Below are 72,089 nucleotides of genomic sequence, written 5' to 3' on the forward strand. Positions count from 1 at the left end.
GTTATGTAGTAAACGGGGAGTCACAGACGTGGCACCCACTTTATGTGCCGCGTCACAGCGGCAGTAAACTGGGTGCACAGGCTCTGCAATGGCAGAGGCCTGAGACAGCAGCGCTGCAAGCCCACACGTAGCATTTAATGTACTGGCTCTCGGTATCTGAGATACCACTTTACAAGGAACTGATAAGTAAATACGCCAAACAGGTGTAGACCAATCTTACCATGTTTACCATAGAGAGCAAATGCACTTTACACTAGGCAGCATTGATAAAGTGCCCAGAGTCCATTAACCACCAACATCAGGTCAGAAAAATACCAGGAGGAAGGCAAAAAGTTGAGGGATGACCGTCCAAAAAGGGCCAAGTCCAACAGATATTTACAAAAATTATATTCTTACCTGAAAAATAAATGTTCTTGACGACAATATTTCTGCATCATAATATTTTTGCATCACAATATATTTTTTCGCAATATTTTCACTTTCCTATATTTACAACTCAATATTATTTAGAGTTTGGCTGACAAGATACTCAGTCAAAACTTGACAGATATATTCCAACCACTGTATTGCAAGTGTCATAGGCTATAATACACTTGTAAAACAACGGTCGGGAAATCAACCACAGTGGTGCTGGAGTATTCTGTGCACCAAACTCTAAATAAGTCCTATGTAAACCTTTTGGCTTCAATGACCTGCAGGGCTTACATGACCCCCAATCCAATCCAGTCAGCCACAACCAATGACTTTAGTTTTTCGGTCGAGCCTGGGCAGTGAATGCGCTGCTCTGCGAGCCATGCTGTATTCTAGTAGGTACTTGAATCCCCGCCCACTCTATTCCCATATTTGTCATTGGTTTGTGTCATTGTAGTTCGTAAATGCTGAGTTCTGATTTGTTATTAGGCTTGTTAGTCCCTCCTTGGTACTGCTTTGTCTTCATTTGTAGCCGCCCATCAGGACTGGACCTTTAACTGCGGTTGTTACACGGTATGCCTTCTTTAATCTGTAAGCACTATTTTCTTTAATGAGTTTCCCTTACTGCATGAGGGTCTCTTGTGTGCAGTTGTGACCACTGGCTTGTTTATTTAACTCCTAGCAAACGAGGAGCTCTTCAGGGGTCATTGGAGAGAGAAGGGGCAACTCATCGATGCCTTCAAACATTTGGAATCCAATATGTCTCGCATTTGCGAGAGTTTAAGCTATTGGCATTGTAAATGACAATGCCTTTTATTTATGTTTTAAAAACCAAAACATAAATAAAAGGCATTGTCATTTACATTGCCAATAGCTCAAACTTGCATAAATGCAAGACCTATTGCATTGCAGATGCTTGTTACTTTCTTCCTTCCTATCAGTTATTATCTTAAAAAGTTTTACATTTATATTTCCAGTTCCTGCAATACTATTGTAGCCATTTATGAGTTGTTTTGCTTATTAAATTGATCTTGTTATTTCTATATTGCTTTGGAAATTTTATTGTGTTGTGTCTGGACTTTATTGTACTTTGGTACTTCTTTAACCTACCACACAGTTTTCTAGGGTCAAACCTGCTGCTTGTGGCATACCTTCCGAAGAATTAACAGGGAATTCCCAATAAGCTGTTTTGTAACACAACAAGGTATTGCCTTATAAAATTGATGGGATACCTTCTCCTGCAGGGTATAGAAGCAAGATGAGGAGAGTCTATTACCCAAACATGGAAGATAAGGTTACCAACCCTTAGAAGGCTATTTTGGGGCAACCAGAATAAGAGATCAGGCGTACAATCTTCAGTGCAGGAGCAATCCCCGAAAAAGTGAAAAAGAAGGGAAAGCGTATGAATGGAACCTTCTATCAATTCAGGTGTGCCACAAACAAATCCAAGTCAATATGACCCCAGAGGTTGAAGGCACTCTGAAAAACGGGAAGATCCAGCTTCCAATAGCTCGAATTTAAATATGTCAGAAGTAGCTGCCTACAGGTACTCTGTGACTTTCTCAAGATTACTGTAGAAAGAATGATTGCAGAGATCCCTGGTGAGATTGGCAAAGGTTTAAACCTTGCACCCAAAAGTTGATGTACCGACCCTATATATTGTCCAACAAGTGGAGAATGCAGCATTGTGTATTTCAATATGCCAGGCTCATGATGGCAAATGCGCCAGCATGAAGCTCCAAATTTTATGTGGAGGCTTCACTCCACTAAGGAACAGAAACTTACAGTGAATAGACCATTCAGGTAGGCTCCCAAACCTGACCTTCTGGCATTTAAGTCGATAATGAGTTCTGGACTAGAGTCAAAGATAATGTTATCATTCTGAGTTTACATGCTTGACAAGCACCAGGGATAGTCATACTGAGACTCTTCCCCCAGCCAGATGTGGTCTGAATAGGAGAGACCCACGATGAAGGTGAGTGGTCTTACAGCGCTGGAACATGTCTGTAATAATATATTTACTGATGTTGTTGAAAGCTAGAAAATGGCACTTCCCTTTTTCGAAAAATTATACACTGATGGATCTCTGACCATTGTATTAAAGGGAGGATGAGTCTGTCCGTGCTGGTGCTTAAGTGAAGTTGGCAGGACCTAGGCAAAACTATAATTGTTTGCTTGTTTGTGATAGATATTTTCACTTTCATATTCTGGTTTTATGGGGTCAACAATATAGGGAATCTGATTAATAATAATTATCAGATTTTGTACACTTGTGGCCATATTAAAAAAGATAGATAATTATTACCATCACACTTTCCTGATTCTACTGATTCAATATTTTAAGAGTTCTTATATCTTTAATAAGTAACCATTCACAGAGTTTATATTTTTCAAATGGAATTGTAATCTCTTTCATCATGAAGAATATTTTCCTTCACAATGTTTTAACTGATCGACTAATTGGTTGATTATTGAAATCATGTACTTATGCATGTGCATAATTTTAATTAAGTGTTGTCACACTAGGCTCTGCCCACATAGAAGATTGCACATCTGAGTTACACTTCCCAACACAAATACATATTATTGTGAATTCAAATTGTCAGTCCTAATTTAAAGAATCGGAAATAGCCTGAATTTGCCCATGGAAATGTCCTTTAATGTGTCACAATGTCTTTTGTAAGGAGACCTACTCCAAAATGAATCAGAACTTCAGAATTAACCAAACTCTTACAGCTAGTTTCTTCCCAATGAAGATGGTAGACGGTCTACTCCTTTAAAGGGCAAGAACAAATCAGTTTTTAGGGTGTGAGAGTGGGGGAATTACTCCGAAATTTGTCAAGGAGCAATGGAAATGGTGTCTCCATCGGAAAAAAGGAAACATTCACAGCTTCTCTTCTCAGGAGTACTCATAGAATTCTTTATGCATTTCAGGAAAGTTAGAGGTATAACCAAAATGCACATACAATCCTACCTGTTCAGATTTCTGACATCCCTTTATTTTGTTTTGTCACTCAGGCTCATAGTTGTTTATTTTGAGTTTTCAAGTTCATTGGAAGCCATTGATTGTTTGAAATATGGCAGGCATTATTGCTTTTTAATGCTCTAACTTTGCTAGTTATGATGGTAGCAATACATTCACCTACAGATTTCAATTGAGTAAACATAAGAATTTAAAACATGTCAGGAAAAATTGATATTGAAAACAGAAAAAAAACATTCGTTTTTGTGTCGTTTTTGAGATAACCTAAAGCAACCCCCATCTCAATGGGAAACAACCTTTACAACGCAACTTTTACAACGCACTACCATTACAACGAAACTTTTACAACGCAACATCCATTACAACGCATGCCATTTCAACTCAACCATTACAACGCATGACACTACAACGCACACCACTACAGCGCATGTCTTTACAACGCAGTCATTACAACGCATACCATTACAACGCATAACATTACCATCCAACACTTACCCTACTGTTGCAACCCCTGGAGTTAGAATAGTAATTTTTACCCCTACACTATCCAACACTTACCCTACTGTTGCACCCCCTGGAGTTAGAATAGTAATTTTTACCCCTACACTATCCAACACTTACCCTACTGTTGCACCCCTGGAGTTAGAATAGTAAATTTTACCCCTACACTATCCAATACTTACCAAACATGCAATGTAATGTTATGCGTTGTAATGGTATGCGTTGTAAAGGTATTATTATGTGTTGTAATGGAATGCGTTGTAAATGTAGTTTTTTAATTTTCGTGTAATGGCATGCGTTGTAATGGAATGCGTTGTAATGGATGTTGCGTTGTAAAAAATACGTTGTAAAGGTATGCGTTGTAAAAGTGTGCGTTGTAGTGACATACATCCCATCTCAATATCCTGAAAATTACGATACAGCTTTAAAAGAGAGTAATCTCCTGCGATAATTATCGCTCAGCGCTTTTAGCGCGAGGATAATTATCGCAGGCTAACGCTGGATTCCATCGCGGAGATAGCATGCTATCAGCAACGCTTATCTCCCAAGCGATAGGAATCCATGCGTTAGCTGGAAAACAGTGTGATTATCACTGGAAATCCAGAGATAATCACACTGCTACCAGCGAAACCTTGCTGATCAGGCAGGGCGATCTTAGCCATGTAATCCACCTCCCATTGGATTACATGTCTCAATCAGGTCACAAGCTGGCGTTAGGAAAATAGCGTTAACTGTGGTTAGTGCTACTTTTCTTAACGCTCTGTTTGTTAGAGTGCAGCTGGATAATAATTGAAGAAATATCGGTTAGAGACATTTCTCCGGTTATTTTTGCATGGAACGCCCACTTTGCATCTCATTAGAGATGCAAGCTGGGCGTTGTTGAAAGGCGCGCTAAATCAGCAAAACACGCGATAGCGTGTCTTTGCTGATAAGGCGATGAAATTATCGCTGCTTTTAGGCCAAAAACGGACGCAAAAGCGGCAATAATTTCATATCGCCGCCTTGGTAATATGCCCCAAAGTTTTAATGAAAGTCTCAGAGTAGTTGTCGAGGTTATATCAGGATCCGGAAACTTATTCAAAACACGGCTCAGTGTGAGACTCTATTCTTGATCTGACTGTGAACATTTCACTGTGAGGCGTAAAGTGCCATTAAGATAAACTGGGAAGTAGATGCATTAGTGAGACACAATATGAAGCACAATAATCACATGTAAGGCCATGCTATTATCAGCCTTTGCTCTCCTTTCAGCGCTTGCTTATTCCGTGTTCTCCTGCTGATGTAGTAATGATATTAAAAGCTAACGAGGCAATAATTGGCCAAGGAATAGTACAATGGGATATAATTATACACTTTGTACCGCAGGGTGAGAACAAATGACCCGGCCACACTGAAAGAGTATTTGTATGAAATGCAACAAATAATAAGCTGGTCAAACTTTGGCATATTGTATAAGTGGTCCCCTTTATAGATCTGCCTTCATGAATACCTGGACCATTCAAATGACAGATTCTTTTGTAGATATATTAACATAAGAGGAACTTGAATTTCAAGCTTTAGAGCAGACTGAGCTAGAGAGGAATGTAAACTTTATGTTTTCGGAAATTATTTCATCCTATGCACAATTGAAAGTTTGGAACTGCAGTTTTCATTTGTGTCTCTGGTAGAAACAAATCCTATCCACATACAAAAAACACATTGAAGCACGTGAGATATAGCGCTGCCAAGGGGTTTTAGTAGTAGCAGCATCTGGAGGGAGGGCTGCGGGCGGTGGGGAGAGGAAGGGGCAGGGTAAGGGGTAGTAAACTCCGGAATTCCGCCAGAGTTTAGTAAAGAAAGAAATAAATAAATAAAACACATTACATTGTGCGCGCTGCAAAGCCATTTAGTGTTGCAGCTTGCGCAATGTAATTCATTTAATTTATTTATTTATTTACTAAACTCCGTTCAGCCGTAAGCTGGAGTTTCCTACCCTCCACCCTGCCCTTCCCCCGCCCTGCCCCACAGCACTCCCTCCAGGAGCCGCTACTGGGTTTTAGTTTCAGTTTTAGTGCACTACAGACCTAACAAATCAGTATGTATAACAAACTGCAACTTTGTTGTGACCTTTAGACAAATTTATATTCAGGGGCTCTTCATTTCTGTGCTAAAATGTAAACACAAAGTACCAGACATAGGAAACCTTTTTGTGGGCTCAAACGGTCTGATTCGCAGAATTGGGCTGTTTGCCACAACAGAAAGTCAGTTTCATATGTACTAAACTAAGGGGCATTTTTACAAACCACTATCGCCACCACAACGCCACTTTCAGTGATGTTATGATGGCGATAGGGGCCTGCCTTATTTACAAGGCAGCATTAAGCCACTGAATGCTGCTTAACGCTGCCTTGCAAATAAGGCACCCTTTCACGATGTGTTTAGCATGAAAGGGGAGGGCAATGGGTGCCTATTTTATGGGCAGCGTAAATAGAAGGCAGCGCCAAAATTAAGACCAGGGAAAACCTGGTCTTAAACAGGTGAAACGAGGAGAAATTATTTATTTCTCCTTGCTTTTGTTGTTTCCATGTGTGCTGCCGTGTGCAGTACACATTGAAAAAGCAAATTGCTTATGATTGTTCATGCTCAGGAAGGTCCCCCTTCCTGCACATGAACAATCATTTAAAAAAAAAAATGCTGTTTTGCAACTTCTATGTGTGCTGCATCAAGCAGCACACATAGAAGATACAAAACAGCATTTAAAGATTGTTTATGTGCAGAAAGGTTCCCCTTCCTGCACATAAACAATCTTCCCCCCAATGCAGACACCCTTGCACTGAGGTGCAAAGGTGTCTAAGTTGGCGCTAGGCAGATGAACTCAGCACCAGCGCAGGGGGAAACTCAGGGGTGCGCTGCATTCTCGTGAATACAGCACATACATGCGTTTTCAGAATGGAGAAACGTGGCGTTTGTAATGTATGCTTAACACCACACTTCTCCATTCTGCGGTAAATATGACCCTGATATTGCTATTCTGTACCAAGCTAGTGATTCGTAATGTAGGTTTGCCACCAAAAACTGATTGTGTGTTTGGAAGAGGCATCCAATTACAAATATTAAATCAGATTGGCATGTATTAATGTTTTGCTACCAAGTGTCGATCACAAAACATTATTCTTTTACCACCTCCTCAAAGAAGGTGGCAAGCCATTCACAAATAGAAAGCGGTCCTCATGGAGCCCCTTCTCCTTTGTGAATGTTGACAAAAACATTTGCAAAAGTTGGGAATGTTCCTATTGACCACTACCTACACTTAAACAATGAAACTTACACTTTTTCATTTTTTTCAAATGCCTAAGTGGGTTAAATGTTTTAAAAAGTGTCAGTTTAAAGCAATAAAAGACATAGTGGTCTGCTGACCTCACCAGGTCACAATCCATGTAATGGGTGCAATTCCTAGTGGGTCGCAATTTGTAATCTACCTCATTAATATTCATGAGGTAGGTCGAATTGTGACCCACTAGGAATTGGTCATTTGTTAACAGACCTATAAGTACATAGGTTGGTTTGCACATTACGACACTGGCCACAAAAATACTCGTTGCAAATTGCAAACAGTTTTGTGTGACCAATTCTTATTACATCTGGCCCAAAGAGCTTTATTTTGAGTTTGGTGATGTTGGACCACCGCCATAAATCAGCTGTGCTCCCACCTCACCAACTGTGTGGTTTTCCCACTTTGTTTGGTGTTGGGGAAGCACTAGTTTTGCACAGGCTGAGACACAGTGATGGTTGCCCTGCTGATACTATCAGGACACATGCGGAGGAAAGACAAAATGGCTCCCACACATAGCATTACAACTCCCTGCATGACTGAGCAGTTGTTTGTTTTGTTGAGAGAAAACAAGCTCCTTCTTTGGGAGTTTCTTTCTTTAAGCAAAAAGGTTACCTGAGGGAGTACTTTAAACATGGTGCCTGCTTAACAAACCAACAATGCTGAGAGAGGAGCTGCAAAAGTGGTTGTTCCCTTTAAAGCAATGAGATATCAGGCAGGCAAAAGGAGATCTCTAAGTAATGTGGATGGTCTTCCACCAGGAAGGTGCCTGACGCCTGGTTGAATGATGAACAGTCAGCCAGGATCTAAGTAGCCCTCAGAGCTTTAAAGGGAAAAAGGCTCTCAAAGTTTTAAAAGGATGAAGACAAAAATAATTGTATGCAATTAAGAATGTATTTAACAGCCTACAATAATAAAATAATTTTGAAGACAAAAACCAGAATTAATTTAAATGTTAGAGAGCATGTTCTTTAGTGCACAAAACTGCATGTATTACAGTTAATGCATGCGCACTGCAGTATGTAACCACTGTTGTCAAGGAATTACATTTTGGGCTGAGTTTGCAGCCATTGTCTGTTTCTTTTCACCTTATTAAGCTAACTTATTTACATAGGGTATTTTCTTGCTTTTGGCACGGTTATTGCATGGACATTGTATGCATGTACACTGCATGTATGCACTCTGCATTATTCAACATGGATTGCAAAGTTTCTACATATACATGTTACTAGTTATGGCTTTCATTAAAAAAATATTGCATTCTGGGATTGTGCTACAGTCGGTCTTTGCTTCTTTTGAGCCTATGGAACAAACGCACCTCACAATATGTCTGTACTGAAAAATAAATATACGATTTTCAAATTAAGAATGCCAAAGCAGTAGTAAATCACTTGTATCGTATGTATCCTAATTCACCATTGCACGTGAAATGTTAATACATGTTCAAGAAGCAAAATAATAAAAATTTAGATTGCAGCAGATAAAAACTCAATTAGTACATAATTACATTTGGTACAGTTAATGCTGTGAAAGTAAATTGTACAATTATCAGATCTCTACAAATAGAATAAATATTATGATGGTTTTTGAGTTAAGAAATCAAGGCCTTCTGGGAGCTGTAATCTTTGTTTGACCTAATTGTACTGGCACACTTCATATGTATTGGATTATGCACCAACCAGAGCACTGAAACTGCTCTAATAGCTCTCAACAACATCAGAATACTCCTCGACTGTGGAGAGAAGGCACCACTGATCCTCTTGACCTCTCGGCGATTTTCTACACCATGTCCCACTATTCCCTTATCAAAAGACTTTACCGCATTAGAATCCAAGGAAATACCCTCAAGTGGATCGCTTCCTTCCTCTCCGGAAGAACCCAAAGTCCAGCTACCTCCATTCACCTCAGAACCCAAGAACATCCTCTGTGACATTCCATAAAGATCGTCCCTCAGCCCCGCTCTATTCAACACCTACATGACCTCCTTGGTCAACATTGTCAGAGCCCATGAAATAAACATCATTTCCTACGCAGGTGAAACCCAGCTCATCTTCTGGCTCTCAGAAGACCCCACCACCACAAGAGTTAACTTCCACAGGTGTATGTCTAGCATCATCGACTTGATGAAAGACAACTACCTGAAACTCAACACAGATAGGATGAAACTGCTGGTCTTTGGCAACAGCACCTCCCCATGGATAACTCTTGGTGACCCATGGAACTAGGACACTCTTCCACTCTGACAGACTATGTTCGGAATCATCCTGGACAGCAGACTCACCATGAAATCCCAGATCAATATAGTCTCATCTGTCTGCTTCTTCACTCTTTGCACACTCCAGAACATCTTCAAATGGCTCCCTGTCAAAACCAGAGGCACCATCACTCAAGGCCTAGTCACTAGCCACCTGGATTATGGTAACACACTCTACCAGTAATCAACACTAACTTCCTGAAAAGACTGCAAACCACACAACGCCATGGACAGACTCATCCTTGACCTCCTCAAACAGACCCACATAACCCCTCACCTCAAAAAACTCCACTGGCTCCCCATACAGAAGAAGGTCCAATTCAGGATGCTGATACAGACCTACAAGGCCCTGGACTACCAAGGACCAGCCTACATCAACCACCAGCTGAACTTCCACCTTCTCCCTCTCCCTCGCGCACACTCCCCACTTCAGTAAAGCAACAGTGGTGGACGCTCCTTCTTCAACATCACGGTAAAATCATGTGACTACCTTCTCCTGCACCGCCGGACCTCCGTCTCTCTCCTGGAATTCTGGAAGGCAGTCAAGACCGGATGGTTCAACTGTACCCATCCAAAGTAGCATTTTCCTCAGTGCTTGTATAATCTCATGGCTGATTGGCTGTGCTATATAAATCCCGCTTTATTGATTGATTGATAACAATTTAATGCAAAATGGAAATTGACAGTGCTCATGAAGCAATCTGCTGACTCAAAATGAGATATATGTCAGTCCTAGAAAGAGGGGGTATGGAATAAAACATTTAATATATACCAAGCAGCCCAAGGATGAAGCATGTATACCAACCACACTATATTGTGTCATACATATTTTCATTGAAAAGGAGATAAGAACAAAGTGATAATGGAAATTGAAGCCTACCATCACCCAGTAGGACTCAGCATTTTAAAGAGATTTAATGGGTGTTGATGATTCACAACTTTCTCCAATTCAATTCTGACTATGGAAACAGAAAGGCTAAGTATTAAATTAACACTGAGCTTGAATCTTCCCAGAACCAATGGATCAATGAATGAATACCTTGATGGTAGTATGAGATGGAGAAACTCAAAAGTAAAAAAAGAGTGCAGAAGAAGTTTACAATAGGAATAGAGTAAAACGTAGAGGAAGGAAACACCTGGTTTTGAGAAGTGTTCCAAAAAGGAGATAGCTCTGCTGCTGACAAAGATGTAATCTATGGGTAATACACTGTTTGACCGTAAGAAAATACAAATACCTGCTGCCTGAGAGAGATGTGGAACTTAAGGAATTTGGACCAGCTAGACTGAATAAACATAACTATCTTATGGGAGTATGGAAAAGGATTTTCTTCTTAAGATAGATAGAACCAGCACTACTGATGGCACTTTTATTTTTGCAGAGTTTTATATAGCGCGAACGCGACCCGAACCGAACCGGGCATCAGAGCGCTTTACATATCACCAGTTACGTTACATTCATTTTGTTAGGCTCGGGGAGATTAAGTGATTTGCCCAGAATCACAGGATGTTTTAGCGACATTACCGAGACTTGAACACTGTTCCCCAGGTCCGAGGTCGAGCGCCCTAGCCAACTCAGATTCCATACACTTTTCACTATTGGTCATCATTGAAGATGCTGAAACTTGTCCAAGACAGAGAGGTATGCTGGTAGGCCGAGAATAATTTTCACTGCTGAGTTTTAAATCTCATGGTGCTGATGCATGCAATGTACATTGAGTCCTTAGCACAGGGGGCTTCACCAGTCCATCCTAAACATGATGAAGACTTGAGTAATTGGCTTTTGACAATCCATAGTGAGAATACTAATATTTCATGCAGTACCAGCAGGAGGAAGTCAACTTGTTAACCTGCTGGACGAAAGAGAGGCTGCTGTGAATAAATATGGCTGGAGTTTTAGTATAAGGCACAGGTGTTGGTGCATCACTAAGTTATTGAGGCCACCAGTTGGGGGATTCAGATGGATGGCGAACCCCAAAAGAATGATGATCTCAGTCTTGTAAGCATTCAATCTTAGGCCGTTGCTTTGCACCCAAGAGTTATTACCTTAAGGCATGTGTGACAGTGTTCTTTGAGTGTACTGAGGCAATCTTGAAAGAAAACAATAATGTGTGTGCCTTCACTGAATGATAGAGAGAGTGATACAAGAGAGGATTCATAGCCTTGTATTGTAGATGCCACAGGGGAAACATAAAGGTTGAAGAGAAGAGGGATGTGAAAAGCTAACTGAGGAATTCCAGGGTGATATTTATGAATGGAAGGGTGGGAGAGAGAGATAGGTTGAGTCCTGGCAGAAAGAAAGGAGGCTCTCCAATTCAGGTCAGGTCCAAAGGAAAAAGCTGAGAGAGGAAGTTGGTATGAGACACTGTATGTTATGTTAATGGTGGTCTTATAAAGCGCTCGGCTACTCGGGTGTGGTGTCCCGGCGCTATACAGACCTGCAGAGGCTATGCCGACAAAAGGCGAACTACTGTCCAAACAACCAGGTCTTAAGCCCCCTCCTAAAGGAGAGCAAGTTGTCTATTTTCCTGAGGGAAAGAGGCAGTTTGTTCCATAGTAGAGGTGCCAACAGTCTGTATGAGCGTCCTCCAATGCGTGCTCATTTGGTTGCAGGAACAATAGCCAGCGCTTGAGAGGCGGATCGTAAAGATCTAGAGGGAACTGCAGTTAATATGAGAGCCGACCACACCCTTGAAAGACAAGACAGATGTCATGAATGACACTGAGTAAAGCAGCTTCCATATCACCAAGAACACAGAAGATGGTTTGCATAGCTACTAAAAGAAAGTTTGTTTCAGAAACTGCAGATGTTTGCTGATTAATTTATTTTTCAATCCTCCTTAAAGAAAGAGGTAGAAGAGAAGTCAAGTGAAAGTTAATGGGAACCAAAAGGTCTGCAGACAGTTTTTGAGTAGAGGAATAACAAGAGTCATTTTCACAATGAGGGGCATTATAGCTACTTGAATGGATAGACTGGAGAGACGTGTAAGCACAGGGACGATGATCAAGCTTGCTTTTTTGGCTATGGAAACTGTGCAAAGGTCAAACTGGTATCCTCACATAGTGGAATTCAGGAGAGTGAAGGTATTCTCCAAAGAGAGGACAAATTGGGAGAGACAGGACATTGGGAGCAAAAGAAGGAAGTGCATCAAAAAGTGTGCCAAAGGATTGTTAAATCTTCAATGTTGTGTCTTCAAAAGATTGGATGTTGTATTAAAAAGAGTTTGAGAATGGATAATAGGAGCAGATAGTGCAGCAGGGTCAATATATTATTTGACTGTCTTGAAAAAAGTGTGGGCTGAATTGCCTTGGTCCACTTATTTATTCTTGTATGTGTCCACAATTATCTGATTATCTGTCTGTCTCTTTGTCTGTTGTGTCCCCCTGTCTGTCTAAATCCAACTATCTCAGGGAGTCCAGGACAGAAAGCTGCATTGTGAGGAACTTTAGAGGGACAGTGGAACAATGTACAGGGAGCTTTTGGGAATAGAGTTTCGTAAATAACGGATCCAATGAGGACAAGGGGCCAGCATAAGATGAGTCACAAAACATGGAGAAGTTACTATTTACTGAGTGCAGACAATACCAATTCAAAACGTGTAATCTGTCAGTATTTGATGGCTTACTCTGCACAAGTGCAGGCTGGTGTTTCGTATGCACTGGGAACTCACTGCAGTCAGCAGCATGTTAGTCAAACTTTGTGTCTGTTGAGAACAAGGCAGTGTATTTCTGCTCTCTTCGCTCAGTGTGCAGTAACACAGAGCAGCTCTAATCTTGCACTTAGCTCTTTCCAAGTGAGATCATTTTACACTTAGATCATATATAATGGGGCATTGCAATGAGATGGATACATCATAATGCATCAATTCCCAGATGTTTTGCACTATTCATTGACCACTCAGCAACTTTTTTAGTCCATAGTTTTGCCTTTACCTATTCCGAAGCAGGATTCCCCCTGGATCTCCTTGTTTTTTGGAAGTGTTCTACTTGGTTATTTCTCATCTTTTGTTCAGGGTGATTTTGTGCTTTGTTCGCCGACTCATGTACTATCCATCGTGTTCCATCAAGAACTGCCAATATTTCCAAAGAGGTTTTCTGCATTTTATGCTTTTCACTCCTAACTGAACAAGACAGTTGTCACCTTTCGTGTGAAAATTACTGTGCAGTGTAGCAACATAGTTTTTGGGAAATGGTGCCCTTTCTTCTGGCAACCAAGCAGAAAACTAGTGAGAGCTTCAAAACACCCAGTACTTGACAGCTAGGGAAATCATAAACAGCATGAACTGGTTTCATGAACCACTCTATCAACCCTGGTATGAAATTCACAATGTGCCAGCATATGTAGCATAATCATCTTTGTCCTTTGAAATTACAGGACTCATAATGCTGAAGTACTAGTACTGCAAATACAGGGAATTTGGTTCAGCTGTACCACCAAGGACTCAATCCCAGCATTCATGTATTTTGGCAAGCCAATTTACACCCGATCAATATTAATGTGTTGTGCAGTTTGTGACTGCCTCTAAAATGTCAGTTTGCACAGTGAGGGGTTTGGGAATGTCTCATACTACAAAGGATGAGGATGGTTGCAAAAGGCATAGGGCAGGGTGTGCATGACGCAAATTGTGTCTTTTTATTAGTCTGGATTTTGAAAGAGGAGCAGTCAAACAAACCTATTGGGCATATTTACAAGCCCCAATCGTAACCGGTGCATCACTTTTTTGATACTCTGGTGGCGTAGCACCATTTCTCATGTTTACAAGGTCACGCTAAGTCACTTAACATGGCTTAACTCCACCTTTTAGATATGCCCCTTTCTGCCTCAGTCCTCTGGGGCAAAGATGTGTGCAATGGGTGTTGCTGTGGGCATTTCACCTCAACACCCGTTGCTTTTTGATGGTGCCCCAGATTTACAAGGCTGAGGCGTGCTAAAAACAGAGCCATTCTAAAGCCATGGATCACCAGGCGATACGAGGTGAAATCATTAATTTCTCAGCGGTTTTTGCTTTTTCCATGTGTGCTGCACTTTGGGTGCTGGGGTCCTGCAACTCCCCAAAAATAACCATGCTGTAATTCAGAAGGTGAATGAGCAATAAAGTTGCCTTTAAATTTCAGTTTTTACCGTGTCACATTTTGATGTGCTTCAAAGACAGAGGTCAAATGTCAGGTTATGTAGTGTACAAATTGCTACCTATTCTTTAAACATGGAGATGGTATTTATTTTCTTTGAATGAAAAGTTATAATATTTTGTAAAGTAAATTATGTGACACTCTTGCTGGGGTTTGGGGAATGTGAATGGAAAGGCCAATATTTTTTTTCCCCTAACACATAACAAAATTTCAATACCTGTAAATATACTGTACAAATAATCCAGAATATATCATCAGTTAAAAAGCAAAAAGGAAGCACATTTTTTGAAGTTCTGAAGTGTGATTGAAAGATTGTAATCGGATCTGAACAAATTAAAACACTTTACTTCATAACACGTAAATGATACTACTGGCTGAAACTCAGGGGCATATTACCAAGGGTGGCGATAGGCAATTATCGCCGGTTTAGCGGCCGTTTTCGGCCGCTAAGTGGCGATAATTCTATCGCTCTATTAGCAAGCTGTCGCTAACTGATGTTAGCGACAGCTTTTAGGCAATAGCGAGCGGTTTGGGGCCCGCTTTGCATGTCAGCGATATTTATAGCTAATGACATGCAAAGTGGGCGTACCCAACGTGTTAGCGACTGAATGCAGTCGCTAACGTCGCTATCGCCTATTAGCAAGGCGGGCGTAGCGATGGAAATATTCCCGCTACCGTCAAAAACCAACGCCTGCTCAGACCAGTTCTTAGCCATGTTATCCAATGGGAGGTGGATAACATGGCTGAGAGCATTTTGTCGCTAATGCGTGAATATCGCTATATTCTCAGCGATATTCACGCATTTCGCCGCTATCGCTGGATATTTTAGCACAATGGAGAAAAACGTTGCTAATAGCATGTTTTCTCCGCTAACATATCCAGCGATAGGCAGCGATAAAAAAATTGTCGCTAAGCCTATTTAGCGATAATTATCGCTACTTGTTGGTAATATGCCCCATAGTGTGCGCTATATCGTTTTATCGGTGAAACCGTACAATTGTTCAGATGTAGTGGCCATTTCATCGTAAAGAGTACTGTCTGTTGGCAACAGTATGCCACCATACCATGCCGTAGTAATAGAGGGGCATATTACCAACGATTAGCGATATTTAACGCTAACGAGGCATAGCAACGAATTTTTTAACGCTAAGCATCGCCGGAAATTATCGCAGAGATAACTTGCTATTAGCAAGGTTTATCTCAGAGGTGATAAAAATCCTCACGCTAACTGCCAAATGAGAGATTATCACTGGAAAACCAACGATAATCTCTCGAAGTTTGGAGTTAGCTTGATGATAGGGGCTCACAAACTTAGCCATGATATCCACCTTCCATAGGATATCATGGCTAAGTCAGGAAAATAGCAGGTGTAAAAAAAGCAGTGCTAACCGCGGGTAGCACTGCTTTTTTTATCACTAACCGGGTTAGCGAAATCCTTGATAATAGGAGAAATGTCGCTTAACAACATTTCTCCTATTATTTTTCTCTGGAACGCCCCCTTTGCATCTCATTAGAGATGAAAGGGGAAGCGAAGAGAAAAAGGGTGCTAACATGCGAATTTGCGTGTTAGCACCCTGTTGCTGATAGGGAGATAATTTTATCTCCGCTTTCTTGGCTTTTAATGCCAAAAAGCGGAGATAAATCCCTTGATAATATGCCCCATATTGTTTTCCACAGTGCGCTCCAACATGGACAACGAGCTCCATTCTACACCCATATCTCTCCACATCTATCCATAGCTAAATACATTTGTTACATTTGTTCTTTGTTTGACTCTTGGATTGTTCTCAATCCGTACGGCCCACTCTGAAAATTGTTCCAAAACCATTGCTTTTATGGCTCAAAAAATATAGTTCAGACATATCTCAGAGCACCGTCTGATCAAAGTTACAGTTTGAAAGTGCTTGCATTTTCTCTAAGCATTCAGCAGCATAGCTCATTATTGTGTTCACGCCAACAGAACAGCCTTCACACTGTACTTTAGGACTGGGGACTCCCCATGTTACTTCACGGTTTTTGGAACGTGAAGTTTACATTGATTTTCGGATTATGAGTTGTCCCCGGAGCCAGGCCACCTAGTGCCTTGTCATTTTGGCGCATATGTTCGCTAACGATTGGGAAGGGCAGAAGGGAAGGAAATAAGGCGTTGGAATTCAATGATGCCACATCATTTCAAGACTCGTTATGTGTCCTCAGTCAAAATGTGTGCACGCCTGACAGCTGGGCCCACTCTCCGTTCACCCAGCCTAGCAACTATTTTATATCCAGTGACGAAACTTAAGGGCCATCAAATGTGTGCACGGCCATCTGCTTTTGGAATTAGTTTCATACGAGAATTCGGTTTTTTATTACGTTCTTCTGTTTATGATGCAGAAGTCATGCAGAATTTTTCAAGCAAAAACTTTGTGGAGCAGTAACCTTTGAATTGATGTTTTTATGTTAGCTTAATCTGAGTAAGAAAACAGGAAAATGCAGTTTTATAGTTTCCATAACAAAAATGTAAAAATTACCAGAGGCATGCTCTAGCTGTCTCTTGATCACATATATTTATATCACGCTTTTTATTCTCAAGCACAATTTGTGAGCTGCTACAATGTCTTAGTCACAAGTCTGCAGTCAGCGCCGGACTGGGAACCACAACCTGCCCTGGCAAAGTGCTCGGCCGCCCCCCCCCCCCCCACCACTCTTCCCACTGGGGAAAGGGGGGGGGGGTCGGGGGTGCCGGCGAGTCTTTGCCGGGGCCGGTTTTCAGCCGATTTCGGTACCAGGCAAAACGGCCCCCAGGGGGCCCAAAACCGGCCCTTACCTGTGCGGTTTGCCTGGTGCCCGCTATAGCTAGTCCGGCCCTGTCTGCAGTATTACTACACCTGCTCCTTCTTTTCGTTTTTAACTCCCTCTTAATTAAAACTGGTTGTTTCACATGCTAATGAGAGGAACTGCTTGCTGCTGGTTTAACTAATTAAATATGTCAAAAAAGCAAGCCTCTGCAGGTCAGAGGTTTTTGTAAAAACCAAAGTATTTTTCAATTGACGATTTTGTTTGCAATAACGATGTTGTGCTAAGAAAGGCAAACACTGCCATGCGGAAATGTACAGGTGCAGAAACTATTTGTAGCATGTCTGTATGCATTCCGTGTCTTTTATGGCTGTGTCTCATTTTATTCTTCAAGTTTGCAGAGCTTGCATTTCTATCAGGACTGCAGACATCTGGGAGCAAATTATGGAGACGCTGACAGCTACAACAGCCTTCTCCTATTTAAGACAAAGCAGGGGCAGTTCCTTCTTCAGGGCACAGGAGCGTTGCTCAACCTCCCCCTAGGAGTAACACATGTATTAACATGGCATAAACAAGAAATTACATCGATTTACCACAGTGTTGTATGGCTTACAAGTTTGGTGTCAGGGCAGGAAGAGGTCAGTCCTGCTGATTGGCAGACAGCAGGTATTAAGCCAACTGCGCATGTCAGGTTGGACAGGTCTCTTTCCCTGACCAGCTCGACATGCGTACTTTATGCTTCATGAAACCACCCTGTCAAGGAGCCAGAAGAATACAGCAAAGCACCCAGTCTCCTGTAGAGCATCGGGTTCACCTGCTCAAACCAATCCCTGCATTGCTCCCATGCCTTTTATAACTAAAAACAGCACGAGAGCAATGCACAGATTGGTTGTGTTTATGGCAGTTTAGGTTTGCCTGTCTCCAATGACCAGTCCTTAGAAGGAAGTGCAGGAATGGAAGTACCACATGGCCAATCACAGTATGCATGGCTTTATTTGAATCCTTACAGTGACTGCGCATGTTTCTGTTACTTGTATTGTCATAGGCACAACATAAACCGAAGGAGAGATTTAAGAGGACAGTCAGCTTTTTCACGTCCTCTCCAGTTCAGCGTGCATGCTTTCAGGCCTTAGTGAGTGGCGTTACATTTCATTGTAGAAATGTTTTGATGAGAATTTTTCATAATAAGGTATCATATTAGAGCATAATTCTGTTTTGCTTGTAAAGCACCGAGTGTGCAGAGAAACCCGTTTGTGAAGTGATTCTTGATTGTATGAGGAAACTCGGCAGGAAACAACCTTTACAACGCAACTTTTACAACGTACTACCATTACAACAAAACTTTTACAACGCAACATCCATTACAACGCATGCAATTACAACGCAACCATTACAACGCATGACACTACAACGCACAACACTACAACGCATGTCATTACAACTCAGTCATTACAACGCATACCATTACAACGCATAACATTATCATCCAACACTTACCCTACTGTTGCACCCCCTGGAGTTAGAATAGTAATTTTTACCCCTACACTATCCAACACTTACCCTACTTTTGCACCCCCTGGAGTTAGAATAGTAATTTTTACCCCTACACTATCAAATACTTACCAAACATGCAATGTAATGTTATGCATTTTAATGGTATGCATTGTAAAGGTATTATGCGTTGTAATGGAATGCATTGTAAATGTAGTTTTCAAAATTTCGTTGTAATGGCATGCATTGTAATAGAATGCGTTGTAATGGATGTTGCGTTGTAAAAAATGTGTTGTAAAGGTATGCGTTGTAAAAGTGTGCGTTGTAACGTCATACATCCAAACTCGGCACACTAACATTTTATTTTTACTTCCACTTTGATACCTTCTAGTCTGAACACCTCCCTGAGACTTGTCAGACCTATTTGTGCCCAGTTTCTTGCAGTAGCGGTATTGAACTTGTCTAACGCTCCGCTGTTAAAATTAATTGCCACTCTGTTATGGCTGCAGTGTGTCACAGAAAAGGAATGTTTTCAAATTAAAGCAGTATGTCCTGCAATACGCGAATGCCAATGCCAGCCCCCGGGGAAAGTAGGGTCGACAGACCAGTCTTTCCCCGGAGTGTTCGCGCATAGAAAGGAAGGACTAGGTGTAGCAGGGTCAAAGGGTTGGGCTAGGGGTGGGGTTTAGGCCGAGGAGTTATAGGGGGCAGGAGAGGAGGTGTGATCCTCTTCCTGCAGTTCAGTGCCATTGGGGAAGGGTGTTAGCAATTTTGGACAGCACAGTTAGAGAGGGACAGGGTATTTGGTGTGTTTTTTCGTAGACCCAATCGGTCGATTGGTGCGGGGTAGGCTAGCTTTATAGTGGTGTGTTCGCTGTGAAGGACCTGTATTTAGGCAGCACCCAACCCATTTTTGACACCACTCACCGGTTTTGCGGCCTGCGATGGAGGTGCCCGATGCGGAGGAGGTCCGGGCTGATTTACAGGTACTGGGATGGGCGGGCAGGGCAGACCTGCTACGACTTGGCATGGGTGGGGATGGCCTGCACCCGAGGTCTGCGTCAGCTGGAGTTGCTGTATTGGTGGTGGAGTCACCACTGCCCAAAAAAGGTATCCCGGGTCGGGGGCGGGGCCTGGTAAAAACAGAGCAGGGGAAGCGTGTGGGCCGGAGTAGGAGCCTGCCTGCACGCATTGTGGAGAGCATGTCTACATAGGCCGTGACTCCGGGAGAGGAGGGGCGGGGGGAGGAATCCCTGGCACGTCCTCGCATTGAGGCGGCAGCGCAGCCTGGGTATCTCCCGGGGCAGGGGAGGGGCCAGGCCCTGTGGGAGCAGACCTGGCCAGCTGCTGGGCCTGCCTGAATCCTAAGGAAGTTTCTGTGGGTGAGTAGGGGGATGATTGGGGGGAACCTGTGGCTGAAGACTTTGCCCTGCAATTATCTGGCAGTGAAAGGCAGGAGGGGGATGAGGGGCGCTCAGGGGACGCGCCCATCGACCTTACCTGGGGGGGAGGTCACGTTGCCACGGGGTGGGGTGGGGTGGGAGCGCCCCTAGTTATCCCCCAGCGTGGGTCCAAACGAAGTACAGGGGAGAGTGTCACTGGGCCAGCCAGGCATAGAAAGCTTGACAGGGTGGGGCAGGTTTCACAGCCGGTATTGCCTAGGTGGAGTGGCATGTCCCTGGAAGAAAAGATAAGGGATCAGCGTAGGTTGATTTAGGAGACTGAACAGAAGTGGCAAGATCTCTGGGCAAGTAGGTGGGAAGGTGAAAGGGGTGAACATAACCGTTGGGAATGCTGGTGTGGACAAGAGGCCTTTAGATTTTCACGGCAGGTATGTGAAGACATAGAACGCTTTGTGTAATGTGTAATTAGCTAACATAGAATTCATGGGCATACTGGAAGCACTAGTGGAAAATGAGGAGTTTTGAATGTTAAAAACATGAAGGGTATACAAGGTTTTTACTAGGACAGTGTTTAACATAACAACAGCCTGTAGGGTTCAGAAGATTTTCACATACAGCTGGTAATTTAAATGTCATGATAATGTGGGTTTAGGAGAAAGTTGTAGAGGATGGTAATGGGGAACATAGGGAAATGTATTTACATTGCTCAGTGTAAAGGTCGGACTATAATTGGGTGGAACGATTGGCGGATTAGGTTAACAGTGCTAAATGGGAATGCTTTTTGATTAACATGTGCCACATTGAAAACACGGAACTCTGGTAAAATACTCATAGTAATTGGTGTGTTATGATTACCAATTGTTTATAAAGTATGTACTGAGATTCGATTATTAATTGGTAAAGTTTTATTGTTTCTAGTGACCCCCGAAGATGGACGCTTTGCAGCCCGAAATGCATGGGTTTTTACTGAATAAACACTGCTTGTGATGAGCTTTGCATTCATCGTATTTATACAAGAGGTCTGGATGGGCACAGTTTAAATATAAGAAATTTGAAAAAAGGCAACATATTCCGCAAGTGCATTTGAATAACAGAAAAGAAAGAAAGTTTAAAGTGGAACAAAGTTGAATGTTTAAAAACAAAGACAAGGATTAAATTGAAAATACATTTGAATGTCGCAATTGCGGCACAGAGCTGTGCGTTTGGTTGGGGCACGTATGTGTCCCACCTAAAACAAGATCTCTGGGCCGCAATGGAGGAGGGGATTGGGGGGGCTGGGGAGGTAGAATGGCCCCTACACCCACGTCAGAGGAGGAGGCCTGGGCGGAGCGGGGAGCTGGGGCCTTGGGCCAGGTAGGCAAATGGGTGTGGGTGGAAGAGAGGAGGCACCCCATCACAGGGTTAGGGACGGCTGAGACAGCGCAGAGACCCGATGGTGCTGGGGCGTCCACAGGTTGGAGCAGCCTGGGGGGAGGGCTCAAACCAGCGGTGGAATCTGGTAGACACATGGGTGGGTCGGTGAGGCACATTACGGCTCCGAGATGCTGGCGGGAAGCAGTATGGGGTTCTGAGGCAGCCTGCCCACCGCCAAGAGAGCAGACAACAACAGCAGCATTGGCGGAGAGTAGTGGTGTGCATGGAGTGAAAGGAAAAGGTGTGAAGATAGTGGTACGTGAGGTTTTGTGGGTGCCTGTTGAGGTGGAAGAAGAGGTACAACTGGATTATGACGAAGAGAGTGATGATTTGGAAGAGGGGGAAGTGCGTGATAATGAAGAACGGACGCGGGTGACTATGGACCCATCAGGGACGGCAACAGTTGGTGTTTTGCAGGTGCCACTGGCAAACACCAGAAGGAGCAAAATGGCGAGCCAATAGAAGGCTTGGGCCAAGGGCAAGGACCAGGAGTGACATGTCAGGTGAGGGTGATTGGTGGGCCGCTTGGGACCTTGGCCCCAAAGGGGGGCGGAAGAAAGCCTGCTGGTCGGTGGGTGTGGGGGAGGGGTCAGTGAGGGACACAAGAGCGCTAGCCAGCACAGAAGTAGCGCCTCTGGCAGGAGCCTGGGGTGCAGCAGTTAGTGGTGGCAACCATACAGACCAACAAGAGTGATGGGCAGGATGGGAAGGAGGACAAGGGTGACAACAAACATTATAGGAAGCTGCCGTACATGGGTTTGGCTATGCTGTTGGGGTCTCACTTGTTGGAGTAGACTAGGGCCAGGATTTGGCAGCATGAATACATGGATGTATTTAAACTGCCTCATAGAGAGATTCCGGATAAGGAGGGTTCCAAGGAGGAAGAGTGGGAGCTGACAAGGAGGCCACGGTTGCCAGTCAACATGGAAAACTGGACCTCTGATTTTCTTATTTATGCCAGCATATAATGTAAGAAGCATCTAGATAGGACGATAGTGTTACTGAAATACATGGATATCATAGGGAAGGTACAGATGCATTGCCGTGGTTTTGCATGGCTCATTTATGACGAGGAGTTCAGGGCTAGAATTAGCGCTAATCCTGACAAGCCATGGGGTGAGGTGGACCAGGATTTAGGGATGCAGTGGATGTCGTCCATTCAGTCATCCACATCCACACACGCGGCCCGTGGCCTGCCGGTGACGTATCAGTCTTTTCCGATGTGTCCCGCCCAGGCAGGGGTGGGAGGATACATTGGTCACGCAGGGAATGCGAGTCCCTCACCAAAGCCAAGTGGAAGTACCACGGGAGCTCATTGGAATTTTAAGAAAGGCTTCTGCAACAGGTACCCATGCAAGTTCAAGCATGAATGCTCAAAATGTTGGGGACGCTACCTGCTTATACAGTATTTTACATTTACATTGGGCACGCCATCTAAGCAGTGGTGGGCAACGAAGTGCAGAGGACAGTCTGGGCCCAAGGGCTCCTACCCCAGTTAGAGTTGAGGCCATGGGTCCATGGCTCTCGGTATACCCAGACGGAGAGGCTGCGTTGAAGATTCAATGGGGGTTTTATGGAAGGTTTTTTCGGGTGGGTTACCAAGGCCCCTGGGAACGGAGGTGGGCGGAGAATTTGAGGTCAGCTAAGGATTTGCCAGCCATAGTTGCAGGTAAGTTGAGAAAGAGGTGGAGTAAGGGAGGATAGCGGGCTCATTTGAATGTTGGCCCATGGAAGATCTGATTATATCACCCCTGAGTGTGGTCCTTAAGAAGGAGCCAGGAGAATTTAGATTGATTCACCATCTATCTTTGCCCGATTTCAGGTCCGTTAATGACTTCATCGCTGAGGAGGATTTGAGGGTGCTGTATGCTTCAGTGGATGATGTGGTCGGCCTAGTGCATTTGTGTGGGCGGGGGGCAGAGATGTCCAAATGTGATGTTAAATCAGCCTTTCGCCTCCTTTCTATGCACCCTGCGGATTTCTTGTTAATGGGGATGCAGTTTGAAGGGGCCATCTTCGTCGACAAGGTCTTGCCCATGGGATGTGCCATTTCTTGGGGGCTGTTTGAGGCTTTCAGCAAATTTCTGCATTGGGCATTTACAAAGAGCAGGGGTCATCGGGAAGTGTTGCATTACCAGGATGACTTTTTGTTAATCTAGAAAGGATGGTCCAGGGAATGTGGGGAGGCGCTCGGACAGTTTCAGGCATTGGTGCAAGAGTTTGCGGTCCCCCTTGCACCAGAGAAAACAGCTGGACCTAGCTGCAGGTTGACATTCCTAGGCATTGAGTTGGACTCTGTAATGTGAGTGGCCAGGTTGCCCAAGGGGAAGGTGACAGACATGCAAGCCTTCCTGCTACATGTGATCGAGGAGATAAAGGTTGACTTGCGGAGAGTGCAGCAACTCATTGGATTTCGGAATTTTGCTTGTCGGTTGGTGAGAGCTGGGAGAACAATTTGTCTCGGCCTAGGCATAGCCATGTCTGTGCTTCCTCATCACAGAGTCAGGATCTCCATGGGAGTAAGGGCAGACCTGAGAGTGTGGCAGGGTTTTCTGGTGGATTTTAATGGCGTATCAATAAATTTTGTGTACGACCAGACTATTTGGCAGGTGCAACTGTTTTCTGACGCGGCAGAGGCTTCCAGTTTCAGGGTCTTCTGTGACGGGAGGTGGTGCGAGGAGCAATGGCCAGAACACTGGTTGAGGCAAGGGAGGAGCATAGCCTTTTTGGAATTTTTACCCTTGTTAGTGGCATTGACTGTTTGGGTGCTGTTCCATGTTGATAACAAGACAGTTGTGGATCTGGTGAATAAGCAGAAGGCGAAGGACTTTTGGGTTTTGTGATTGTTACTAAGTTTTATGCTGCAATGCCTGCATCTGAATGAAATCTGCCACGCGAAACATGTTCCAGGTGCAAGCAATAACAGTGCGGATGCGTTGTTTCGTTCGCAGTGTCAGCGTTTCTGATGTTCGGCCCAGGGAGCGGATGCTTGTGACAGAGCTGCCTGATGGTATCTGGGCCCGGGGGGAGTGAGAGTGGTGGGCCTGGTCGAGAACTCCATAGCAGACTCTACAAGGCGCAGCTACAGGCTGACTTGGGCTGAATTCAGCACATTTCTGGAATGAACCAGTGAGACGCGACAAGACAGGACAGTGAACAGTGAGTGATACGTTTTGTTCTGAATTACATTGATAAAGGTTTGTCTCCAACAACGTTTGCGGGTAAATTGTCCGGGATTTCTTTCTAGAGCAAATTGTATATGGGTTTTGACCCTGCTAAGAATAAGTTACTGGGTAAGATGTTGAGAGGTTGAGGACGGGAGTGGGGGGGCATGGGAGGGGCTCCTAGGGAGGCGATTACCTTTGATTTGTTACAGAGTTTATTGGCTGAGTTGCCCAACGGTTGCTATGATGACTACGAGGTCTCGGTGTTTCGTTTGTGCATGGTGTGGATGTTTTTTGGGGCATTTCGGGTATCGGAGTTGGTGGGTACGAGAGGGAAGGCAGAGAAACTGTATGATGAGGTGCGACCGGATGGGGCAAGGCTGGGCATTTGATTGGGACGTTCTAAAACAGACCAGGCTGGGAGAGGCAAGTGGGTATGGTTGAGTGAAAGTGGCTGCTTGGGTGCGTGTCCGTGCAAAAATGGTGGGTTTTCCTACGACAGGCCTTGGGAGCATCGGGTGAGATATTTTGTCATGCCTCTCAGGAGTGCGTGACGGCTTTTCAGTAGTTGGCAGTGCTGCGGATGGCTTTGAAGCAATTGGGTGGTAATCCTGCTAGGTTTGGTACTCATTCCTTGCCCATTGGCGCTGCGACAGCAGTGGTGCGCCTAGGGTGGTCTTGTGACAAGATACAGCAGATTGGGCAGTGAAGGTCAAGGTGCTGCGAACGCTATGTGCGCAAATGAGTAAGGGTTGGCATTGGGGGGTACCGGTTTCTGGGGCTGAAGGAGGAGTTGCTGTTTTTATTGTGTACAAAAACCTGTTTCTTTATCACAGGTTGTGTGGGGGGTCCACGGACCAAGATGGTCACCTGGATCGTTGAGCATTCCTTTGAACATTGGGCAGCAAAGTATGCGGATCAGCAGGTTTACGACCGTAACCTGAGTCTCAGAAGCCGCCATCATGAGGTGCATTGGTGGGGGAAAGGAGGGAGGCACTGGGGAGCATTTCTGCCCTGGTTGAAGAAAATGATCCCTCAGAGAGGCTGCCCAGATATGTTGGTATTGCACCTGGGTGAGAATGACTTACTCAGACTGTCAGGCCTGGCCCTTTTACACTTGATGCAAAGGGACTTGGAGGCCATGAAGAGCAATCTAGCTGGCACGTGCATTGTCTGGACTGAATTTGTTCAGCAGAAAGTTTGGAGAGGGGCTATGCAGCCCACAGCTGTTGAGAAAGCCCATACGAAACTTAACAGGGCTATAAGAGTATTTTGCAACACAAGGGGCATCAAGGTGATTGCGCATGTAGGGTTGCAACTGGAAAAGCCATTGCTTTTTTGTGATGATGGAGTGCGTCTTTCGCAGATGGGCAATCCTAATTATACGATGGAGATGAGGGATGTCATCAGTAAGTTGTGGAACAAATCCATTTGGTGTCGCAAGGACTGAGGGGTGAAAGGTTCACTACAGGTAGGGTGGGCAGGTAACCGCCCTGCGGGTGTTCCCTGGTTGGCAGTATTTTGGAGGGGTGGGGAGTCAATGACGGGCATACTCACCCCTCCGGGGAGAGGGATACAGGTGCATGATGGGGGTGCGAGATGCATGAGTGCGACGGCTGGAGATGGTGGAGAAGAGGTTGAAAGATAAGTGAGGAAGGGAATGGAATGAGGGAGGAGGTCGCAGAGCGAAATAGGAAGAGAGTAACCGGAGTGTGTGAATGGATGGTGGATTAAAGGTTTGAGGTGTGAAATTGTTTATAAGTGTTACATGTTTAATGATGGTTTTTGATTAAAGTATTTGTGTTCTCAACCAAGTCCTAATAAATGGCCTTTTACGCTAGCATACAGCGTGGAGTGTATTTATTGCGCGATACCAGCCCCAAGGGTAAGTAGGGTGGACGGACCAGTCTTCCCCCTGGGTGTTTGCGCTTTTAAAGGAAGGACTAGGTGTAGCGGGGTCAAGGGGTTGGGCAAGGGGTGGGGTTTAGGCCGAGGGGTTTTGGGGGCAGAAGAGGAGGTGTCATCCTCTTCCTGCATTCGAGTGCCATTGGGGAAGGGTGTTAGCAATGTTGGACCACCCGCCCACCCTGCAAGTTTTAGGAGCGGGGACTGGGATTTCTTTCCTCCTTTTTCTGGCATGCCAGTTTAGGACACATTGCTAGGAGGTGTTAACAGTATTTTGGGGGTTGCGGAGTCAATGAGGGGCATAATCACCCCTATGGGGAAGGGGGATACAGGTGCATGATGGGGGTGCGGAATGCATGGGTGTGACACCTGGAGCTGATCGAGAAGAGGTTAAAAGATAAGTGAGGAAGTGAATGGAATGAGGGAGGAGGTCGCAGAGTGAAACGGAAAGAGAGTAACAGGAGTGTGGGAATGGATGGGGGATGAAAGGTTTGAGGTCTGGGATTGTTTATAAGTTTTATAAGTTTAATGATGTTTTTTGGTTAAAGAATTTGTGTTGTCAACCTAGTCCTAATAAATGGCCTTTTACACTAGCATACAGCGTGGAGTGTATGTATTGCGCGAACGTGCACCAGCCCCAATTGACTGAGAAAAGTATTTGTTTAATAAAATCAGAGCATTCTCCAGGTTCTTGCATCTTTGATGCTGCTTCTCTTTCAAAAGAATTTCTGATGTCGTAAGACTCGGGCACCGAATTTAGAACTGGGAAACCAGGTGGAGTCCTGCAGTCTATTCAACATCCTGCGATTCTGGGCAAATCACTTTGGGGTAGATGTCTCAAGAAAGCCTTTTGCGATTCTTTATTTGCGATGTTTTGCGATTCGCAAATATAGATTCGCAAAACACGATGTATGTAGGTTTTTGCGAATAATATGTGATTTCTTAAAAATCGCAAATTATTCTGCGAATAATTTGAGATTTTTTAAATTGCAAATTTCGCAAATTAAGAAATCGCAAAAACGGGAATCAGCCAATGCAGGAACAGGGTTATGACATCACAGTCAGGAAGTGTGGGTGATTACCTGCACCTGTTTGTCTGAGCCACACCCAGTGGCAGTTGGAAGACTGTTTTGGAGCTGAGCAGACCTGTTTTGCGTGTCATGGAGCCTGAAAACACACATGAGGGATTGTCAGGAGAGAAGAGGAAGAGGAAGCACAAGTTCTCTGAAAAAGAACAGGAGATTTTAATTGAGGAGATGGCTTGCAACCATGAGTTGCTGTTTGGAAAACAAGCACTGAAAGTGCCAGAGGCACGTAGTAGGAAAATTTGGTTGGACATCCAGCAGAAGGTAAATTCAGTTGGAGTGACAACACGTACCAATAAGGAGTTGCGCAAAAGATGGTATGATATGCGCCTCCGGTCCAAGGAAAAACTAGCAGCAAGATTGAAGGAGTCCAGCAAAACACAAGGTGGAACATCTACTGCTGAGCAGCCAACTCCACATGAGGAGCTTGTTGAGGCCACTCTCTCGCCTGAGAATGTGAGTGGTGTTGCGCAGATTGACAGCTCTGAGCCTTCACAAACAGCAGATGGTAAGATTCATGTTTGTTTGTAAGTGAAGTTGTGGGACATGCACGTGCTTTAAGTTAGTACAAGTACACTCTGGGCTTTTCTTAAGACCAGGTACACTGAGTCACAGACAGTGAGCAATGCATTATGTGAGTTGTAGTTACATTTCAACATGTTATTTTTTACATAATAGAAAAACAGAATGACGTTGTGTTTTTTAAATGTAGATTGAAATACATTACAAAATATTTTTTTATCAAAGTAGGAACACTTTATTAAGCTCATAAAGTAATCCAGACAACAAACTCATATGTCTCTATCTACATCCAGAGCACAGGCAGGACATTCCAGGGAGGAAAGTGATGGCAATCAATCGCCTCTTCAAGATGTTTGTGCTGTTGAAGACAGTATAAGTGATGACATTGAGTCCACTCCCATTGTCAGGAAAACACGTACACATGTGGCCCCTCTGCCTCCTTTTCAAGATGATGACATTAAAGCTGGTGGTGCAAGTGAGAGTGTACAGGAAACAGTTGTTCCTCCAGTACCTGTAGAGCAATCACAGGCACAAAGAAGGTCACGTGCATATACTATGGAAAGGTCAAGGAGCAGCAGAGGTGGGCAAGAGGACAACCCTACTGTATTTGCAGGATTAGAAAAGGACATTGTTTCATGTGCAGTGCCAACAGCACAAGGCCCTTCGCTCCATAAACAGGCAGCTGTGCAAATTAAACAAGCATTATGCAGGCATGGGAGATGGGATGAGAACAATGGCTTCATCAATGGATAGACTATGTTTGGCCCTTGAACGTACTGAGGAATCACGCAACAGGTCAGCTCACCGTGCCCATGTCAGGATGCATGGCTACACACAAGCCATAAACAGATTGTGCACTGTTACTTCTAATTTTACAAGGCGTAGTATTACTATGCAGAGAGAGGTCAGTGAGTGCACAAAGAGTGTAGCCAAAGGTTTAGACAAAGTAACATCTGCTGCTGAACTACTCGAGACAGCAAAATCTGGCCCAAGTGCACTGTTTGAAGCAGCTGACACTGAGGAAACCTCCAGGAGAAGTAGCAATAATCCCACTCCTACATCAGATGTAACACAGCGCAGGAGTGGAAGGAATGCTGGACATTCTTTATCCAATAGAAGCATGGAATCTGTGCAGCGCTCTACTCAAAGCCGCAGCGCAAAAATTACTTTTTTCATATCTTGATTTTGTTACTACTCATTTACCCTTTTATTTTGCAATGAAAATGTAGCTTTGCCTGTGCATTAACAGGTCATGTAGCACTACATTAGTAGCCTCAATGTTTGTGAATTAAAAACATTCAATACTGAAACCACATACATGTTTGGGATTCATTGTCTTACCTAAAAGTAATTGCGTGTTATCTCACAACGTCTCAGACGTCCAGCAGCATCTCCTACTCCTGCTGTAGCTCTTCTAGGTGGAGCTATTACATCATCATCAGATGTATCTGAGTCACTCATTTCAATTTCAGTCCCTTTTCTCATGGCCACGTTATGTAGCATGGCACAGCTACTTACAATTTTACAGCACGTTGCAGGATTGTATTGTAAGCACCACCACTTTTTTGAATGCGACGAAAACGGCTTTTCAAAATTCCAAAAGTCCTTTCAATGACACCACGGGTTGAACGGTGTGCCTTATTATATCTCCTTTCATGTATATTTGTTGGATTCAAATATGGTGTCAGAATGAAATCACGCACAGCATAGGCACTGTCACCTGCATGATGAGAAAGAAAGAATGAGTGTGTGTTTCACATCAAAGGAAAATTGTTGTTAGTAAGAATGTGAAATAGTGGTACATTTCCCTAGTAGATAACCCTCTCCAAACTGGCCAGCATTCAAACGTCTATGTAGTCCACTATGCCGAAAGATATAGGAATCATGAGTGCTCCCTGGGTACTGAGCCACAATATCAGTGATAATGTACTTTGCATGGGGCGTGGCTAAGCGCGCAATGGGAATGGCCGCCTTGGGGTAGAGCTCCGCTCTGAGCTCCCCTTCCCGGCGCATTTCTCCGGTGAAGCACTGCCTGCAGCCGGCCGAAAACCGCCGGCGCTACTGAGAGACATTGCCCCTGAACACCCTGCCAACTTTGGGGAAGATCGGTACTACCAAGACGCACCGAGGATTCCGCGGCGCTGAGGCCGCGCACGTCGCCCCCATCCTCGGAGGGTGCTCAGGGCAGACCGAGGCTTCGGCAGGCGCAGAGGGCCAGAAATTGCGGCCTGCACACAAAGCAGACGCACGGAGCTGTGGTGCGGGGAAGGAGCGCGGAACCCGGCCTGACCTGACCAGGGGACCCGCATGCCGATTGCTGACTGCCTCGACGCCTGACCAGATGGACAGCTGAGTGTGACTGGATGGGGCCGACCTGACCGCCATGAACCGGAGGTAGGGGGAGAGGAGCTGATCCACCGGCTGCGGAGGCCTACTCCTGCCCGCCGGGTGTGCCCGAGGCCTTGCCCCTCCACAAGGCGATTTGCAGTAACAGTGCTGTGCGGCCACGAGTGGTGAGTGGTGCGCGACTGGGCGGCGGAAACGGTCAGACAGACGACGCACCTACTGAGCGCTCTGAAACGCATCCGACGGGGGCGAGCCACCTACATATTGGCAAGAAGCGGTGGGAACGCACAGGCGCCCACGACCGGGGACGCACAGCGCCCACAGCACTACCTGCACCACGTGAGCGGCGCAGTGGCCTGCACAGCCCACCACCATACCTGACTCACCACAGGGGGACGCGCGCCGGCCCCGCGCTACGTGCAAGCAAGGACACGCCGGCCTAGCTGACGCCGGACGCCGCAGGCCGCCGACACGAGGGCGCGGACACAGACACCTGCTCACCTACGGGCCGCGAGCACTGAGGGATAGTCCATTACCCCACCACACGACAAACGCACCCACAGGCTGGCCCTCTGGGGTGGAACACGCTGCTAGAGCGGGAGCAGCGCCGTGGTACAGACCTAGAACACGAACTGGGACCGGCGGCACAAACTCAAAGGGCAAGATGGACAAGTCCGGGAAGAGCAGCGATCCGGACCAAACGACGGTGAAGCTAGACACCATGCTGGCAGCAATGGAGAGACTAGAAGAATCCATACAACTGACCCGCACCTCCCTGGCCACCAAAATTGATAGCGTGGTCATAGACCTGACACACCTGAGGGCGGACCATAAAAAACTGGCGGAACGCACCACGACTCTGGAGGGTACTATGCAGACGCTTCAGCCTCAAGCCGACCAGTTGCACAAGCAAATACAGGATTTATTGAACAGGGTGGAATTCCTGGAGGACAGAGACAAGGATGCGGAAGGTAGGACCCGCAGGAACAACGTGCGCTTGGTCGGGGTCCCGGAGAAATGGGAAGGGAGGGCCCCAGAGGAGCACATGGAACAGTGGCTAAAGGGCATACTACCGGAGGGATCGCTCTCCCCACACTTCGTAATAGAGCGTGCTCACAGAGTCCCCTCCAAACCTCTGACAACAGGCTCCAACCCGAGGCCCATGCTGCTCCGCATAATGAACTATCGAGACAGAGACTCCTTACTGCGAGAAACACGCAAACTCCAAGAGATCCAGATTGAAAACGCGTCAGTAATGTTCTTTCCGGACTACACCGTGCAGGTACAGCGGCAAAGACATTCCTTCATGGCGGTGAAAAAACACCTGAGGCAATTGAGCCTGCAATACTCTCTGCTGTTTCCTGCGAAATTGAGAGTTGTGGCCGGGGAGCGAACTCATTTCTTCACGGACCCCACAGAAGTGGAATCATGGCTGGACAGCGCTGTAGACACGGACCCCAGAACGAATGCAGGTCCTGCACCCCGGCGAATATCCGGAGGCCACAGACGAAGGCGTAGACCCCGCCAGAGGTCACAGACTGGGGCACGAACAGCGACAAGAACTTCCCCTCCAGCAGACGCCGCGAGGCAGGAGAAACAAGAGGCCCTCCGCCTCGTGATGGAACTCAGCGGATCCCCTGCGCAGAGCGACGTGGCGGGCAGCAGCGCACAGGAACTCCCCAGCGACGATGAAGCCATTTATGGTGTACCGGACTCCCCAGCATCGGAAGAACGACCGGACGTCACTCCCCAAACAGCGGACTACATCAGCTAACTGCACAGCGAGTACAGCAATCTGTAGGGACATTCGCCGAAAACCACGCAGCGGATCTGGCGGGACGCGTCAATAAAGCCGCGACGCAGCGGCGGCAGGGAACACACACGGCAGCGAACTACACCCTTGACCCTACACGTCGAGCATGAGGCACGCACACACTAAGAGCCTCCTCAGTGAGCAAGAGACCAAGAATCAACACTGGGTACCCGTACTTGGCCGAGGTGCAGCTACAGAGACGCTTCGCTTCGCCTGGCAGCCGATCGATTGGGACACGTAAAGTATAGAGTTTGATGCATGTACAAAAGGGGTACACTGTATGCAAGGGCGGTTTAGACTGGTACATTCCTCCCAAGAAGGCAGTGGGCCTTCATTTAAAAACTATATTGACTTGAAACCACTGATCACGTGCGCATAGCACAAACACCCCCTTAGATTTGAATTTTGTTGCTCTCCTAGAGAGTATGGACGGGAGCACGTTTCGCATCCGACCTTTTGGTATTTTGGATATTCATAATGTTCATTGGCTTATTGTTCCGTTAGCCATGTTTCCTTCCCTTCCTCTGGTCTCAGTGAAGTGGTGTGCCAACTTAAGTGTTTACTCGATTGCAGGGACTGCTTGCTCGATGACGGGCGCGGGATTTGCGGGGAGGTGGTGGGAGGTCTGGGAAAGGGATATCGTTAAAAAGTTGTAATGTCAGCCATTAAGATATGTACGTGGAATGTGAGGGGTATGCATACACCGTCCCGGCGTTACCAAATCTACTCATACCTCAAACGCCACCACATTCAAATTGCCCTCCTACAAGAAACACACCTTAGCGCCACGGAAACTCCCACACTACGTCGCAGGTGGCGTGGACAATTATATGCTACGGGTTTCTCGTCATATGCTAGGGGGACGCTGGTGTGAGTCAGGCCGGGCACTCCGTGGACCACATTGGACGTACACATAGATCCAGGGGGGAGATACGTAGCGGTCCACGGCAGGCTGGATGGAAACCCACTAGTACTGGCCTCAGTGTATGCGCCCAACACTGGGCTGGTGGATTTCCTTGCCCAATTGTCGCACACGTTTGCCCCCTGGCATGGTGTCCCCTGGGCGCTTGGCGGGGACTACAACAGCTTATTAGATCTAGCCCTGGACCGCTCCCACCCTTCACCACCCAACTCACAGGCACAAAATACTGCGAACACACTCCAGGCATGGTCCGCACATTGGGATCTCCATGATGCGTGGCGCACTCGTAATCCACACTCCAGAGTCTACTCATATTATTCAGGAGCACACGCCCTGCATGTACGCCTTGATAGGTATATGGTAACCAGTGGGATCCTACCACATGTCACGAACACCTGTTACATGGGCCGCACACACTCAGATCACAACCCACATCTATTGGATCTGACATGGGAGCAACCACGGGCCCCGATACCCACATGGAGGTTACAGCCTGACCTACTACTGGATGGCCCATTTCGGGGATCCATATGTACGCAAACAGCACAATATTTCGAAGACAACTGTGGCACGGCGTCGACACCGCAGATTGAATGGGACTCTTTTAAAGTGGTCCTCAGGGGACAATGTCTAGGAACCCAGGCCCATTCCCGACGACAATTAGAGGCAGATCTCAGACACTTAGAATCAGACTTGATGCAAGCGGAACAGGCAGCGGCTACGGGCACGAACACCGACTTATTGGAGGCGCAGGCAGAGCATGCCAGACTGATTGACAGGTTGAGAAACATTAATTACAAGGCCCACTCAGCCCGCACACATCACACTGGGGACAAGCCTGGTAAGCTGTTGGTTTGGCTGATACAACGCGAAGAGCGCGCAACACCAGTGACGGCGATACAACCAGTTGCTGGCCCGAAGGTGTATACCCAGGCGAAAATACACAAGGCCTTTGTGGCGCACTACAGCGCGCTATATGTGTCCCGTCTTCTAACCACACAACCCACCATAAAAGCGTATCTAGACAACATCGCGCTGCCTGCCCTAACGGATGACCAACGGGACGACCTAGGGTCGCCGTTGGTACCAGATGAGCTCCGTGAGGCCACCTTTGCCCTCTCGAATGGCAAAGCCCCTGGCCCAGATGGGCTGCCTGCGGAATATTATAAAGCCTGCTCCGATATTCTGATCCCGGAGCTCCTCAAGGTGTACGCAGCGGCACTGGAAGACTCGGCTTTACCCCAGTTGATGAATGAGGCGACACTGGCGTCCCTTCTCAAACCGGGTAGAGATGGCACACTCCTCGGCTCGTATAGACTGCTAGCGCTGCTGAACACCGATTATAAGATACTGGCATCGACCCTAGCCCGACGCCTGGCAGGCCTGGTGCCCACCTTGATACACGGTGACCAAAACGGCTTTGTGCCCACTAGATGCACCTCCCACAACATACGGAGGCTGTTCCGAGTGCAAACATACGCAGTACAGGATTGGCCAAGATCAGGTTGCCTTGTTCTTGACATAGAGAAGGCGTTCGATTCGGTCGAGTGGCCCTACCTGCTGGCAGTGTTGCGCAAGTTCGAGCTAGGGGATGACTATATTGAACTGGTCGGATTGCTGTACAGACACCCCGTGGTGCGAGTCCGCACGGGCAGGCTGATGTCCGACGCCATTAGGGTGCGACGCGGCACCAGACAAGGCTGCCCGCTGTCCCCACTACTCTTTTCACTGGCAATAGAACCCCTTGCTGAGGTATTGTGCAACAAGGGCACGCACTGGGGCATCCCACTGGCAGACGGTGTGCACATAGTCTCGCTATATGCGGACAACCTACTTTTGTACGTCAGGGACCTCACCCAAATACCACCGGAACTCTCGGAGATCTTCCGGTCTTTCAAGACCATGTCAGGCCTCAAGGTAAACTGGGCCAAATCAGGGGCGTATTCGTTCAATCCCGACATCCCAGACCCTGAAATTAGGATTAATGGCGAACACTTACCGTGGCACCATACCACGTTCAAGTATCTGGGAATATATATTTACAGAACACCCCCGGACATCTTGGACGGTAACCTAACACGCGCCATAACGTCCATAAGGTCCCAGATTGCCTTTTGGAAGACTCTACCGCTCAATGTCCCGAGCAGAGTGACGTTGACGAAAATGATTGTTCTTCCCAGACTCCTATATTACTTCGCCAACATCCCGGTATACGTACAGGCCCGCACCTTCAAAGAACTAGCAACCATGATCAGAGACCTGATATGGAGTACTGGGAGACCCAGAGTGGCCCTGCAAAAACTGTATACGCCAATTAGTGAGGGTGGCCTCGCGGTACCGAACCTAGAACTTTGCTATCTAGCTGCGCAACTACAGTGGGTAACTGCCTGGCTCGCTGGAAACCACCTGGAGGACACGGCCACGACAACAGATGTGCTGTCCTCCACACAGATACATACCTTATTCCACCCCCTGACACACCCGAGGAGAACGTCACAACTACATGTAGATGTGGCGGTACGATGCTACATCAGGAGCTTACGGCTCACGAACCACACCAAACCATATGCCCCAGCACTCCCGCTCCTAGGCACCCCCAAGACCACTAAGCATGGGCGTAAAATCCGCTCCGCTCGCGGATTTTTCGGATTTTCGGCAAATTCGCAATCCGCGAACTCTCGTGAATTTGTCGAAAATCCGTGAATCCGCTCGCGGCGGATTTTTTGCTTGGTTGCGGCGCGCGGCGTGGTGCACGGCGTTCACTTTCCGTCATTAAGCGTTTGCCGAGTTGTTTTTCTCGATCATATTTTGCGAGTGCGGCGCCATTTTGGATCTTGCTGCGTGATCCCGCGGGAGTTTGGCGCCCGCGAATACGTAATCGCGGCTTGCCACCTTGCACAGCACACCTCGCGAGAGTTCACAATTGCGAACACGTAGTTGCGGCGGAAAGGAACAATCTCGCACTCGCGAAATAGAGATTTTGCAATTCTGCACAAGAAATCCACCAGCAAACAGGATAAACCTTCAGAAAATGATGATTTTTATCAGAATCACTCCTCAGGTTGACATTTGCATGGCCTTTTTTTTTTTGCAAGGAGTCCATTTTTTGGGGGGGAGGGAAGGAAGTGCCCCACAGTCTCCAACTTCCTGTTCCAGTCCAGCAGGCTCCTCCCAGTGCTTTGTCCATCTCCTGGTCACTTTCATTTGGATCTGGAGCTGGAAGGATTACTTTTTGTGGGTGCTGCTGGATATTTGGATTTGAGGCCTTTTTGACTTTCTTTGGATCACTTTTGGATTAGAAATCAACTTTCACAAGTAAGTTTGTTTGGGGCATTACAGTTGCTGCAACTACAATTTTTGAACTTTTTCAGAACATTAAATAAATTATATTGTGGGTAGCCACAGTATCCAGAAGGACCAGGGTTGGTTATGGGTGCATGATACAACTGTTTTGTTGAATTTAAACACCATTGAGGCCATGGATGGGCTGGGATTGTGCTGATTTTTGTTGTTTTTGTCGTTTTTTTGGGGCTGCTGGTGGGGCCCTTTGCCCAGGGGTGGTGAGTGTTGCATGGGCCTAGTCTTTCTGTGGGGTGTCTTCTTGAATTTAAACATCATTGAGGCCATGGATGGGCTGGGATTGTGCTTATTGTATTGTTTTTTGGGGGCTGCTGGTGTGGCCTTTTGCCCAGGGGTGGTGGTGCATGGACTGAGTGTGCCTGTGGTGTGGTCTCACTCTCTTTAATGTAAACATCATGGATGGCATTGGATTGTGGTGATTTCTGGCTGTTTTTCTGTTTTTTGGGGGTGTACTGTTGATGTGGACTGGCCATGTGGGTGGTGGTGGTGGCCATCTTGAGTGCTGGCTGGTACAGGCAACATGTGCTTGGGGTGCAAGGGGCCATTTTGAAGAGAGGCAGTGTCTGAGGCCTGCACTTATTTTGCCTACTTTTCATCCATTATGCCCAGGGGTAGTGAGTGTTGCATGGGCCTAGTGTTTCTGAGGGGTGTCTTCTTGAATTTAAACACCATTGAGGCCATGGATGGGCTGGGATTGTGCTGATTTTATTGTTTTTTGTCGTTTTTTTGGGGCTGCTGGTGTGGCCTTTTGCCTAGGGGTAGTGGTGCATGGACTGAGTGTGCCTGTAGTGTGGTCTCACTCTCTTTAATGTAAGCATCCTGGATGGCATTGGATTGTGGTGATTTTTAGCTGTTTTTCTGTTTTTTTGGGGTGTACTGTTGATGTGGACTGGCTTGGGGTGTAAGGGGCCATTTTGAAGAGAGGCAGTGTCTGAGGCCTGCACTTATTTTGCCTACTTTTCATCCATTATGCCCTGGGGTAGTGAGTGTTGCATGGGCCTAGTCTTTCTGTGGGGTGTCTTCTTGAATTTAAACACCATTGAGGCCATGGATGGGCTGGGATTGTGCTGAATTTTGTCGTTTTTGTCGTTTTTTGGGGCTGCTGGTGGCGCCCTTTGACCAGGGGTGGTGAGTGTTGCATGGGCCTAGTCTTTCTGTGGGGTGTCCTCTTGAAGTTAAACACCATTGAGGCCATGGATGGGCTGGGATTGTTCTGTTTTTTGTGTTTTTTGTCGTTTTTTGGGGCTGCTGGTGTGGCCTTTTGCCAAGGGGTAGTGATGCATGGACTGAGTGTGCCTGTGGGGTCTCACTCTCTTTAATGTAAACATCCTGGATGGCATTGGATTGTGGTGATTTTTGGCTGTTTTTCTGTTTTTTTGGGGTGTACTGTTGATGTGGACTGGCTTGGGGTGTAAGGGGCCATTTTGAAGAGAGGCAGTGTCTGAGGCCTGCACTTATTTTGCCTACTTTTCATCCATTATGCCCAGGGATAGTGAGTGTTGCATACTTGCATGGCCCTAGTCTTTCTGTGGGGTGTCTTCAATGTAAACATCATGGATGGCATGGGATTGTGCTGATTTTTCTGTGTTTTGTCGATTTTTTGGGGTGTATAACTGAACTGATGTTCCTCTGTCTTCCATTGCTTTTAGGTGCACAAGACTCAAGAGAACCACCAGTGCCAGGAAGAAGTCCTGCAGCGGTGTGTGTGTGCAGCATAACGTCACGCGACGTCACGTCTGGACACAGACAACTCTGCAACTCGTGCAACTGCTGCCTGCTGTTCTGACCTGCTCTGAAGAAGATGGCCCCCAAAAAAGTTACCCGTAGCTCCTCTAGCAAGAAAGGTGCCAGTAAGGAGCAGAAGAAGCAAGTTACCAAGGAGACTGGTGTGCCGGCCGCCCCTTTTTTTGGGAGTAAAACAAAAAGTATGCCTGCAGCAGCAGCGGGATCTGCTGGGGACCAAGCTGGGAGCAGCACCCCCGCTCCATTGGGCTCAGTGCCACCACCACCACCACGCCAACTTAAGTCCAAGCCCTTGAGTGCTGCAGAGGCAGCCAGTATAGTTGTTCAATCACCATCGACCAGTGATGTTGGCTCATCGCAAGAAAGCAGCAGCAATGTCCCTCAATCAACACAGGTTGTTGTAGCTCATCTGATGAGTGTTGAACAACCACAGCCGCAACAACTATCACATGTGCAAGTACAAGCCCAAGTACATGTGGAAGGACAGGCAGCGCAAGGAGATGCGCAAGCAGAGGTGCATGGAGGGTCACAAGTGCCCACAATAGTTGTTCCTCCCGAAGTAGGGGCACATCAGGAAATCGACAATCAAGGCGAGGTATCATTTGAGGAAGACACTCCTCCTGATGATCATTCATTGTCTTCCACACCCCTAGCAAGGAAGAGATCAAGGGTGGTGTCTACATCTTCTTCAAGCACACCTCCTTCTGATGATACGGATCAAAATTGGGAACCAGCACCACTGCCGTCTGAGAGTGAGGCACACCATGATCTGACAAAGGTAGTTAAGCGTAAAAGGAAGCTCGTCCAAAGTTTCAGAGTTATGGAGTGTGATGATGAGGCTCAGCAAGAAGTGGCGGATACTGCTGCTGATGAAGACTCTGACAACGACGACCCAGTCATCATAAAGGTAACTGCAGCCCCAGCGGGCATGCAGCAAACAGACATTTTGACCCTAGCCCGAAAAGCTGCTGAGCGTGATGATGATGATGTTGTCGACGAGGAGGCAGTGGAAACACCACCACAATCATTGGAGTTAAGTAGTACACCAACTCGTACCGCTTCCATATTTCTTTCTGGCAAGAAGTGACCTCCATCCACCTCGACCTTAATTAGTGGCGGTGAAAGTGCACAACGTACAAAAGTTGGGCAATCCAGATCCTCCACTTCATCTGGCATTAGCAGCATGACCACCACCACCAGTATCACCGCCTCCTCCAAGCCCCACAGACACTTCAAGTCACCAGTTTGGGACTTCTTTACTGTTTGCCCAAAAAGTTAAAAGTTTGCCATTTGTACCCTTTGTAAGGTTGCAGTTAGTCGTGGTAAGTCAGGTACCAACTATGGTACCGGAGGCCAGAGAGGTCATCTTAAGAGACAGCACACTGTCCAATGGTTTGCGCACCTAAAGGCGATCAAGGAAGCCCGAATTGGAAGTCAAGAAAACGTTGTAGTTTCATCTGATGATGACGAGGAGGAAGAAGACGTGTCAAACACTTCACTTACACCCAGTACCCCTGTCAGCAGCACACCCCATGAGAGGCCCACTAAGAGTGTTGGAGCGAGTGAGACACCAACGCGCAAAAGTTCACCAGCGAGCATAATTGCGTCAACAAAGTCATTATCATCCCGTAAATGCTTGGTCGAGGGCAACATTAGAACCATGTTTTCTTCAGACGCGCCATATGAACGCAACCACCCACTGACGCGTCTGTATAACACTAAGCTGGCTAAAATGCTAGCTGTGGACCTTCTCCCTTTTTCTTTTGTAGAAGCGGTAGGTTTTCTAGAATTAGTGGCAACGCTCTGCCCTAAATGGAAGGTTCCTAGCCGGTTCTATTTTGCCAGAGTTGCGGTTCCAGCACTACATGAAGATGTGCTGGAGGCGATTGGGGCAGCTTTGCAGAAGAGTGCTGTTCACACTATACATCTGACAACAGACATGTGGACCAGTGGCGCAGGCGCTGATTACATGTGCATCACAGCACACTGGGTCTCTTTTTCAGGTGTTAAAGCAAAGCTAAACGCAGGTTTTGACCCGGACCAAGTTTTTAAAGCTGCTCGGAAACATGCAACACTAGCCATGTTTGGCTTGGAGAAAAGTCACACAGCAGAAAACATTTTGGACGAGTTTAACAAAAAGGTCTTTCACTGGCTGTCCCCAAAAAAACGCCAGATTGGTTATGTTTCCACGGATAATGGCGCCAATGTAGTTAAGGCCATGGCGATGGGTGCATATTTCAGAGTGCCGTGTTTGGCGCACTGTATCAACCTGGTAGTTCAAAAATTCTTGAGTGATAGAGACAGTACAGCGTTCGAGGTAATGGCCACCTGCCGCAAAATGTGCAACCATTTCAGCCATTCTTTTAAGGCCCGGAAGCATCTGAGGAGGCTGCTACTTGAACGTCGAATGCCAGTGAAAGCACTCATCCAGGAGGTGGCAACACGTTGGAACTCAACCTTCTACATGCTTGAGCGTCTGTATGAGCAGTATACGGTACTCGATCACTATTTCTTAACAGAGGGTACAGCTCAGAAGGACCTGCGGATGGGTGCGGCGCAATGGGACATAGTTAAAAGCCTGACAGACATGCTTCGTCCTTTTGAGTTCTTCATGCGTGCAGTCAGCCAGGAGGACTGTAATTTGGGACAAGCTATCCCATTGTTGTGCATGCTGGAGCACCAACTGAAGGCGGTGTCTTCTGAGTTAGAAAAAGATGGAAAAAAAAGACCCTTTTATTTTGTCGGAGAAATTATTAGACCGCCTACGTGGTGATGAACGTCTTAAAAAGATCAACTCAGAACAGCATTACATTTGTGCTACTATTCTGGATCCACGCTACAAAAAGGCGCTGGCAGGCCAAGCATTCTTTCCTTTTGCTGATGAAGATGTTAAAAAGTACAAACGTTGGCTAGCCTGGTCAGCTAAGAGGCTTGAAAAAGAACGGCAGGATATTGAAGGAGAAGGCAGTACATCAGCATCAGCATCAGCAGGCCATCCCCAGTCAAAAGAATCCACTTCTGCACCTGTGGCTGTGGCACAAGTGACCTCTCAGCCGTTAAATACACCGGCAACCGGATCATCTGCACCACACACAACAGTAACAGTGGCTGCTGTAGAGGATTGGCTAACTTTGCTTGGGTATGGTTCTCGAAAAAATGTCACAGGCACAGCAAAAAGTAAGCAAAGTGGAGGAACCGTTGAGGACCTTGAGTCGATGGTGCAGGACTTTCTGAATGACTCAACAGAGGTCTTTCTTAATGATGAGCCATTGCAGTATTGGCATGGGAAAAAACAATTGTGGCCACAGCTCTCCAACCTGGCTATAAACTATTTGTCTTGCCCACTCGCAAGTGTGTCTTCTGAACGTGTTTTCAGTGCTGCTGGTGGCATTGTAACTCCCAAACGGAGCCGCCTCTCGCCCAAAAATGTGGAGCGGCTGACAATGATCAAGATGAATCAGCACCTCATACCACCAGATTACAAAGTACGAGAAAGCACGCCGCATGAAGACGAGGAGGAAGGCAACGTAGATGAGGGGATTTGTTCTCTGTTCGGTGACACTGACCTCATCCTGCCTGAATTCGCAGAGTATGATGACGAAATCTTCTTCTTATTCCCTGACACCGAGCCCTGAAAATGAGACAATGAATCAATAACTTTCTTTTTCGTCCTTATTCACTTTTATTCCTGTGTGTCTGTCTTTCTTTGTTTTCCACAGTTAATTTAATTCAAACTTTAATCACCTAATCCCAAAAACAAGCCCATCAGCAGAACTGTCTTCACTTGTTTGCTTATTGATTTGAAGGTGCCGCAGTCTACATTCCTCAGGTTCACAAGTTCAGAAGAACATGCTCCTCTATCCTCCTCCTCCTATTTCCCTCAAAGCAGAGGGCTGGATTACGCCCAATGAAGAAAGACTCAGCACTTGTGGGGGTGTTCTACTTCTTTGCGGGTGAGTTGACGGCTCTGGGCCCATTGCTGTGAAGCTCTAATAACGGATAAAAGTGTTTAGGACCAAATATGAGGCTGAAATTTCTTGCCGCTTTTGCTGACTTGCTTGCCTTTGAGGTGCTCTTTGGCGGGGTTCCGGGTGTTTGTGGGTGAGTTTTGGGGTCTGGGAGCACTGCTGCGACAGTCTAATCTTGATTGCATTTCCTTTTCAGGAAATCCGTTGTGGAAAACAGGAGTTATGATGATGATGACCTAGCTGCACAGCACGTTTGGACCGAAGGCCGAGAGATATTGTAAGTATGAGATTTAGCTTTTTAGCTGTTTGGGGGTGTTGTCGCGTGCTTTTTTGCGGGTGGGTTGGCGGGTCTTGGGGCATTCCTGGGAAGGTCTAATACCGGATAGAAGTGTTTTGGATAAAATCCATAAGGAAAAGCCTTTTTTTTGCTATTTCTTCTGACATCTTGCTCAATGTAGCGTTTTGGGGGGCTTCCTGGTGTTTGTGGGTGGGTTGCGGGGTCTCTGTCGAAGCACTGCTGCGACAGTCTAATCTTGATTGCATTTGCTTTTCAGGAAATCCGTGGTGGAAAACAGGAGTTATGATGATGATGACCTAGCTGCACAGCGCGTTTGGACCGAAGGCCGAGAGATATTGTAAGTATGAGATTTTGCTTTTTGGCTGTTTGGGGGTGTTGTCGCATGCTTTTTTGCGGGTGGGTTGGCGGGTCTCTTGGGGCATTCCTGTGAAGGTCTAATACCGGATAGAAGTGGTTTGGACAAAATCCATAAGGAAAAGCCTTTTTTTTGCTATTTCTTCTGACATCTTGCTCAATGTAGCGTTTTGGGGGGCTTCCTGGTGTTTGTGGGTGGGTTGCGGGGTCTCTGTCGAAGCACTGCTGCGACAGTCTAATCTTGATTGCATTTGCTTTTCAGGAAATCCGTGGTGGAAAACAGGATTTATGATGATGATGACCTAGCTGCACAGCGCGTTTGGACCGAAGGCCGAGAGATATTGTAAGTATGAGATTTTGCTTTTTGGCTGTTTGGGGGTGTTGTCGCGTGCTTTTTTGCGGGTGGGTTGGCGGGTCTCTTGGGGCATTCCTGTGAAGGTCTAATACCGGATAGAAGTGGTTTGGACAAAATCCATAAGGAAAAGCCTTTTTTTTGCTATTTCTTCTGACATCTTGCTCAATGTAGCATTTTGGGGGGCTTCCTGGTGTTTGTGGGTGGGTTGCGGGGTCTCTGTCGAAGCACTGCTGTGACAGTCTAATCTTGATTGCATTTCCTTTTCAGGAAATCCGTGGTGGAAAACAGGAGTTATGATGATGATGACCTAGCTGCACAGCGCGTTTGGACCGAAGGCCGAGAGATATTGTAAGTATGAGATTTTGCTTTTTGGCTGTTTGGGGGTGTTGTCGCGTGCTTTTTTGCGGGTGGGTTGGCGGGTCTTGGGGCATTCCTGGGAAGGTCTAATAACGGATAGAAGTGTTTTGGACAAAATCCATAAGGCAAAACCTTTTGGCACTTTTTGTAACTTATGGTTCGTTAGGGTTAGCCCTAGCAGCAGGATTGCATGTGTTTCGGGGTGTTCTATTGCAACTCAGTTCTGGGGTTTTAGAGCACTCTTGGAGCGATGCTGGCTATGGATACTTTTGCTTGCTTGCAAGTGGTTTGCATACAATCCACGGTGGGTAAGGGTGTATTTGGGCCTACTTTTACTTTTAAAGTACGTTTTGTCACCATTTTTCTGCTAGGCCTCGTTTTTTGAGATCTGATTGGGGGTCTTCTACATTTGCGACTGGCTTTAGTAAGGGTCTTGGTGGGAGCATTGCTGGGAAGGTCAAATTTTGTTCTAAAACACAGTTTACAGTACACCTACCTTGAGGGGAAAGATCCGCTATAATATTTTGGCCATACTTATTTATCCTTAAAAAGGTGACTCTGACAGAGTACGCAATTTCAAAAATATTGTACTGTCTATTAGGGAAATCAAAGTGTGACTTTTTGCACCACACAGCGTACATACCTTATATTTATTTATCAGTGGTATTGTAATAGCACTTCCTGTTTTCCGTTCAATAATTACAGGCCGGGTTTCAGTCAACATCCGCCAGGCAGGCAGTGGACAGGGTGTCTTCTGTCAGTGGTCACCAACATTGATGGACGAAGCGTCAGCTGGAATGGAGGAGTGCCGCTAATAAGAGGAATTGTTTGCTGCATGCAACTTACTTACCAAATTCAACAGGACAACTCCAACAACATACAGAATACAGATACAGTATCCATTGTTTTCTTCTATGAGTGTGACTGCATTTGGTTAGCTTTAGTTTGTACCCAAAGATTTCTTTATCTTCAGTTATTGTTTGTCCATGCTGTGCTTTTTTTTTCTTCTCTCAACAAAACCTACCCAAAAAGAAACCCCCATTCCCATCCATTTTCCAAACCCTAACCCTCTTCCCCCGGGCTGTGTGGTTTTGCTTGATGTCTGACTAAATGACATCAATAATTCCACACACTTGCTGGGGAGGATAAGGTCATAGCAACAGGCTGGTGAAGGAATATGAGGATATATTCTAGACTTACTCAGCTTTAGTACTATTTCTTGTAGTAGTAGGAGCCAATGTCAAATAAATTCAACGCAAGTACTAGTTATACTTGCAATACTTTACCATTTGTTAGGCTACATTGTGGCACTGTTCTAGTGTACTGTCACCTGCTATATTCTCGAGCGTACCGTAACCGTTGTAATGCTACAGTAAGGACAAACCAGGTTTCGTTTTCTTTTTTTCCATAGGCATGCAACTGCCACTGTGTCACACCACTAGTACCACCGCAATGAGGAAATTTAATCCGCCAACCTTATTCCCCATTTCACGTGGAGCCAGCCCTGGGCCTAGCCCTAATTTCTAACACAAATTACAGGTAAGATAAGCGTTTGGTGGGAGGTAGTATAATGGAGTATTAGGACTAGACGAGAGATTGACGGTAGTACTACTAAAGTCCTAGGACTCTTCAGGAAAACAAACTTACTGTTACACCCCCACCCACCAGACTGAAAAGCAGTAAAAAACAGGTATGGTCAGATAAAGTTTAAAAAAGTATATTTATGTAGCCCTAACAAAATAATCTCCCTCAAGACCCTCCCTAACCCCAACGATTGTCTTTGAAAAGTCCCAAAAAGCACCCAACTCCCAAATCCCACCCCCCAAAAGTCTCTAAAAAAAGGGCAAGGGACACTCCACTACTGGAGGGTGCTGGTGAATTTTGCGGCCAGGGCATCATACTCCTTGCGGAGGGTGGCATGCTCGAAGCGGAGGCCCTCCACCAAGTTCTTGTACCTATGGACCTCCTGCTCCAGGTAGGACATTCTCACTCCTAGGCGGCGCTGGCGTGCCTTGCAGCTCCTGTGGGGGGCAGCTGGTCTTTTTGCTGCTTGGCGGTGGCGGTTGGCTTTGTTAGCCCGGCTCCGTACCGCTGGAGCACTGCGCTGGCTGGCAGCCCGTGGGGTCATGGAGGAGGATGCATCTGTCCCAGTCGAGGATGTTGTGGTTGCACCGGTCGACTGCGTGTCCTCCGACTCCTCCAGGGCCACCAGCCGCCGATATTCCGCGACAGTGGCATCCAGCCTCCGTTGCCGGGCCATTCGAGCCTGCTCCCTCCGTGATGTCGATTTGGAAGGAGCAACCATATGAAGAAAGAAAGACATAGTCTGTAACCAATGCTCCTTAACATTAATAACACAAAGTGATTGAGCCGAAAGTTGTGTCACAGTACAAGTAGCAAATTGAAAGCACAGTACATAACTATTGAGGACAGTATCTATCTAACCTCCCACTTCTGCATCCTTGCTCTAACACTAGTGGTAGTTTAATGAACAAATTCTACGACCACTATGGACTTCCATTACAGTCGACTATGACAGTACACCAGTCTTATTCTTCTTCTTCTCTCTTGTTTCGGAAAATTGGTACGTTATTTTATGCAAGCTGACAGAATGGCAGCGCAGTGAACTTGCACCCGAGAAAAACAGACGCACACCATGATGAGTGAGACAGACTTGCGTTACTGTACCGGTCCAGTACATGCAGGTGGTGAAGCTATTACTTTTCTATTACGGGTGGCACTGAGAATACTCTGTTACAAGGGCTACTGCTTAATTAATTTACCTTTCACCCTACAGTGCAAATAAGTACTAGAAAAGGAAAATGAAGAAGCTAAATAATTAGATTATCTATCACTTCACATGGGATGTATTTGATGACATATGGGATGACTTTAGGTGCTTTGCTTATTATTGAGTGAACAGTGATACACCCACACATGAATGACGTACTACTACTAAACTAAAGTTATTAAGAGAGGTACGGAGTGTCCACCGTAATAACCGGATATATGCTGTGCTTGCAGTTGCAATACAAACTATTGCTACTATTCATGGTAGTATTGGACAAATTTACAATTTCTTTTCCTTGCCTTCCCTACACTGGAACGGACGTGCGGGTGCGGTGTTACATGCTCTTCAAGGTAACACTTAGTTCATCCAGTGACCATCTACTCTCTCTAGATACACATGTGCTATCTAAGAGTCAGATAATACCATGCTCCAGGCATCCATCCATTCAAAGTATATGCACACATACAGTTTATGTTTCACCCACCCAGGCTGTTGTCCTTCCACCCATCCTTGCTTCATCATTGACCCAGCCATGCACCATACCATATTCTTTCCTTCCCAGCCACCTCGGGGGCCAAGCAAACACATATCATCCTTCTTTGCCAGCCATCATAAAATTTCTCGTCTTTCCACACTTACTTACACCCTTCTTTCGCTTTTCGAATATATAGCTTACCTGTGCCCGCCACCACCGTGTCAACCCTCACAGGCACATTGGTGTCGTCCGCCACTCGCACCGCCTCCTCCCCAGAAGAGTTGTCCTCCTCATCCACCACCTCCGCACTGGCCCCGCCACCAGATGTTCCACCTACAAAGTAAATTTTTAGAATGTTAGAATACACCACTCACTACTGTATAATATTTGGTCTAGGAGGAATAAAGAAAGTTAAAAAAACGAAATACAATGTAATAATTTGTAACTGTATACTCTACAGTAAAAATTTCCCTTTTTCCAGGGAAGGCTGTTGTCTTGCTGCACTTTTTGGCACAACTGATGAATGCTTGCTTTTTATTTTTAACACACAACACTTTTTCTCCTAACAGAAGCTTGACTTCTAAGAACACGATCAGGGTCAAGCTCAAGTTCAAACCAGGTGAGAGCTCAGCTCGACCACAAGAAATGTGTCCAATTAATCATTAGCACTAAGCACTTTTCCATTTTCAATTAAACGTTTACTTTTATGACAAAGTTGATTTTAATAAATGTGTTTAGTTTTAATAAAGCTTTTAAACTTAAATAGACTCTGTGGTTTTTGGTCCTCCAGACTAGAGTGGATGAGCTAAAGGTTTTGGAATTTTTGCAAGCATGAGTGCCTCTGACACTTCTTGACTGTGACTCCGTACTCTTGCCCTGCGTAGGATAATCTAATGATCATTGGGGATCAATCATCGGTGACTTAGGGAGCTAAATGACTCTGCCACACTATCTAGTCAGTAAGGAGATTGGGGGTTCTTCAAAGTCTGATATCACTGAGGTATGTGGAAAGAAAGTCTACCTGCGCCTATTATAATTGATAAACAATGCACTATTTAGTGTTCATAGTTCGGTTTGTGCAGATTTGTCCCTGCAACAGTAGTAGAATGGATTGTCCCCCTATCCAAAACAAAAGTAAAGTAGTATCTTATTCTTTCTTGGTGGTCATTCACCTTTTTATTGTTGGCAATTGTCAAAGCATAAACATTTAGAAGACTTGAAAAGACATTATGGAGAATCCCAGAGGACTGCACTCAGTGCATAGAGCTATTGCTGACTAGAATGGGAGTCCAATGGAATTGCCAAATGTGCAATCTTAGTTAGCTACACAAACAGACTAATAAGAATAATCTAGTAATACCACAGGGAGTCATAGTCGAGGCAGGATAAGAATTTAGATCCAGTCTACAAGAAGATCAAAGACGATTTAGAAAAAATTGAATGAGGAACGCTAGGAAAAAATAGGTACTCTTTATTAAAATTAAAACTTACTGGAGCCAGCAAAGGAGCCCTCGCCTGCCCGATCCTGGCCTGCATCCTCCTGAACAGCACCCTCCTCCTGTGTCCTCTTGCCCTTGGGGGGAGCTGATGTACAACATGAAAGAAAGAAAGACCAGAAAACATGGATGAGATTTGTCAACCAAATCAAACATTTCAAAAGAACTATAACAAAATATTTTGGAGAAATAGCAAATAGATAGACAACTATTCCACGGGATATATTGACCTATCTCATATGGTATACTACGTTATTCGTATTGCCTGATTTGCGGACCGTTGACTTTCAAAGTTCCTATGTAACTCAATAAACAGACTACTAAAAAGGTTTGCCTAGGCCTGGCAGGCAGAAGTCCGCAGCACGCAAAGTGACAGACAAAGTCCACCCTGCTTGCAGATCAGTGAATACTCAAACTATCAATCCACCGACCACCACCACTATTTCTTCTTATAGCCATGTGTCTAAAGGAAGGACTGGACTTCAGTCTGTTGGGGCTGATTTAGAAGTCCCTTGCGGCTCATTTTCCTCCATTGTTGCGTGACTTTTGTGACGCAGCGGCAGAACAAAAGAGTCGCCATGGTGCGACGTATATATTAAAAAAAAACGCATATGGGAGATGCATCACGTTGTAAAGCCCTGCACCATCAGGGGGCGTTCCGGCGCAAGGGAGGGCGTTCCTGCACAGGAACGAATCCTAAAAGTAGCTGAGGGAAATCTACAAGATGTCAATCAGTCACTTTTAGGACAATGATGCGTGACTCAAACCCTGCGCCTGCTTGAAGCCGACGTACTGCTTGATGCAGCATTGGGGAGATAGGGCACCCCAGAGCATTGCTGGAGCTGCGCCATCATTGGCACGCAACTCCAGTAATGCGCCGCCTTTACACCACAGATGCGTAAGGCTTCTGTGACGTTTTGGGCCAATGGGTGGTGGTGGCATGGCGCACAATTACTGCCGCATCCCTGCTACTTTGCAGGGATGCGCCGGTAATTGAAAATATGACCCTTAGTGTCTCATTACGCAGTTCTTTACACTACACTCATACATAATTTCTCAGGCCAATGAAATGAACACAAAATACAAAACAAATAGGCATAGTAGCAAGCAAGGCTACTGAGAAGGAGAGCAGTGCACCTGAAATGCATAGAAGATTTTGAAATATAATTTACCTAATGTAATCGGCAGCATTATTGCTCTTGGTAAAGAACAAAGATTTGCACATAACAGAGCCGGATAAAACAGATTAGTGATGAAATAGCTAGAAATGGCTACTACTACTCACCAAGCCCGGGGACCTCTACGCCGAGCGCGTCCAGCAAGTCCCGTTCCCGGTCCATGACATCCGTCCAGCGGTGGGTGGCCTGGTTATAGGTGCGCCGGACCCCAGAGAGCTTAAACATGGCCCGGCACACCTTCTCCCACCGCTTCCGGCGCTCCCGGATGCCATAGCCGGTTGCGATCTTGCTGCCTCCCAGTATCGTCTTGGGGAGGCGGCGCTGGACGTGGAAGATGAGTGAGGCCACCTCCTCCGCGCTAAAGATCTCCCGTGGCATCACTTGCTCCCCCCTCAAACGCCCGCCCGGGAGCCGGGCACGGGGTGCGGGACCCTTCCCCTTCTCAGGGTGCTTCCCGGCTCCCTTTACCATGGTCTGGGCAGAAATGAGTTAAATAATAAAGAAGAAATAGAATAGGGAAGAAGAAAATAAAAAAGTTTAAAAAAGTAGTTTAAAATTAACAAAAAGTAGCAGACAACACAAAAATATAGAGCTAGAAAAATAGAGGGATAGATAATAAGTAAAATAGATCAAATAAACTTAAAAAAAAGCAAAGGATGGCAGAGATTCCGAGAGGATACAGAAAGCATGCCCAGAACCATAGCAATGAATGAGAAACAAGATGGCCGCGCCCATTCACGACCGCGTGGGTAAGTTCGCGCGAGATTTTCCTCGCGAGCACGTGCGAAATTGTACTAGCGAGCAGCACACTTTGCGAGATTACACATAGCGGCCGGAAACGGAATTACGTCACGCAAACAAGATGGCTGCGCCCGTGTATGACCGCTAGGGTAACTTCGCAAACGTATAGCTACAAGCGCCTTACGAACACGAAAAAAATCACGCGAACATACACGCCGCAAAAAAAAAGTGTATTCGCTCGCATTCGCGGCTTCCGAAATCGATCTCGCACGGATTCGCGCCCCGCAAATGACGCGAAATTGCAGAAAAACTATTTTTGCTAAACTGAAAGCAATCAGCAGGTGCAAAAGTTCAAACTTAACATTAGTAACCATTCACTCTAGTGCTTCCTGAGGGGCCCTCCAGAGTTCAGTTGCCTATTTGCAACTATTCCATGACCCTGCTATGACCCAAACAGCAGGCTCATAGAATAGCTACAAGTAGACCATAAAGGTCCTGTGAAAAAAAATTGCACTGCAACAGAAAGCAAATTACAGATAAGGAAGGAAGCAGGTGCCAGCCAGACTGGAAGTTTCAAAATTACTGACACATTAATCCCCCCTAATTAATTCATGGCAGTTGAAGAAGGGCAGGTGTGCTTGCTTTCACTGCAACAGAAAGCAAATTACAGATAAGGAAGGAAGCAGGTGCCAGCCAGACTGGAAGTTTAAAAATAAGTGACACATTAATCAACCCCAAATTAATTCATGGCAGTTAAAGCAGGGCGGTGTGCTTGCTTTTTTTCACCCCCATAATCTACAGTGATAAACCAACCTAATGGGTGGCAGTCAGGATGTACCAGAGGGGGGCATGGGTGTACCAGAGGGTGGCAGTGGTGAAACAGAGGGTGCTGTGAACCTGTGATGATAAACCAGATGTAGAAACAACATAGTCGCGGCCGTTGCGAGCCGAAAAGTAAGTTCGCAACTGCGAAATGGTCCACAAATCCTCGCGAACGCTCGCCAACAAAAAAAACGGAAAAATCCGCTAATCCGTGAGAGTTCGCGGATTTTGCGGATTGCGAATCCGTAAATCCGCAAATTCGCGTACGCGAGATCCGCTAGATCCGCCCATGCTTAAAGACCACCTCCGTTGTCACAGAAACGGCACTGGAACACTGGACACGCACTGGAGTGGACACCATGGCGGACTTGTACGCCGATGGTGCCCTGATACCTTTTGTGACACTGGCTGCCGACACGGGTCTCCCAGCGGGACAGTTCATACAACACGCCTCCATAGTTATGGCATACACACAACGGTGAGGTAACATCACTGAGGAACTACCTACACATCAATTGATACAGAGCCTACATGTCATGGGGAACGGTACACATGTGGTGCATTGGCTGACTCAAGCACTATTGTCACACACACAACACACTTTACAGCCGCTACGCGACAAATGGGCAATTTACAGGGGAAGGGACTGGACGGATAAGGAGTGGACGATGGTGCTAATGGGCCCCAGGAACATTTCCCGCAACGCATGCTTCAAACTGATCCAGTTCTATATACTGCATAGGGCGTACCTCTCACCTGACAAAATTAACCAGTACTTCCCGGGCGCCGCAGCTAGCTGCCCGAGATGTGCACTGGTGGGAGCAGACTTGCTACATATGCTGTGGCAATGCCCACAGATTCAGACGTACTGGCGAACTGTGTTACCGATACTGGCGAGATGCACAGCCATGCCGATACCGCACACATGGGAGGCATGCCTACTAGGCTTATATAAACGAACCAAATTAAATAGAGTGCCCTCTCGTTTCTGGGACCTTGCCCTCCTCACGGCCAAAAGACTGATCACAAAACACTGGAAGCGAACTACCCCACCCCTGACGGAACACTGGCGCGCTTCCCTAGACAACTGGGCGACAGCGGAAAGCACCACCCTCCATAATGAGGAAACAGCAGGTCTAAGACAGTTCCCAATTGCGGCATTATGGGATGAAACGCTAAGCTCCTTTCATAGGGAATGCCAACTAGTACAGAACCCCTCAAATGATCCCCCCTCTGGGAGAGATCAGGAGGCACTGGGTGGAGCAGAGAACATATAAGCCAAAACCCGGGCAACACCGACAGGGAACTACACGACCACCCGGACAATGCCATTGATACGCCTATTGCTGGCATCCCACAATGACCGCCATGGTGATACCCCTCCCGACACTCTCCACATGCCAAATGCCTACCACAGCTGATCCATAGACCTCCCCAAAGCTGAACTCGCACCAATAGTCATTATTCAATAGAGCACACGCGCCCCCACTGCATCGCTGCACCCTCAACTCGACACGCACACCACATTTCCAAATCAGATGACCATAACCCCCCTTTCCTTTTCCCCCGTTACTTTTTCCTTCACTGTTTATCTTGTAATGTCATCTTCTTTGTTGTGCCAACACGGTTGGAACATTTGTGATGAAGCATTGTCATGATGTATGAGGCGGAGAACTACTGTATTGTGTGAAGCGCCCCGCGAACGTGACAGACATCTCTGAGATGTGGTAATATGTATGATGTAACATTCCTGATTTCATTTCTCCTGTGAATTCAATAAAGGATATTTAAACAAAAATAATGTACTTTGCATTGCACACCATTTGAATGTTGATGAAATGATAACATTTCCTATTTCTGTACACATATTCTGTGGCAGCCGGTGGAGTGATGGCAATATGGGTTCCATCTATGCAACCAATGACATGTGGAAAACGTGCGATTTGATAAAAATCCAGTTTAATTTCTTGTATGGCTTGATGGGTGTTGGAGAGGTAGATGTGATGGTGTAGCCTGTTCATCATTGCATCCAGAAAAACTTTAAAAAAGCGTGACAGGGCACTCTGAGACACCCCTCCAACCTCTGCAATGACCCTTTGAAAAGAACCAGAGGCCAAAAGGTGCAGTGAGCACAATACCTGCACATGCGTAGGAATTGATTGGGTCCTGGCTGTTTGATGTTCCAGAAAGTGTTTCAATTCATCAATGAGGTCCAACATGGTGTGTGGGTCAAGTCTGTATTTTTCAAAGATGTCCTCTTTTGTCTGCTGGACCAGCGTGATGCGCAGTCTGAAGATTCTCTCCTGCCTCTTTCTCCTCTGTGCAAGGGCTTGGATACGCAGCCTCCTAGCTATCAGGTAAAGTCCCGCCATTTTGAAACTAAAAATTGCATTGTGGGTTTCTTTTATACTTTCAAATTGGTTACCACCTGCATGTAGTTAGTGTTAATTGTGATTTCTTTTTGTAAAAATTTTTATTTGTATTTTATGGAGAGAAACAGAAAGGTTAAACAAGCGACAGTCCCACAGTGCTTCCCACACAGGGGGCATTGAAGAGGCATAAGCATAGGCAAGGTGTTATAGAGAGTATCGTAATGCAGTCCAAGGGTCAGTCCCGGAGGACAGTAAGACGGGCACTCAAAGCCAATTCCCCTCCAGAATTCCGGAGGAGCAGAAGCCCTGCACAGAAGAAGTAGCGGAACCAAGGCAAGCGAGTCAGTGCAGAAGAGTTCCGAGGCCTCCAAGTGCCCTGTGGGCGTCGCAACAATAAACAACCACATTACCCCACCCAACCCCCCTCCCTACCCACCCCCCCCGGTGGTGGTGACAACCACATGCATTCACTCCTACATTCATAAGATCACGGTTATACCTGGAAGAGGTGGAGCGCGCGCACTGAGGATGGGCAGACTGCAGATGGCAAACCTTGTGAGAGGAAGCGGACGAGGGGACCCCATCGAAACATGACATTTTTGAAGTTGCCTAGAAAGATGTCCGCTACTCATTCCACGCTCAGTAATTTCCACAGCCTCGCAGGCCACAGGGATATCGCCGGGGCATCAGGTTTCTTCCAGGCCGCTGCTAAGGTGAGTTTAGCCGCTCCAAGACAGAGTCACAAGATCTGTTTATCAGCTCTGGTTTGATGTTCGAGAACCGGGTACCGGAGACCTAGCAGGACATGGGCCATGGAGTCAGCTATCGGGTAGCCGAGAATTTCTTTGATATGGGACAGGGTCTCTTCCCAATAAGGGCGAATGACCGGGCAATCCCCCCAGATGTGGCGGAAATCACCTAACAGACCACAGCCCCTCCAACATCGGTCCGAGGAGGCCGGGAATATGCGATGTAACTTAGATGGGTACAAGTACCAATCCATGAGGGTCTTAAGATGGGCCTCCCGCAAGTCTACTGAGTGGTTGTGTGCCGCTATGTCTCGCCAGATGCCCGACCATTCCTCATCGGTAATGTCCCTCCTAAAGATTTTCCTCCCAGTGCCCCATATAGCGGGGACGAGGTGCCACAGCAGTGGTAAGCAGCAGATTATAAAGGAAGGAAATAGCCCCTTTCATAGTGTTGGTTCGCAGGATGAAGGCCTCAAATGGGGATGGAGGTCTCGTGGCTGCGGTGCCAACCCCGGGTGAGGTAGCCCAGTGGAGGAGCTGGATGTGGTGAAACCGCTCAGAGGCCGGGACCCCATAGTCTCTCATACAGTTGGCAAAAGTGAGCGGCGCGGAACCGTGGAATAAATGTGTCAGGGCCCTGCAGCTCCCCTCTCTCCACAGGTGAAAGGGGCCATCCTGCATCGCTGGCGGGAAGGCCGGGTTGAAGTGTATCGGTGTAAAGGGGGAAGGAACCGTAGTCCAGCGATCGTCACTAGAGACTGTGTCCCAGACTTTCAGGACAGTGCCAGTGGGTGTACTGATGTAAGCGTTTTTGGGCCTATCCACCTTAGGTTTCCAGGCCAGGTCCCATACGGACCTCCCTGCAACACTCCTGTCCATGTGCAGGCAGTGTTTTTCCGAGGGTTGCTGGGACCATTCCACCAGAACCCGTAGCTGCGCAGCTTTATAGTACAGGTGCATATCGGGGAAACCCACCCCCTCCTCCTTCTGCGACCGTCGTAGAGTAAGTGAAGGAAAACCGCGCTCGCCCCCCCCTGTTAGATGAAGCACAGCATCAAGGACTTAAGGCGCCAGAAGAAGTCCAGATCACCGGAATAGGAAGAGCTTGGAAGAGGTATAAAAATTTGGGGAGGAGGACCATCTTTAGAGCATGAATTCTACCCAGCCATGAGATATACTTTGGTTTCCAACGATCTAAGTCCGCCCGAACCGATGCCAGCAACGGGGGGTAGTTCGAGGAGAACAGTTTCCCTATGGAAGGCATCAGCTGAACTCCTAGATACAAAATAGAGGTGGTCGCCCAAGACAGAGGTGTCAGGAGTCGCACACGTTCCATTTCAGCAGGAGGGAGTGTGAGATTGAGGATGTATGATTTATCAAAGTTGACTTTGAAACCGGCCACCCTCTCAAAGTGAGACAGGACTGTGTGGATGTGTGGGAGCGAGTGAGCCGGGTCCCCAATGGATAACAAAACGTCATCCGCAAACAGGGAGATTTTGTGCTGCTCACCGGTAAAGGGGAGACCCCGGATCTCCTCGTGCCCCTGCACTGCCAGCGCCAGTGGCTCAATGCTCAGCGTGAAGAGCAGGGGGGAGAGGGGACAGCCCTGTCTGGTACCGCGGGAGTGTGAGAAAAATGTGGATAGTTGTCCATTAATCATCACTCTAGAGCGGGGATCGCTATAGTTTGCCGGTATCATTGTAATAAATGTATCCGAAAAGCCAAAGGCGACCAGGGTGTGGAACAGAAATCCCCAATCCACGCGGTCAAAGGTCTTTTCCGCGTCAAGGCCCACTAGCACTGCTGGTATGTGAAACCTATCGGCCTTTTCTATCAGGTGGATCACACGTCTCAGATTATCGTGGGTCTGTCGTCCCTTGATGAAGCCGGATTGGTCCGGATGAACCAGGACCGGCATCAAGTCCTGGAGCCTACGCGCAATGATAGAGGAGTATAATTTGGCATCGATATTGAGGAGGGCTATCGGGCGATACGAAGAGCATTTGGACAGGTCCTTACCCGGTTTAGGAATAACGGAGATCACCGCCTCAGCCATAGATCCCGAAGTTCTACCAGTCTCTGCCATCGCATTAAATAAGGAGACTAAATAGTCACACACCTCTGCTGCGAACGTCTGATAGAAAAGGGCGGTATAGCCATCTGGTCCCGGTGCTTTATGGAGTTTCAGGGCTTTGATAGCATCCAGCACTTCAATTCTGGAGATAGGGGCAGCCAAGAGATCATTCCTCTCCTTAGAAACCTGGGGTATGGGAAGATCTGCCAGATAACTCTTCTGAGCCTCGTGATCGAGGGTATCCCCTGCGTAAAGAGTGGCATAAAAGCGGCCAAAAAGGGCCGCCTTATCCTCATCCCTGTGTTGCAGATCTCCAGCCGAGTCCCGGATACCCCCGATGTAATCCTTCTCTCTCTTGTCCCGAAGTTGGCGGGCCAAGTGCCGTCCCACTTTGTTCCCCTGAGAGTACGAGAGACGCCGTAGCCGCAGCAGGGTGAATTCTGCCCGGTTATTGTAGTGGGCCTTCAGTTTACCCCTGACTGCTGTCAGCGGGTGAAGGGTCAGTCTAGACGGGTTCAATTTGTGCGCTTGTTCCAAAGTGGCAGGCTCCGCTTCCAACCCCTCCCACTCCTTCCTCCTCAGTTTGTTAAGGTTAGCGTTGAGAGCTAGGCAGGTGCCCCGCAGTGAAGCTTTGCATGCGTCCCAGGTAATGAATACAGACTTATCCGAAACGGGATTGAGGGACAAGAAATCTCGAATGGCCTTCCGCAGATCCCTACATGAAGTGTCGTCTCGGACTAGCGCGGCCGGAAAGTACCATTTGCGCAGCCCGTCACCTTTCGCCGACCAGTGCAATCCGAGGACCAGCAAGCTGTGGTCAGACACAGAGAGCGGAAAAATACTGGAGTCGCGGACATCTCCCCTGAGGGCTTGGCTCAAAAAAATGTGGTCTAGGCGGGAATAGGAATGGTGGACATGAGAAAAGAAGGTGTAATCCCGGGATTAGGGGTGCAGAGAGCGCCAGCCATCAATCAAGCCCAACTCACCCACCAGCCGCTGCGTTTCAGTAGAAAACAGACCGGCATCGGATCTCTGAGCACGAGAGCTGTCCAGGTCCCTGTCCCAAATCAAATTAAAGTCTCCAAGAAGAAACAAGTGCCCCTCTACAAAGTCCCCAACTCTACATATCAGATCCTGGAGAAAGCTATTTTGTCCCATATTGGGGACGTACACCACCACAAAAGTGCATAGCCTACCATGCAGCATCCCCTTGACCATCAACCAGCGGCCTTCCTTATCGCAACTCACCCCTATAGGCTGAAAGTGAAGGGACGCTCGGAATAAAAGGGCCACCCCCCTGTGTTTAGTGGAGGCAGAGGACCTGTAAATGAGGGGGAAATGTCTATGCCGAAGGCGAAGCTCATCCTTGCGCGCCAGATGGGTCTCCTGGAGGCCCACCACATCAAGTTGATGATTGTTCAAGTATTTCCAAATTTTCTGGCGCTTTTGCGGGGAGTTCAGACCTTTCACATTCCAAGTACCGATACTAAGTGGCATTGCTACACATGGATCCCACTCTTGCGTCCTCCACCTTGTCAATGGGCCCCAGCGTCCCCCCCACCTCCCTTGATCGAACCCCCCACTGCTCCCCATCCCCAACTCCCTTCCTGCTGGCAAGCCACATCCCCCTCCTGAGCAACCTCCAGATCCAATCCCCAGGCCTCACCGGAGGCCCTGCCAACAGTAGTACCAGATCGGCACCATCAGAATTAGGAGCAGAGGCCACATCACGGCCGAGGTCCAAGCCAACAGATCGCATATATGGCACAAATTCAGAAGTAACAGTCACATCAAACCACGCATTCCGGTCACCACCACCCCCTAATGCAACCCCATCACTTTCCCCATGTCCCCCCCTCCCCACTCCCTCAACATACCATCCCGGATCCCACCCCTCCCAAAAAGTCACAAGGATCCCCATCAATTCGCAAGCAATGAAAAAAAGTAAAACAAACAGTAATAGAAAACATAACTGTCCCCTTATGTGGACAATTGTAGTCGCCCCTAAGGGGTGGGGAAAGGGGCACCAGTAGGTGTGCCCTCCGAGAGCTGGACCGGGGTGTCTTCCTAAAAGTACAAAATTACCCACAGTACCTGATGGAGAAGGGCCCCTCCGGCGCCATGCAAGTCCCGCTGCAAGGCTCAAGCTGCCCCGGAGCTAGCCTGTGAGGATGGCACCGTGACAGACGTGACAGATGCAACCGCTGCCCCCCTCTCCAGCAAGCTGGTCGTACGATGAGGCCTCCGCAGGTCCGTCTCCTTCCCCACTCTATGCCAGGACGGGGACCGCCGCCTCCGCCGCGACGGGGAGCTCCCGCCACCAGGAGAGGGGGCACCTCATCAAGGCCCAGGAGATCCCTCCCCGCCTGAAGAGATCGGACCTGTACCAATCTGTTCTGCCACCTAAAGATGAGACGAAAGGGGTGGCCCCAGGAGTCAGACACATTCTGTTCTCGTAAAAAGGTGGTTACAGGGCGAAACTCGCGTCTCTTTTGGAGCGTCGAAGCCGCCAAGTCCTGGAACAGCTGGGGGCGGTGGTCTCGAAATTGCAGAGAGGGGGTCTCCCGTGCCCTCCAGAGAATGCGCTCCTTCAGTTGGAAGTCGTGGACGCAAACTAAAATGTCGGGGGGGGGGCCCACATCACGTCTAGGCAGGCCGACCCTGTGGACCCTGTCTATCCTGATGTCGCGCACGTCCTCGTCATTTAGGATCTGCAGGAAGAGCGCTCCTACATATTCCCTTAGATCACCAGCTTCCCCGTCCCATGGCACAGCTCGGATGCGGATGTTGTTCCGGAGGGAATGGTTCTCCAAGTCCTCTGCATGTGCCTGGAGGTCCAGATTCTGTTCCGTGAGTCGGATCACATCCTGCTGCAGTTGGTGCACATCATTCGCCACGCTCAGGTCATGATCCTCCAGAGTAGCTGCCCGCTCTCCTATGCCATCCACATCCCTCCGCACCTCGCGAAGGTCCGAGGCCAGCTGAGAGCGGAGTTCAGAGATATCCTCTTTAATAGAAGCGAAAAGTTCCATCATAAAGGCCTTAGTTGCAGGAGCCTCACCGTCCTGTGGCTTAGGCGATACGCTGGGCCCAGTAGACGCCGGCTGCTGGGTCCCCTTCTGAGGAGCATCCTTACCAGGCTTCCCTTTACGCTGTGATGTAGAAATTGTGGCGCCGCCGGACCACCGACCCACCAGCGGCGAAAAAGGGCCCCGGAGCGCCGGAACAGCACCCCCCGGGTCTCCTTATAAATACCGTCGCCGCAGCAGCGGAGAAAGGGCCGGCAGAGTCCCTGCCCAGGGATCGACCACTCCGCGATTACAGCTGTGGCCTCACCGGACCTGTCTCCAATGGCCAGTTCTCTCACCTTCACAGCTCAGCCTCCGGCCCCTGCGCAAGATGTAAGTCCTCCTCGCGGAACCCGTGTGCCAATACGCAGCCTCCGACAGGGCTACTTCCACGAAGAGACCCCCTGCGTCTCTCAACGCGACTCCTGCAGGTGAGGGGCTCCGGATAGGCAGTCCTGCTGGTCACCGTGGCCGGAAGCCAAGGCACTGGGCTGAAGCAGGTCGCAGGGGGGGGGGCCAAGCGGGGATAGATTCCTATGGTGTTGTGAATCCCTTCAACGCAAGCGAGCCCAGCAGGTCCCAGCTCGAAGTTGAAGGCCACGATTGCGGGGCCCTGCCTTGCCAAAGTCCCGATCCTCCTGATCAATGTAGCCCCCAACCAGTCCCAGGGGGAGACCGCTGCAAAAGCTCCAGGTCGCTCTCGGTGCGTGCTGCGCTCTGGGTGTGCTCCAAAGTTGTCATTGCACTCTGTGGGGTGTGCTGGGTGCTGGTGTGCGGGTACCCCCTCCAACCACCAGAGCGCTAAAATGCCTCGTGGGTCCGACCCCGTGTCGACTAGGCCTCAAATCCCTGGCCTCAAGCGAATCCGGCGATCAGTCCTGCCGAGCGCCGCCAGCCGCGCCACTCAAATCATCATGGTCGCGGGGGTGTCGGCAACAGCGGCCCGGCACCGTCATCCCCCGCCACCGTGCAGGAAATCCTTCAGCGCCCCTTGGGGCGGGCCCCGCAGTGACCAGGCCGCAAATCCCCGGCCTCGGGTAAATCAGCTAGCCGGGACCCACGTGCTGCCCAGATCGTCCCAGCCGCAGGGGTCCCGGGGCTAGCGCTATCCCTCTGCCAGTCCTCGTTGTGGTCTGCGGGTCCTTCAGCGCTCACGGGGCAAGGGTCGCTGAACCCGGTGGCGGAGCCCCTGACGCCTCTCTGTTCCGCCTGCCCAAAGGCCTCCGCGCAGTGGGGTTCAAAGCCGCCGCTCCGGGACCTCCGCACTCCGGACAGCTAGAGACACCGGAAGGGTGTCGCTCGGGTCCCGATCGCCTCACAGGGCTCCCTGGCCAGCCCGAGGGCAAGCTGTGCTCGCGGGGAGAATGCTGGTCAATGCTATTTCTTCGTGGCGCCGGAGGGACCTGGAAAAGCATCCTACTCCGTCGCCATCTTGGACACGCCCCCTAATTGTGATTTCTTAATTTGCGAAATTCATGTTTTCGCAATTTGTGAATTTTTCATACATCTCTTTGCGATTTCTTATTTTGCGATTTCTTGTTTGCCAAATTCGCTAATGTTAAACCATGCAAAATAAGAAATCACAAAGAAATTCGCAAAAATAGCGATTACTTATTTTGCAATACGATTTCTTACATACATCTCATATTCCTATTTTTTAGTCGCAAACGCTGTTTTTTTGCGATTCACAGCGTTTGCGACTAGAAAATAGCTTGATACATCTACCCCTTTATCTCCCCAACCCTAAAAAAAAAGCAACAAGACCTTGTGTCACGTAATAGTCCTCATGTAAAGTGCTCCAATATCTTCGGATTGAGTTGGTGGTATTTAACCCCTTCCGTGCGGCCGCGATTCCCCCCGTGTGCGGCAGCCGCACGAACAGTGCGGGCCGTGACGAACCCCAGCCGTCATCAGCACACGAGCACCGTGGAGCGTGACGGCTGGGGTTCGTCACCAGCATGGAAGGGGTTAAAACTGTAAAAAAAAAGATGGGAAATATTTACACTGATCAAAAAAAACATGTTTACTAACAATAAATCCTGCACCGTTGAACAAGGCTTCTGGAAAGGGCTGTGTAAACTAAACAAGTATACATTTACTTACAACAAAAGAATTCGGTGATTTCATGTTCCATGTTGTGTTTTATTTGTACGTTTGACAGTTCATTTCATGTGAGGTATAATAGCATCAAGTAATGATAAGAAGTAATAAATGATTTAAACTGAACTCATTCTCAATACTGCTCTGTTCCATTTCTTCCCAACAAGAACACGTAGCAAGTAAAAAAGAACTAGCCCTAAACAAGCAAGACATGATGGACTGAGAATCACAAAAAGGAAGGTGAATATATGGTTAACCAATTTCTTTAGCATATATCCTGAAAAATGTGTCACTTGACCTTTATTTTCCAAATGTTTCTAGAATGCAGAACGTATCTGAGCCTTCTCAATTCAGCCTTCACGTAATTTAGGGGAAGTGCTCATAACACTTATAAAAATTACCAGTCACTAGTGGACAGCTGTAAAAAACTTAGGTTATTGATTGACTGGTGTTGAAAAAAGGAAAGTGATCAGAGAATAAGGAAAAATTATAGGGGGCGAGGTGAGAGTATATCGGGCATTAGTGCCTACGGACTGTGTATTAATATTGTCCCTGGTGCAGTGGAGTGGTGATCTTACTGTCTGTTTTACCCTATAGGATGCTGATGTTTACAATAAAATCAGTATTTCAAATGAGGATGCTACTAATGGACAGTCCGAAGGCACTAATATACCCGATATACTCTCACATTCTCACCCTATAATTTTTCCTTATTCTCTGAACACTGTCCTTTTTTCTAGCAGATTTTACAACCAGCCTCCATGGCACAGTTTAGCTCCAGGTGGCATAGCCTGTGCTCCATTTCCAGTCCCACACCCTCAAGAGAAGACGCAATCACGCCTCCGCGTGATGACAGGATATTTTGAACACCGGCACCAGATGACAGGAGACTGCACATATAATGCGGGTCTCCGGAGCTGTCTCATATTGACGGAATTCCGAACTGAGGCCGCGACAGGTATTATTCTATTATCAGAGGGCAGTGGACCTTGATGATGTAAGTGGAGTTCCAGGGCTCAAATTACGGATCAGCACAAGGGGCCTCCTTAGCACAAGATTCTCTTCAGTAATCTGTCACTTGTCTTTTTTTTCATATTTCAAGGTGTGACTACAAGCTCTGCCCCCTTGCTGGATTCATGTTGTACATGGCGAATTACCATGGTAAGCATCTCCTCTTAAACATAAACACACCACAATCTAGCCGCGGCGGACATTATCACTTTAGCATATACAAATCCTGTTAATAAACGCGATGCACGCATAAGTGAAACATACTGTCACCACTGCATAGATCGATAAGAAATCGAGTATGACTCTGCTTGTGGCACACATGAGTGAATGAATCTCTCATGGTATTCACCTTCTAAAGTAGCTGCACAATCATATGTTTGTGCTCCCACCTTCAACAAAGAAACACCATGACAGCATGAAGCATCTATCACATCTATCAACATACACAGTGCTATAATGAGTCTGATATCATCCAATAAAATACCCGTGTGGATATAGACCTTGAGCTGCTTAATAAATACAAAATCTTTCTTGTTCATGGGCAGAAATCTGCTGTGTTCCATCAACAGTTATTGTACTTTGGTTGTCACCAATATGTTTATAAATATGATGCAAAATTGCATGTGACAATAACCAAAGAACGTCAATCTGAAGGAGACATCTAGCTGCAGATCCCTTACCTTGTGAATTCACCCCAGGCAGCGGACTGGATCTGGAAAACTTTCCCAGGAATACCTCTGTGCTCCAGTGGAGGGCGTCGTGTGACTGTACTGATGTCGTCTCCGGACATGATGTCAACGGAGTCCATATAAGCCACCACTGACGTGCTGGAGTCAGTTTCTTCCTTTTTCCGTGCTGCAACGAGGACCCGGTGAAGCATACCTTTGGCTGTTTTCGGCCTCCTTTTTTTGACCTATCATCGAGGAAAGTATGCCATCTATGCCTACTGAGTTTAAGCCCTGCAGCCAATGGTGCTGTGGGAGTGCCATATGAAGCTCCTGGCGGCCCGAATGTTGTGACCGTCTATGTCTCTCTCGTCGACCCCACTCTTCTTCCAGGAAGCCTGCTCTTTCCAGGGGTCCATCCAGTGGATGTCACTCTTCCAGTGACTAGAAACAGGCATTAGTGTTGCTGTCTCTGTCCTGTATTAAGTGTTGTCGCCAGCAATCTGAGTCACGGCTCTCGAAGACCCTATTGCCTAAGTATGGGCGAAATGTGCAAATCCGCTTTCCGCGAATTTGCGCAAAATCGAATTCGCAATCCGCAAAATCCGCAAATTCGCGCGAATTTTCGGATTTTTGTTTTTTTGCGTGTTTGCTGTTTTTTTGCGTGTTTGCAGGGTTTTTTGTGTGTTCACGGGGCTTTTTGCGTGCTTGCGGGCCGCTTGCATGGCGAAGTTACCCATGCGGTTGTGTATGGGCACAGCACCCTCTGGTTCACCACTGCCACCCTCTGGTTCATCACTGCCACTCTCTGGTTCACCACTGCCACACTCTGGTTCACCCCTGCCACCCTCTGGTTCACCACTGCCACCCTGTGGTCCAGCACTGCCACTCTCTGGTTCTCCCCTGCCACCCTCTGGTTCAGCACTGTCTCCCTCTGGTTCGCCAATGCCACCCTCTGGTTCATGACTGCCACCCTCTGGTTCATCACACCACCTCTGGTTCACCACTGCCACCCTCTGTTTAACCACTGTCACCCTCTGGTTCAGCACTGCCACCCTCTGGTTCACCACTGCCACCCTCTGGTTCAACCCTGCCACCCTCTGGTTCACCACTGCCACCCTCTGGTTCATCACAGCACCCTCTGGTTCACCCCTGCCACCCTCTGGCTCACCACTGTCACCCTCTGGTTCACCACTTCCAACCTCTGGTTCACAACTGCCACCCTCTGGTTCATCACAGCACCTCTGGTTCACCACTGCCACCCTCTGGTTAACCACTGTCACCCTCTGGTTCAGCACTGCCACCCTCTGCTTCACCACTGCCACCCTCTGGTTCACCCCTGCCACCCTCTGGTTCACCACTGCCACCCTCTGGTTCATCACAGCACCCTCTGGTTCACCCCTGCCACCCTCTGGTTCAGCACTGTCACCCTCTCGTTCACCACTGCCACCCTCTGGTTCATGACTGCCACCCTCTGGTTCATCAAAGCACCTCTGGTTCACCACAGCCACCCTCTGGTTTACCACTGTCACCCTCTGGTTCAGCACTGCCACCCTCTGGTTCACCACTGCCACTCTATGGGTCACCACTGCCACCCTCTGGTTCACCCATGCCACCCTCTGGTTCACCACTGCCACCCTCTGGTTCACCCCTGCCACCATCTGGTTCATCACTGCAACCCTCGGGTTCACCCCTGCCACCCTCAGACTCACCCCTGCCACCCTCTGGTTCAGCACTGCCACCCTCTGGTTCAGCACTGTCACCCTCTAGCTCACCCCTGCCGCCCTCTGGTACATCACTGTCGCCCTCTGGTTCATCGCTGTCACCCTCTGGTTCACCACTGCCACCCTCTACCGAGACCTTTTGTGACGCAGCGGCAGCACAAAAGATGCGCCATGGTGCTCGGTATTAACAACGTGACGCATCAAAGAGATGCGTCACGTTGTAAAGCCCTGCGCCATCAGGAGGCGTTCCGGCGCAGGGGTGGGTGTTTCTGCGCAGGAACGCCTCCTAAAAGTGGCTGAGTGAAATCCTGCGTCAATCCTGCGTCAAAACCCTGCGCCTGCTTGAAGCAGGCGCAAGGCTTGATGAAGCATTGGGGAGTTAGGGCCCTCCAGAGCATTGCTGGAGCTGCGTCGCAAGCACGACGCAGCTCCAGCAATGCGCTGCGTTTACTGGCACAGATGCGTGACGCATCTGTGCCATTTTTGCCACATGGTGCGCCGCATTGTAAATGCGGCCCACCATGGGTGGCGGAGCTGCGGCGCACAATAACTGGCGCAGCCCTGGGGATGCACCAGTTATTGTAAATCTGCCCCTATACATTTAGCCAACGAGGGAGCACTTACTGATTAGACAGTAGAAAGTACTCCGGTTGAGTAGTGGTATTGCACAAAAAGGTGGCATCTTTGTGGACAAACACGCAGGGCGGGATTCATTCTGCCCCCTGTTAGATTAGGTTTTTGTGCCCTTCTGCCCTCTGTTAGACTCGTTTTTCCCTTGTTTTTCCGCCCTTCTGCCCTCTGTTAGACTCGTTTTTCCTTTGTGTTTCTGCCCTTCTGCTCCCTGTTAGACTCGTTTTTTGTGCCCTTGTGCCCTCTGTTAGACTCATTTTTTCCTTGTTTTTCTGCCCTTCTGCCCTCTGTTAGACTTGTTTTTTGAGCCCTTCTGCCCTCTGTTATTCCCTTGTTTTTGTGCCCTTCTGCCCTCTGTTAGACTCGCTTTTTGTGCGCTTCTGCCCTCTGTTAGACTCGTTTTTGTGCCTTTCTGCCCCGTTAGACTTGTTTTTTGTGCCCTTCTGCCCTCTGTTAGACTCGTTTTTCCCTTGTTTTTCTGCCCTTCTGTCCTCTGTTAGACTGATTTTTTGTGCCCTTCTGCCCTCTGTTAGACTCGTTTTTCCCTTGTTTTTCTGCCCTTCTGCCCTTTGTTAGACTGCTTTTTGTGCCTTTCTGCCCTCTGCATCACCACATCATCACTCAGCGCTACCCCAGCATCACTCATCACCACCACATTATCACTCAGCACCACCACATTATCACTCAGCACCACCACAGCACCACTCAGCACCACCACAGCATCACTCAGCATCACCATAGCATCACTCAGCACCACCACAGCACCACTCAGCACCACCACAGCACCACTCAGTGCCACCACAGCATCACTCAGCACCACCACAGCATCACTCAGCACCACCACAGCATCACTCAGCACCACCACATTATCACTCAGCACCACCACAGCACCACTCAGCACCCCCACAGCATCACTCAGCACAACCACAGCATCACTCAGCACCAGGGGTTGGCGACCTTTCTGGCCCTCGTGCTCGGGACCCCATCCTGGAATCAGGGGTGAATGATTCCTTCTGCCCTCAGGCTCAGGAATCGGTCTTGGATTCTGTCCTGCACCTCACTACCTTTCCAGGAGCTGGGACAATTATGGCCTAAATGAAGGAATTTTACTTGGCTCTTCATGCCATTTTTGGGTCTCTACCTTCGGGCCCCAAGGAGATGATGACTTCGTAGATTGCGCCCAAGCGGGCGTATTCTCCCTTGGCGGCAGTTAGGTCCTCAGTCATAGTGATGCCAGTGCACTGCCCTTTGGGGTTTCCACCTATGGCACCAATCGACACCGCAGTAGCGTAACTTCCTCCCCTTGGGGTTGCTGTGGCATCATCACTGGTCGGCTTCGAGCTCGAGTCGGTGCACGTTGATGCTGCTAGTCCTGGGGCAGCGCTGCCCGACGCCCTACCAACCTCAATCTCCAATGACACAGCACCGCTTCGGCATCGTTTGGCATTGTGCCCGGATCCTCTTCCTCCTTGTTCCAAGGGGGGGGTCCTTTGGTTGTCGGAACTGCATCAGACGTTTTTCTTCCATTCCCTAGCCTTCCAATGCCTTCAGATCTACCTCTTGATGTGTGGATTTCTGATTTGGCTAAAGCCAGCAATCTAGATTCCTCCCCTGCTTCTATCCTACTGTCTCCTCAGGCCTGGTCACTGAAGCCAGCTCTACCCTGGCAGACATGTTGTGCAGTGTGACTGTTGTGTTGGATTTATCCCTCTCCTTAATGCCTAAGTCCACAGACCCCCTCATTGGGGTTCTCACCCAAGTCAGTCAGGCCTTGAACAGGTGATGCCTTTCTGTGAGGCGTTGTATGATGTTTTTCTAGGGGTATGGGCTAGGCATGCTACTGGTACCCCTGTGGACAGGGTTATTGACCACATGCACCACCCTGTTCCCAATGACTCTGAGTGTCTCCATCGTCAGAAACACAAGAAGTACCAGGCTGTTCCTAAATAGAGTGAGGGTTGGATGTTGGTGCCTACTTTATGTCGTGGATGAACGAGTGGGTATCCACTGTGTTGGATATAATGGCCTCACACACCCTTGCAGGTGTCATGCTTCATCATCAGCAATGCTCCTCGTTGGGTCGGCGGTGCAATACCCAACGGGCAACACCTCAAAGAGGGGCTCTTCGGCGGAGATCTTTTTCCAACTGCCGTATGGGTGAACTGTGGGTGAGGGGCCAGTAGTATGTAGACGTAGTGAAGAAGTTAAAATTGGAGTAAAGGGTACCAGGATCAGGTTTATTCTAGAGGTCCCTTATTCCAAATTAAAATTAGAGAGATAGAATAGGCTCGTAGGGAATTAATGTTTCCTAGTGCGAGACTAGACTACAGGGTGTATCAATCGGTCGACATGTTTCTCGCTGTTTGTCCTCTGACAAGCGATTCCTCAGGACCAAGAAAAATAAACAAAAAGGTTTGTGATTTGTTAAGTATCTACATGTTGCCTTTACCTAGCTAGAAGACTTTTTCTAATCAGTGTAAAGGGTAAAAAGCAATACCTGTGTTGTGCTGTAATTGCCTAAAGTGGGAGACCAAAAGGGCATTACACACCAGGTCACGTATTCCACAGTGATTCACATGTGACACCAAACAACCAAAACAGTGTGAAGCATGCCTGTATGGGTGTATAATAGGCATGTATTAAAAACACGTGGACTAAACCGTGATGAGCAAGGTGAGTGGCATGCTCAAAGAGAGTAGTCCCTCCAATTAAAAACAATACTTAGCAGCAGTATTCTCATGACAATAGCGATGGTTGAACACTCACCTCTCATGGTCGGGTGAGCTACAACAACAGTACCCGGCAGGTAGAGCTGCGGGTATAACCTCTCAGTTTTCAGGCTAATGTAGATGGACAGAAATTGAGTCTTACACAAAACAGTATGAAGAGCATATAACATTTTTTACCATGGTCAATTTCACTGACTGTCTGTGTTGACCAAACGAAAATGGGCTTCTCATTTTGATCTAAGAATCGTGTAGTCCCCCCTTCTGGTAATAAAAGCAGGGGTGTATTAACTAGGTAACTGGTATTATCAACCAGGATCTTAGTCATTCCAGTGTGCCTTATTCACCATTCTCCTCTCTCATTCTAACTCTCACAGAAGTTGATTGTAATAGATTTGATTTTGTGATTCTTTTTATGTTTAAATACCTGGTTGAAGAGGATTGTGTTGGGGGGGGCCAGCATGCGATTTACAAGAGAAATGGTGAACAGGCGCCCCCGTGGTTGTGAGTTAGAGGTCGCCCCTGGGAGTGCGCCGGAACATCACGACGCGTGGTGTACTGAGTACCGCGTTTTGGGTACTTTTGACTGATCAAAAGACACTAGCGCCCTGTAAAATGCCGATCCCGTCGTGCTTGGGAAGTGCGGGAGGAGGCGGGTGAGAGCTCTTAGAGCAGTTAGCACCCAGACTGACTTAAAGGTGCACCGTTCGAGCTGGATTATATTAAACGGTCGCTCCAAACCCACATTAATGCATTGTCACTTACTTCAATTGTGCCGCGCTCCTTCCAGTAGACCTTCCCCTCTCTGCCGGGACCGGGTAGATACCGGACCAGCGGGAGAGGGAAGTCTTAACTGCTCGTGGGGTCACATGGTGGGGGTGGGATTACTCGTTGTTAGCAGGACACCGCCGGTAGTGATTTAAGAGTAATCGCGGCGGCCATCTTGGAATTTCTGAACTGTATGGTCGAAACATAGAAAACTGGTGCGTTTTCGTAGTTTAAAGAGTAACAGTCCACATAAATGAACAAATGACTGAACAAACAAATGACCACTACTTAAATGGTGAAGACAAGCTGGTATGGATTTTCCTCTCAATAATCGGAGGCATTGGCCTAAATTGTATTAAATAGCATTAATGTCTCTCAGGGAGGAAAAATGACCTAACTCAAGGTTCACTGTCTGATTAGTTATATTAATCGTTGCCGTTGATGTATTTTAATTATTTCAAAGGTTGAGTGACGGTGTCCCCAGTGAGATGACTAATGGGGCTTAGTGACACAACCCTTAATCAGAAGGGAGAATCTATGTTGGTCCAGTTAGGTGGCTGCGGTAGAGCGATAGTGTCCCCAGTGAGATGACTTGTTGGGGCTTGGTGGCACAATGCTTAGTCAGAAAGGGGGGGAAAACATTTTTGTGTTGGTCCAGTTAGGTGGCTGTGGTTGCTACTCACAGGTGTGTAGGTGGATTCACAGGACATGTGTCTCGCTTTGGTTATGAACCTAGTATTCTCAGTATGTAGGGGCTGTGGGCAGATAGTTTTAAAGGGTGCTCCATGGAATGTCTTCATTTAGTCCTGAACTATCTGAGCACAAGCTATGTATCCATCGCTGTTCCTTGTAAAAAAGGCCCCTTTTTTGTTGATGCATTATTAGCTTCCAGTATCAACCATCTCATCGAATCTGCACTATGATTGGCTTCGGCAAAGTGTTTACTCATCTTTGTATTGGTCTTTTTGCAACGAAAGATGCTGCGGTGTTCTGCCATGCGTACCTTGACTGGGCGAGTGGTCATGCCCACATAGTAAAGACCGCAGGGGCACAGTATTAGGTAAATGCATTTTGCAGTGTTGCAATTGGTATGGCTCCTTAATTCCCAAGAAAAGGAGGGACTCAGTTGGATTGCCTTGTGTGCATTAGTCATTGGACACACACTACATGACCCGCACGGGAAATGGCCCTGGACCGGAGGTAGCTGACATAATGTGGGCTGTGTTCTGATCTGTTTAGTTTTTGGTCTTGTATGTGTCAAGATATCTTTCAGATTTTGGGACCTTTTGAAAGCGAACCTAGGTTGTTCAAATTCAATATCACCAGTATTGAGTATCTCCCAGTGACGTTTTAATGTCTTCTTCACAGCGTAGGATGCAGGGGAAAAGGTGGTGACACACGTCATAGGCTCTTTTTTCTCAGGGTTTGGTGTCCTCCTTTCCAAGAGTGCATCTCGGTTGTTGTTCTGTGCTCTCTTTCTAGCTTTTGCCACATCCCTAGTTGGAGAGCCCCTGTTCTGTAAGTTCCTGGAGAGGATTTTAGACTGTGTTTTGTACTCAGCTAGCTGGCTACAATTGCGTCTGACCCTCAGGAACTGTCCTACAGGTAAGTTCTCCCGAAGTGATTTCGGATGGTAACTTGAGAAGTGAAGGAGGGTGTTTCAGTCTGTTGGTTTTTCAACATGGAAGTTGTTAAGTGCCCCTCTTCTATCTTAATAGTCAGATCCAAAAATGAAATATGGGTGTTGGATGCTGACATGGTGAACTTTAGTTACGGGTTCAGAGCATTGATCCAGGTAAAGAACTCTTGATATGAGTCCTGGTTGCCTTCACAAAAGACCAAAATGTCGTCTATAAACCTCTTCCATAGTTTGATGTTCTTATGGTAAGGGTTAGTTACTGGGTCAATATGTTGTTTTTCAAAGTTGGCCATGTAGAGGCAGGCTACACTAGGGGCAAATGTGCTCCCCATTGAAGTACCTTGGGTTTGATGGTAAAATTGTCCCTTGAATTCAAACGGGACGGGATCGGCATTTTAGAGGGCGCTAGTGTCTTTTGATCAGTCCAATTGCCCTGATTCTAACTCCTACGAACCCGGCCCAAAACGCGGTACGCACTCCCAGGGGAGACCTCTAACTCACAACCACGGGGGCACCAGTTCACCATTTCTCTTGTAAATCGCAAGCTGCCCCCCCTCCACACAATCCTCTTCAACCAGGTATTTAAACATAAAAATAATCAGAAAATCGAATCTATGAGAATCATCTTCTGTGAGAGTGAGAATGAGAGAGGAGAATGGTGAATAAGGCACACTGAAATGACTAAGATCCTAGTTGATAATACCAGTTACCTAGTTAATAGGTGAGGTGCCCTCCCCGAAACCAGAAATCAAGACCTTGGGAGTCTGGCTTGAACCGGAGTTGTCCATGAAGACCCAGGCAGCCAAAACAGCAGGCACCTGCTTCGGACTTATGCGTTCCATCCGTAAAATCCTCCCACTACTCCCGCCCCTATCTAGGAAACTCTTGATTCAAGGTTTGATCCTTGCCCGGCTAGACTATAGCAATGCTGTCTATCTGGGAGCCCCTAAATCTACCCTGGCCAAACTCCAGCGAACTCAAAACGCGGCAGCCCGGCTCCTTATGGACCTCCCTTCCAGAACCTCTGCCAGACCAGCGCTGAAGGCCCTACATTGGCTTCCAGTGCGGCAGAGGGTAGAATTCAAGGCGATGTGCACTGCCCACAAACTCCTCAATGGTCTTGGCCCTTCTATCCTGAGAGACATGGTCACCCCCTACAAGGCCCCTAGACTCCTACGCTCTGACAACGAACGCCTGGCC

The sequence above is a fragment of the Lissotriton helveticus genome, chromosome 2_1 (assembly GCF_964261635.1).
Source record: "Lissotriton helveticus chromosome 2_1, aLisHel1.1, whole genome shotgun sequence".
Taxonomy (NCBI): domain Eukaryota; kingdom Metazoa; phylum Chordata; class Amphibia; order Caudata; family Salamandridae; genus Lissotriton; species Lissotriton helveticus.